The sequence below is a fragment of the Phragmites australis genome, chromosome 19 (assembly GCF_958298935.1).
Source record: "Phragmites australis chromosome 19, lpPhrAust1.1, whole genome shotgun sequence".
Classification (NCBI taxonomy): domain Eukaryota; kingdom Viridiplantae; phylum Streptophyta; class Magnoliopsida; order Poales; family Poaceae; genus Phragmites; species Phragmites australis.
The window spans coordinates 23971008-24042214 of record NC_084939.1 but is presented as its reverse complement, the minus strand read 5'-3'; the positions used below and the strand labels follow the sequence as shown (position 1 = coordinate 24042214).

General features: G+C 41.3%; 6 protein-coding genes across 10 annotated transcripts in view; 1 reads left to right on the top strand and 5 right to left on the bottom strand.

Annotated features, from left to right (window-relative positions):
- The window catches only part of LOC133900849 (signal recognition particle subunit SRP54, chloroplastic-like), a 4680-nt gene extending 2491 nt beyond the window's left edge, over positions 1-2189 (bottom strand). The window contains exons 1-7 of the mRNA XM_062342105.1: positions 1963-2189; positions 1767-1872; positions 1261-1328; positions 1071-1172; positions 600-752; positions 433-510; positions 35-160 (exon numbers count right to left, since the gene is read on the bottom strand). Coding sequence (XP_062198089.1) covers positions 35-160; positions 433-510; positions 600-752; positions 1071-1172; positions 1261-1328; positions 1767-1872; positions 1963-2127 — 798 coding nt within the window. The 5' untranslated portion in view covers positions 2128-2189. The remainder of the gene's footprint in view (positions 1-34; positions 161-432; positions 511-599; positions 753-1070; positions 1173-1260; positions 1329-1766; positions 1873-1962) is intronic.
- Positions 2190-10876: 8687 nt separating this feature from the next.
- LOC133900882 (uncharacterized) lies at positions 10877-15845 on the bottom strand. Of its 2 annotated transcripts, none has more exons than XM_062342152.1 (3): positions 15716-15845; positions 13130-14575; positions 10877-11068 (listed from the first exon to the last, which is right to left on the bottom strand). In XM_062342152.1, the coding sequence occupies exon 2, from the start codon at positions 14474-14476 to the stop codon at positions 13172-13174; it is 1305 nt and encodes a 434-aa protein (XP_062198136.1). In that variant the 5' UTR covers positions 14477-14575; positions 15716-15845; the 3' UTR covers positions 10877-11068; positions 13130-13171. The 2 variants fall into 2 exon arrangements, with proteins under 2 accessions (XP_062198136.1, XP_062198137.1); XM_062342153.1 differs by lacking the exon at positions 10877-11068 and adding an exon at positions 12358-12954.
- A 1485-nt stretch (positions 15846-17330) lies between these two features.
- On the bottom strand, positions 17331-21008 carry LOC133900334 (actin-7-like). The gene is made up of 5 exons (XM_062341424.1): positions 20854-21008; positions 19066-19128; positions 18589-18982; positions 17899-18512; positions 17331-17780 (listed from the first exon to the last, which is right to left on the bottom strand). The coding sequence occupies exons 2-5, from the start codon at positions 19123-19125 to the stop codon at positions 17715-17717; spliced, it is 1134 nt and encodes a 377-aa protein (XP_062197408.1). The 5' UTR covers positions 19126-19128; positions 20854-21008; the 3' UTR covers positions 17331-17714.
- Positions 21009-54220: 33212 nt separating this feature from the next.
- LOC133900381 (autophagy-related protein 13b-like) lies at positions 54221-59443 on the top strand. 3 transcript variants are annotated; one of them, XM_062341493.1, is made up of 4 exons: positions 54221-54517; positions 54679-56100; positions 56238-56392; positions 58743-59443. In XM_062341493.1, exons 2-4 carry the CDS (start codon positions 54802-54804, stop codon positions 59122-59124), a joined length of 1836 nt encoding a protein of 611 aa, XP_062197477.1. In that variant the 5' UTR covers positions 54221-54517; positions 54679-54801; the 3' UTR covers positions 59125-59443. The 3 variants fall into 3 exon arrangements, with proteins under 3 accessions (XP_062197477.1, XP_062197478.1, XP_062197479.1); XM_062341494.1 differs by having other exon boundaries at positions 54617-56100; XM_062341495.1 differs by having other exon boundaries at positions 54223-54517; positions 56241-56392.
- Positions 59444-60007: 564 nt separating this feature from the next.
- LOC133900288 (vacuolar iron transporter homolog 4-like) lies at positions 60008-60688 on the bottom strand. The gene has a single exon (XM_062341387.1). It carries the CDS (start codon positions 60686-60688, stop codon positions 60008-60010), a length of 681 nt encoding a protein of 226 aa, XP_062197371.1.
- Positions 60689-62069: 1381 nt separating this feature from the next.
- On the bottom strand, positions 62070-69878 carry LOC133900393 (serine/threonine-protein kinase STY46-like). Of its 2 annotated transcripts, XM_062341512.1 has the most exons (15): positions 69454-69876; positions 68201-68315; positions 67396-67475; positions 66565-66637; positions 66155-66265; positions 65640-65690; positions 65377-65510; positions 65180-65287; positions 64904-64977; positions 64486-64661; positions 64202-64297; positions 63827-63907; positions 63673-63723; positions 62615-62755; positions 62070-62532 (listed from the first exon to the last, which is right to left on the bottom strand). In XM_062341512.1, exons 1-15 carry the CDS (start codon positions 69726-69728, stop codon positions 62473-62475), a joined length of 1626 nt encoding a protein of 541 aa, XP_062197496.1. In that variant the 5' UTR covers positions 69729-69876; the 3' UTR covers positions 62070-62472. The 2 variants fall into 2 exon arrangements, 1 of the variants encoding a protein (XP_062197496.1); XR_009906531.1 differs by lacking the exon at positions 62070-62532 and having other exon boundaries at positions 62664-62755; positions 64186-64297; positions 69454-69878.
- Between the last annotated feature and the right edge of the window lie 1329 nt (positions 69879-71207).

Below are 71207 nucleotides of genomic sequence, written 5' to 3'. Positions count from 1 at the left end.
CTTGTGAACTGAAAGAAATACATAGAAGACTAACCTGCAGTCTTCCAGCAGTATCCACCACAATGGCATCAATATTTTTGCTTTTTGCCTCTTCCACAGCATTTCTGGTTATTTGTGGAGGTTTGGCTTCAGTTCCTTCTGAGTAAATTGGCACACCCACCTGTCAATTCCCAAAAGAAATTTTAACCCAAGGGTAACTGTAGTAAATAGTAATGCATTCATCGTGGGTTTAATTTCAAGGTCTCAAAACAAACCGAGGAACATCAGTTTCCAAAGTTTTACATCTATCACATACAACTAGTTGAACAACAACAACAACAACAAAGCCTTTCAGTCCCAAACAAGTTGGGGTAGGCTATATCACATACAACTAGTTGAAGTCAAAAAAAAAAAAACCAAGTGACTCTATAACTAAGTTTATCAAGGAGGTACCTGTTTGCCCAGTATAGTGAGTTGATCAATGGCGGCAGGCCTATAAACGTCTGCAGCAACCAGCATACAGCTCTTCCCCTGTAACCTAACTCTGGTATAAGTATCTATAGGTTATCAAGCATTAAGGCCCTGCATGATGATCGTAAATGGAAGGCTGAGAAATGCACCAGTTTCTTCAAATAGAATGCAAGCTTTGCGCAAACAGTAGTTTTCCCAACACCTTGTAGACCTGCCAGTAAGATAACTGTCGGGCCACTTTTTGCAAATACCAGATCTGATACTTCTCCACCCATCAGTTGTACAAGTTCATCATGCACAATCTGCAGCACCAATGAGGTTATTTTTCCTGTGCTAGAAGCACATAAATTAGTTCGACCAGGTGTTCGTGTTTTCATTCAGCATAAACCAATAAGTAAGAACTGAACATTTGAGAGAAGTTGTTTATGCATGTTATATTATCTTCTTTGCTAGTGTGTTCCACTATTCCTCCAGAAAAGAAGGTAACTTTCAGCTAAGAAACATCCAATATGTAAAGTTGCAGAAGACACCAAAGTCAAACAAATGAAATGATTATCCCAATTAAACACTTGTGTGCTTGTTGTCTGTTAATTCCTTAATGGCAGTATGGCACGTCATACCTTCACTAATTGCTGGTCTGGTCGGACTCCTCTGATAGTACCTGCACCTAAAGCCTTCTCACTAACAGATGAAACAAACCGTCTCACGACTGGCAAACTAACCTGACGAAAGCAGGAGATACTGTTAGTCCTCAGACTATAAAGGTACAAATGAACTGATGAGGAAAATGTGAAACTGTAAGGTACTTACATCTGCTTCCAGAAGTGCTCTTCTAATGTCCCGCATTGGATCAGCAATATTTTCCTTTGTTAGCACGTCTTAAATGAAAAGAGCATTGTGTTAATCTTAATTCTTATAAGTTAGTTATAGAAGGGCATAACAATGAAAGAAATTAACAGTCACATAACACTGATAGTCTTACAATCATATACATATGTCCACAACCTAGTATTAGGATCAAACGTATTAGTGTTTTGCTACGTTGCAGAGCTAAATATCTACATGTTCGACATTAGCATCGGGCTTTCCTTTACATTTGATTCCATTCTAGAAGGGGAGCAACCCCATACCTCATTAAAAAAATGAAGTACTATTTGCTGGCTAGTTGCCTCAACAGTCAGCAAATTAACAATTTCTACCAAATTCAAGCACCCAGGCCAGGCAGGGGCAGCGCTATGACGCTTAATAGAATGTCGCATGAAACAAGAACATAATACAGGCATCGATCGCAGGAATCAAGAAGCAGACTGGCTCACCGACTCCCCGCAGCTTGTTCCAGGCGGACTCGAGGCCGGTGGTGAGCTGCCCGAACATCTCCGCCCGCACAACCAGCCCGCTCCCCCTTCTCCGTCTCCTCCGCCCCTAAAATCACCAAACGAAAACATGCAATGACAGATAATGTGGAACAATGCGACCTTTCCCCGGCGCAAGAACCAAGAAACCGGAGCGCACCGGCGAGGGGGCGGAGAGGGCGCGCGAGGCGGGGTCCCGGGCCGTGCGAAGGCGTAGGGAGTCTGTGCAGGAGCGGTGGAGGCGAATAGAGGCGATGGTCTGCCTCGCTGGCGAGCGGCGGGCGGCAGCGGGGGGCGAGGAGAACGCGAGCGCGGTGGCCTCCATTTCCTCGGCGATGGTGAGGGCGGAGCCGAAGCTGACGAGCTGGGGATAAGAGTGAGCACTTGGTTACAGGTGGGCCCCCGGGAACTTTTTTATTTTTTATATTTTTAAATAAAAAACTACAAATATATACTACCGTTTTGAAAAAAAATTACAAACCTAGATAACTTTGCAATTTTTCAAAACAAACACATATATTTGTATATATTTTTATATTTTTAAATAAAAAAATTGTAAATATATATACTTATTTTAAAAAATTAAAAATCTAGCCATTTGTCATACGTGGGAAAGGCGACAGGCCATCTATCACTCGTTAAAAGAGACGACTGATTTAAAAATAAAAAAAATTAGGTTTCAATGCTCTTAAAATTCAAAAAACAATCGAAATAACTATGAAAAATTCTAAAAATTATATGATATAGAGAATACTATTATCTAGGTCCCTAAAAATTCTAAGTCAGGAGCGAGCATCACACGGCCTCTTGAGCCTATGATAGAGACCAAAATCGCATCCATACCATGGTTCATGCATCACAACGACTCTAAACACGAAAAATCTGAAAGAGACTCAAGTCCACTACATCATCCCTACCAAACACATTTATCTATTTTTCAAGAAGACTTTTACGGTACATCTAAATAATGCCTGCTATCCATTTCTTTCATTACAACATGCCGAATCAGTACGGGTGCAGTCACCAAGCCGTCTTTAGCACACGAATTCGTAACACGGGAATACTCGAAGCATCACACGTGGCGTATAAGAAGCCACGATGACGCTTGTCCACACAACAGTCGAGAAGCTCATATAATGCCTCCATTTCTGCGAAAACAGACCAACATATAACACATAGTTATTGTAAATCGAGACCACATAATTCATACGTCAACAACATAAACCATACACAAACAACTTCATATGACACAGAGAACATAAATAATACACAAATAAAAACACTTAGTTTTTACATCAAGAACAAAAAATTACACAAATAATACCACTTAGTTTTTACATCAAGAATATAACAGTTACACAAATAACTGAAGAAACACATTGTTCCTGGATAGCATATCCGTCAAGGTCTGTTCTAGTCCCGTGCACTGCTTGTCCTCCACGTGCAACTCTCCCACGTTGATTACCGATGGATGGCCCCGCTCTAGCATAGGGCCACCAACAACCTCATCCATATCATTACGAATACGCCTAGTCTGTGGCCGACCACCTTTTCTATAGGGATATCTAAGCAATATCATAGGGGTAGACATATCAGCATATCTCTATCATAAACTGTAAAGTCATCATGTGCACTGAATCCATGAAACTCTCCAGTCCAAGTCAGCACCATATTTTCCTTCAAGTAAAATTGTGACACATATACTGAACTTTCCACACCCACTTGTGATAATGCAGCCATCAAATGAGAACATGGTACATGTAAAAGGTTTGATTTGCTATAGGAGCATTCGCACCATCCATTGAAAACTTGTCCTACATTCACCTCATGAGAGACAATTCTGGTATCGCTCCCCACACCTCCTTTTGATCTCAGGGTTATCTCGGTGCTCATTGATGCCCATGCTATGAACCATATATTGTATTGCCTTCGTGTTCTTCTTTTGCATGTACTCCATCATCCATTAGGCATACAGTGTATGTATTGTTGTACAGTGTATCACAACAACAACATGCCTCTTCTGGTTGTAGCCAATAATAACGTACAATATTTCCTCAACGATTACAACAATAGGGAGTCCATGCAGCCCTCTAATGACCCAATTGTAAACCTCTGCTATATTGGTAGTCATGACGCCATACCTACCAAATAACATCAAAACAAATAGGTATCAACTTCAAATATACTAGCTCATACTACACATATTCGATAAAGACGTATCCCAGTACACGAACCTAGCACATCTAGTGTCATAGAGTAAGGATCACTTCTCCTTTGACTCTGTCTCAATCCAGTGCGAGAAACATTTGATATTTCTTCCCAACCTTCTTCTCATATTAGGAGGATCAATGCCTTCTCCAAGAGGCGGCAGCGCCTCCGGTACAGTTTCATCACCAGTAGCCGGCTCCTTATTTCTCTCCTGCATGTGCGCCCTTGTTTCCTTATCCAACTCCCTCCACAAAGCATCAAACTTGCGACTTTGGTTCTGGCTGCATAGCCTCTTGAACATGTCCATCCGTGCTTTTCTCTTGAATTGCTTGTGGAAATTTGCTCCCATGTGACGCATGCACCACCTATTCTGCAGGTAATTCCAAAGGAACAGCTCACTTGAATCTTCTTGCAGTGTCTTTATAGCAGATAAGATCTCATTATGTCAATCATGTATGATGCAAATGTTAGGTCGATCACGAACAACCCCAACCTTAAGATGCCTAAAAAACCAAAGCCAGCTCAACCTGATCTCACCCTCCACAAACGCAAATGCCAAAGGAAGTATCTGGTTATTTGCATCAACACCAATTGCAGTGAGAATCTAGCCTTTGTACTTCCCAATCAAGAATGTACCATCCATGCAAAGCAAATGACGATAATGCTGGAAGGACTGAATACACTGACCCATAAAAAAGCACGCCAGAAAATCCTAGGCTAGTTTTCATCAAGTTTAGTCTCCTTGAAAACAGTGTATGTGTCAGGGTTCCTGACCTTCAGAATTTCAAGCACGCGAGCTAGGTTGCAATAAGAAGCCTCATATATACCCCACCACTTCTTCAAGGCTTTCTGCTTTGCACGCCAAGCCTTTTGATAAGTAATCTCATATTTGAACTGTCGTAATATCGATCGTTGGATGAACGAGCATTCCATGTCCCGCTTTTGAATAATCTCAATGAATAATTCATTTGCAACTAGTGCAGTAGTGAGGTTGCGGTGCTTTCGACCAACATATAATTGTGCTGAACCACTCTTGAGGCTACCCAATGGGTCGAATGCTTCAGCTTGTATGCATGAACATAAAAGCTGCATCCAGGAGTTCTGCACTTGACACTGTACTTTCCTAGGCTTGAGACAGTAACAAATACATCTATGTGTGATGTCACTGCCCACCGTGTCACTGCATCCTTCATTTAAGATCGATTGGGGAACACCTGATTTAGGTGAACCTAGTAGAACCATATTCCCAAGGGGAATCCTGGTTCTCCATAACTTGCATCCTCGCTTTGTCAGGAAAGTTCCACTCTTCTAGGATGATAGTATTAGAGCAGTCATCGTCATCATCTTTATCTACATTTACATATTCTAATAAAGCTTTTTCCTCACATTCTTGAGCTCAACAATAATTTCTTCAATTTCCTTCCATGTATCAGCTTGACCCTCCTCAACCTCTGCCGTCCACCTATGCACAACAACCTCTGCCTTTGTCCAACTTCCCCCATCAACACTGCATGCCCGCATGTATCCTCTTCTTCTACTGGTGTTGATGCACTGCTACTATCATCCAGTTCTCTTGGACATGGTTGCTCCAGGATATTGAACTCAGCCCGACACTGCCTGTACCACTCCAACCATTTCAACCACTTATCAGTCTGATATACCAGCTTTAACTCCCAACAAACTGGATTTAACGTACGAGTCCACATGCATTGCATCGTAACAAAATAAATCTGAGAGTCAAGCTGAAAGTATTGGGTGAACCAAATTTTCATCTCATTCATCCTTGTACCCTCAGGGTTTGGGTGCTCAAGGATGTTAAATAGAAAAGTGCTCAAATCAACATATGATGGACCATTACAGATTTGACCATTTCTATAGAATACTCTAACTCTAAGATTTATAGAGTTTGACATAACTCGTACCTAAAAAATATATCTGCGGATTTGAATTCGAATTGTTATATATTGTATAACTATATATATATCGCGGGCATAACAGTATACTCAAAGTATACGAAAGAACAGGAAACAAACTGTAATTGAAACATATAACTTTATTCATTCATTATCGAAATCATAAAGTGCAGTTTCATCTATTACAATTGTTCCACACATGTATAAACGCACACGCTATCTGACTATTTCTTCGGCGATTGCTTCTTCCTGGTTCCCGGGGCCTCGTGAAGCCTCCAGTTAATGACGTCTAGCTTCTCGGCCTACCTCCGATTAAGATGCATCACTGGTCGTCGTCAGGTCATCTCTGAGTTTGCAAGGCTGTAGTGACACTCATCAAAATAGAGCAAAGTAAGTGTTAGAAATAAATAAAGCAGAATACTGGACAATCAGCCAAGCATGAGCTTTATGACTATTTATGTATCCCATATATCATCATCGGCTAAAGAGCCTTAGAATAGTGTATATAATCACTCATCATCGGCCACGACCTCAGGCGATATAAAATAGGAGAGAAAGGTTAGGGTAGGCACGGCGTCTCGCATAGCTACAACCGGCTTTACCCGAGAGCCCAGTGATCGGTTTAGCCACGCCAACCCTCCCTCGATCTCAGCCCTAGCATCATAGGTCTCGGCAACATCTCATAAGTGGCATATCCAAAGCAACATATCTGAGGCAACATATATTTGTCATCAACCCACAGAAAAGGATAATAGGCTCACAGCCATCGACATAAGCAACATGATATCGAGGCCTCAATAAAACATCATCGGCATGCAACATAGAAACAGGCAACAAGCACATTCCCCTAGCCTCAGCTACTCATCATTGGCTATATCTCAAAGGCAACATGTTTACAACCCTCCATTTTAGGCAATAGGATCACAGCATCAAGGCATCGTGGCACATAGGATGGCAGAACAGCTATTAGTAGCATCAGGCAACAAGTGACATAGAGCATCAGCATCAGCCTACGTTATCAAAATTCTGGCACGGCCACAACCAAGATATCATCCCGTTCCAGCAATAGACAAAGGGAATGCCAGGCCAAACAGCTTAGCAAGGATATCTGGCAATAGGTAGCAACAGGCAACAAAGCCCAACCGACAAAATGCATGAGCCAACATAGTGATTACCAGAAAGATGTGCCCAAACTGCAACCGATAGAACCACATTGTCCAATAGGTCGCAAACAACCAAGACCTCTAGCTAATCTAACAACAAGCTGCAAGGCTAAACCTCACCAGCCAAACCAGCGCTATACACAAAGATTATCAGCCATCAATCACAGGCCGCAGAGATTAAAGCCAGCTGACAAGTGTTCAGCACCAGGAAAGCATGACCGCCCAAAGAAGCAGTCGGCTAACATAACGACCATGGAGCTCGGTGCAAAGTACTCATGCCACACGGATCAGTGCAAGAGCATTACCAGCAAGTCACCAACATAGCGGCGACGCAAGCACACCACACTGGCATATCAGAAACATACACAACAACAGGTCAATGGTGGCAAGGCCGGACACACAAACGGCACAGCGGTGTTTAGACGCCCGACCGGCACCCGGCGACACTCTGATTCCCTACTGGCAACATACACATGGGCGGTGCTTGGACACCCAGCCAGAGAACCAGCGGCACTCCAACTCTCGGTTGATCAGCGATCAAAGCATAACACACTCCATAGCAATCAACACACGTGTGACACATCCTCACAGTAGACTCATCAGCGCGCTGAACATGCCAACAGCAACACGCTCATCAGAACAGCAAAGAGATGAGCACGCTCACATCATGGTCATGCCAGCACAGCGGCGGAACACCAGCGCGCTACAACCATAGCCCCATGCCAGTACGCATGGCGTCACAGCCATGCAGCCTTATCTCCATGGTCACGGCGCAAAGGCCAACTGGAGCCCATCACGAATCAAAAGCACCAGAAATCAGAAAAAAACCAACAGCAGCCGCACAGACACAGGCACACACACGACGGCCAATAAATCTCGACATGCTCGCACAACACGGAGGCAAAACCTGTATCTCTCACGGTTACGACACAAGCGCCGGTCCGAACCTGTCTCGACGGTCACGGCACAAGGCTGGCCGGAGTAAACACAAGCGGTGGCAAAGAGCACAAGAACGCCCGCTTCCACGGCCATGGCATGAAAGCACCGGCCGGAATACAAAAGAACACTTGTATGCCTCGGCTGCTGACCTATCTCCACGGCCATGGCGTGAAGTACCTGCCGGAACACAGAAGGAACACCTGTACGCCTCGGCTGCCATGGCACGAAAGCCAAACGGAGCCCAACCACGGCGGACACATCTGTAACAGAGAGGAAGGAGAGGAAGTGCACAGCATAGAGGCACGACGCGGCACAGGGGTACGGGTGGCCACCGACAGTAGGTCTTTCCCCAAGATCGATATGATCTCCTCCTCCATGGCGACAGGGGGGTAGGGGCTTCGCCCTTCCCTCTCGCTGCGGGCAGCGGCATCATTGGAGATGGTGGCCAAGGGATCCACCCCACCTCTCCTCCGCACGCCCTCTCTCTCAATCGATGGCAACATCATTAGGGGCCAGCGGCCTAGGGCATCGCACCGGCTTCCCTCTGCGCCTCTCTCTTCCCCATGGGCGGCGACATCACCAGGGGCCAGCGCCCAAAGGCAACACACCATCTCCCCTCCGCGCATCTCTACGGTCGAGGCACGAGGCCGGCCGAAAATAATCAACAAACCGACAGCCAACTTGTAGCAAATAAGGAGATGAAGAGGTGGTCACGGCAGGAACTCACCGCATCGAGCATCACCAGTGAGAGCCATTGTTGATGGCAAAAGGACCAGTGCATCGAGGGTCCCCTTCTTCCTTCCCACTCCTCTATCTCTCCGATCCCTCCCTTATGTAGGGACGAGGACGAAGAGATAAAGCTCCCCTTTGAACGGGATTCTCGAAGAGATAAAACCGGCCGAAGCTCTTATCGGATTTGGCTTCAAAATCAAATCCCAACTGGAAAGGGATTCGGTTAGGGATAGTTGGGGATAGGGATGAGAGAGGTGGCGCGGTGGGCAGAGGGAGAGTAGGTGGTGGGGTGGCTCGAACCCCTTGTGGTGGCGCCTGCCTGAGGAAGAGGAGGAGCACTCCTGCGCGGAACGAATAAGAAGGAGGGGGCACCCCGGGTTGGGCCGGCTCGGTGTGGGGAAAAAAAAGAAGGCTGGTGCCTCAGGCTGGGCCAGCCCGGTCGAGGGAGAAAGCGGGCTGAGCAAAGCCGACCCAGGCCAAGGAAGGAGAGGCTGGGCTACGCTTTTTTTATGTGTATGTATGCTTGGTCAAATATACGATGAAATGATATCGTACAATATCAATTAGAAATGAAATAAATTTACATTCATACAATATGGCTAACTTAAAATTTACTAACGCAATGGCCATGCCGACCCACCGTTGCTGGTCCTACAATGAAAAGTATTATAGTCTTCGTTGCCTAAAATGTAATCAATATTACTATCCTAAATCTACATCGGGGATATCATTATTAAATAAACATATTACTAGCACCAACAAATTGAATATATTTAATTATCAAAAACTTATTAATTAATACCATTTGATATTAAAATTTTAGCATAAATACTTCGGTGTTGCATTGCTTTTTGGATCCTCTCTTTGTTTTATTATTTTCTGTTGCAAACCACTAGTTCTAAATCCAAAATAACTAGAGTAATAAGATCTAATATTTGCACACACATATATTTTATTTTCTTAACATACTACTAAAAATAATCTAGTATAAGGATTTATACCTAAAATCAATATTTACAAAGGAAAAATTATTTTTCTAATCTCTGATTTAATCTTAATACACATAGAGCGATAAACATCAATCTAAAACACAAATATAAAGGAAAAAAATTACCTTAATGCTCTTCTTCCTCATCCCCTTCCCCTTCCTCTTCCCCTTCCCCTCCCTCCTCCCCTTCTCCTTCCTCCTCTCTCCTCCTTCTCCTTCCTCCTCCTTCTCCCTCCTCCCTTCTTCCTCCTCCCTTCCTCTTTTCTCTTCTGTGTTCTCCTCTCTTCTGCTGGCGCGTTCCCTCTCTACGAGCTACCAAACTCGACGATAAAAGGCGCAATCGAAAGAGATGACGTCGGGGAGTCTCACCGAGGGCTTTACAATCGCCGACGGGGTCTCGACGGTGGTCGACGACGAAGGGAAGTGGTGGCGGGGGTCGGAGCTTGATGGAGGCTTGGCTACTACGACGAAGAGACGAATCTACGGATCGGGGAAGCTAGCCGGCGGTCCTGCGGTGCCTACCAAGGAGTCGGTCAGCTGACCTCAGAATGCGACGGAGGAAGCTAGCGACAGTGATGTGGTAGTGAGGCTTATCGGAGCTCGGCGAGGTGATGTTTCCAGCAGCGGAGAGGGAGAGCCGAGGGGTGGGATGCGTTCCTCGGGTCCTTGCGGTGCTGGCAGCGGCCTCGGACGGGCTGGGGGAAGCTCGGCTGTGGAGGCGAACGCTCAGCGGAGCTCGACGACAACAATGGCGCTCGTTGCAGATGACGATGGGGTGAGGGAGAAAGGGAGGGTGATGGAATGCTGCGAAGGCCGTTTTAAAGCACGGAGAGGGAGTAGTTCGTTGCACGAACGTGGGGCGCGAGGGTGGAGGCATGCCCCGGTGGTTTCAACGAGCGGTTGCGTTGCGACACGAGCGCGGGAGCGAGTGCGGCGCGGAAGAAGCGGGAGGAAAACACTGACAGACGGACCCAAACTGTCAGAGAGAGAGAGAGAGAGAGAGAGAGAGAGAGAGAGAGAGAGAGAGAGAGAGAGGGAGGAGGAACAGGCTGGACCCGCAAAAAACGGGCGTCACACATTTCTTTCCGACTTGGCTTCTACTAGCATTCATGGTTAGCAATGACTCAAAGGTTTAAACAAAAAAGTCAAATACTTCCTAGTTACATGGCATTTCAAGCCCAACAGTACAAGGAATGTTACAAGCAAGAGGCAAAACCAGAAGATCACAGAACAAAGTCCTATGCACAGAAATGCTTGTCAGAGTCTAATCTGCCACCTTTTACCTCTTCCAGATGCAGAACCATATTCTGAATCATAATCCATCTGCAACCAGAAATGATTGAGAGAATGAGTGGATATCAAGCGAAATAATTTCATGTCTGTAAATTTCTTATCCAGTGAAAGGACGCAGCAAACTCAAAGTGTATGATCTAGTACTAGTTCAGCATCGCCATTGATCCAATACTGAGCCGTGCAACCAGATAAAAAGGCAAGCAATGCCTGGTGGGAAGGAGCTCTAGCGGATAGAGTAGCCCTGAAATGCTGTAATTTTGGATGGCTTCTTCACTTACCATAACAGTAACTGGGAAGCCACCGACCAAATTTAGCGTTGATACTAGTACACTAGAATGTATCCAGTTTTGGTGGTAAGGTAGTGATTAAACAACTGGTCTATCAATGACAGACATCTTCAGAATTAAAGCAAATTATTGTATTAACGAATTGTCCTCTGTTGTATCTCTAGATATCCTACTCAACATCAAAGCACAGGACAACCAACCTACCACAGGCAAAACTAAACAATAAGCAGCAAATCATCGATTGACAGACAAAGGCACCTTCAATAATAAGCATAAAATAAATTAACCTCTACCATCTAAGCTACAGTGTTACACCTAGATCAAAGCTTTGCCTTTCAATACTAGAACAAGCATCAGCAACCTAGGGTACTAGATCCCTCAGCTCTGGAACTTCTTGCCAAGCTAATGAAGATCCTGTTGCTAATTCTGAAGAATATTCAACTCACAACTCATTCAAGCAGAAGTAGGAAGAGCAGTGTCAATGTAATGGGCTAGGGGGTGCCCTGATAGGGGGACCCCACACCACCAAATATCAGCCGATCGTAGATATTTTCAAGACCATAGCCTCACCACACGACAAGGGTGGGGCTCATACGATCAGCCCCTGGTCACGCTACGAGACCCTACGACCAACCCTTACTAACCGTAAGTCTTATTTAATGTTTCATTCAAGTATTTTTCTTCCCCATACACTCCCTTTCGGCGAGCATAGTCGTGGGACGACGTGGTGTTGCAGTGTCCCTCAGGATGGCCTAACGGGTGAGCGTGACGGTGTTCAGTGATGGTACAAGGTGTGCAGGACGACCATGCTTACCTACCGTCATGATGATCTAGGAATAGCTAGACTTCGTTAGGTGTAGATCTATCACCAGTTTTGGTACGATCCGTTTGTAGGAACATCTTTTCTCCTGATATATTAAAGGGTGAAAATCCAGATAAAAAGAGGGAGGGCACTCTGTAACCATTTCATACATTCTATAAAAAATACACAATACGTAAAGTTATTATCCCACGAGAGGTCTAAACCTAGATAAAAATCTCGTGTTCTTGTGTCCATTCGATCACACCATAAGAAATGTAGATCAACACGACTGTCGTCCGTTATACCCCGAATTCATTGTCAGGAATCATCCCCCGACAAGCCGCACTTTCATTCCAAATACAAGTTGGACAACAATATGTACATCAAGGAAAACAACCAACAAAAAAAAGGAAAACCCAGCTACGTAATTGCCAAGCGTGACATCACATAGGATGACTCAATATATCTCACGTCTATAAGTACTATAGCGTCACAGGATTACATAAAAATGTTTCCAATGTAAGTTAAATGATATCAAAATGGAAGTTGCCAAAAGTGGCAAGGATGGCTGATCATCCCAGCAGGTAAAACGTGCACAAGCATTGTGGAATCAGGTTAGCATCATGATTGGTGGTACAGTTCTTCCCCTTTTATATGTAAACAAAATACTCTGTTATTCCATGATCATATATCCCTTGAACAGAGCATGCATATGACTGCAATTAGCACACTAAATGAAGCCACTCGCAAGTTAATGGTCAAACCAATGCTTCTCTTATATGCGAATCCTACTTAAGCATAATTATCTCAGGGATCAGGTAGCTTACCTGTAAAAGACGAGATTCATGCTTTTCTGTTATATCAATAGGAAACACAACCAGTACAATGAGTTCCGTGTCTAGCAGCAGTAGCAACGCACAAACAGAAAAGTTCCAAAGAAATGGTTCGATATGACGAATATAGAGCGTTCTCTAAGCAAAGATAGTTTGAAAGCTCACTTACCTGTTTACCATCTCACGAATCGAAGTGTTGATGAAAGAAAAGTCATGCACGATTCCCCTCGTCTTTTAGCTTAAGCTCTATTTCTATCTCCTTATGTCTCAGCTCAAGCTCCAAGCGTTTATTCTCAATCATCATATGTTCATTCTCCAATGTCATTCTTTCCATCTCCCTGTCCTTCTTCTTCCTGAATCGCACCCACTTGAAATGTTGCTTTGTAAGTTCCAGTTTGTTTGCTTCAATCTGCAAGCGATGTTTTTGAATCTCTACTGCTTGTGAAGCCAAGTCCTTCTGCAACAAAGCCAAGTTGGTTCCATCCGGGAAAACCTTGTTGATGTCCACTGTGATGCCATGGGGATCAGACCTCCCACTATCTTCATGAGAGCTTGAGGTGACAAAACCAAGATCACCATGACGCATCCTTTTGTGCATGAAGGACTCCTTCATGTTTGTATGCAAGAAATGATGCTCTTCATCATTCTCCTCATAATCAGAATCCGCACTTTGATCATCTTCATCAGCGTCTCCACCTGCATCCCTCCGGGGATCATGCTCCTCTTTACATCTAAGAGCAAGCTGTAGTGAATGCTGAAGTGCAGGATCTTCAGGCAAATTCACACGGTTGTTGTTATGGTAGGAACACATCTCCTCATAGAACAAGTGCTTTGAGTTCAATATCTTTTTCGCGTCATCTTTCATCTTAACGGAAAGATGATTCATGCTATCAAGAAGTGTTGGATTTGCCACAACATTGCAAGCAGTACCCCGACCAAGGATATGTGTGAGCCTTTTGTATCTCTTATTGAGGTCATTGAACTTATCCTCACACTGCTGTGGTGACACAATGCAACCTCTCTCACCCATGACTTTTGATATCGCCTTCCATTTGCCCTTCTTCTGCATTATTGTATAGCTCCTCCTGCCACCACCTAAATCATCTCCAGGATCCTCCCCAGTATAAGACACTGCTGTAATCAAAAGCTTTACCATTGAATCTGTCCACTTCATCCGATGCCACGCAGAGCCCCTCTTACCTTTGCCACTCAGGGTATCAGTAGCATCCTCAATCATATCATGTTCCTCATCATCACTCATGCAGTTCTTTGAGTGATGACTGTGGTGGTGGTGGTGATCAGTGTTTCCATGTTCTTTGAACTGAAACCCGGGGAAGTCATCAGGCTCTGGAACCCTGTTCATAGACAGCGTGAAATTCCCTGGCATCTGAGAGTTGCTGAAGACCTGTTCCCCTGAGTTTGGAGCATGCATTTCATTGGAGTTGCCTTGTATGTCTAAACTGCCATAGGGAGCTCCTTGCATCGTGTTTCCAGGGGGTAGGTTGTTGCCTTCCATTTGCTCAGAAGGATAACCCGGACGCTTACACTTCTTACTAATACCATATAAAGGATACAGGAATTGCCACAATACTTCACATCAATATCACGGTATCACCTGGAGAGCAATTTGGGATAAAGTATCAAAATCCATTGCATTCATATTTTATATCCGTACAGTTTTTTATGTGTGGAATGGAGCCTCGCAGCATAGGCAGAGTTCAAATTTTCATCAGGACCACCTATATCGAAGGAATATGTGGTACTTCAGAACACAATCAACTACCATATATTTTTGGAGATATTTTACACAGCGTTGTACAGATGAAACCATTCAGCCCCCCAATCTTCCTGATAGCATCAATGATATCATAAATTTGTAAGCACCGAATTAATAGGGTGGTACTAGTTGCAAAAATAAGTAAATAACCAACCAAACGTGTTCTGTAGCATGAAAAGGAAACATCGTCATGAGTGCATCGAGTTAAGTAATCAGAACTGCAATCGAACTTGCAGAGAGCCATTTTATCGGCTGAGGTCGTCGAAAACTTCCATAAATTAGTGTGGTGGTTTTTAAATAGTAAATAGTGCTAGCAAATACTGCAGCCTTTTAATTCTTTAGCAATGGGTTTATTCAAAATAAGATAGAGCCCAATGCCTAAGTGGGTAATTGTCCAAAGGAGAACATACAAGGGAACTGCTTTCTCCACACCCTAGACATAGATTCTTTCGCAAATATCTATATGTATCTAATGATTGTAGAATATTACCAAGACACCAAGCATCAAATTCATATAGCTCACATGCAGCCAGGATTGGGATAAGCAGATATCTCCATACCAATACATAGGGCAAAAGTGATTTGATGACAAATCATTTGTAGAGTTAATACCACAAAACCTTTCCTTGTCCTAGGCCCGAAAGATCTCATACTGATACCATACTGTGACCTAAAGAACTGAGATTTTGGGGAGCTTCGAAGGTACAGAATGAACTTCATTACCTATCTATTTTCAACTAGAAAAAAATTGCTGGCAACAATAACAAGCGCACACCGCCCACGCTACTTCCACAACCAAAAAAATCCCTCTCCAAAGGAGCACGAGCAAGAATCCCCGAGCCCATCCGCGATTTTGAGCCGCACATTGGCATCAACGCAACGGCAGCAGCGAAGTACGGCAGCTAAAGCTGCGACCTTTCCTCCGCTTAAACGAAACCATCCGGGCCAGAGAAAAGGGAAGCGGACGGAAGAGCTCACCGTCGGGAAAGAGGACCGGCGACGGTGAGGAGAGGAACCGCGGCGCCTCGGACGGGGGAGGGTTGATTTGCCACTTACACCGCTCCCTGTCCTGTTCTTGCAGTTTGGCAGCCGGAGCACGAGGACGACTAGAAAACGATTAAACTAAACGAAAAGGCTGGAGCATGAATACTTAAAGGGACCGCGCTGTACCGACGAGATTTCCATCGAGGGACACTGAAAGGTGGGGCCGAGAAACGTGGGGTCGAGGTGTCAGTGAAGACAACTGGCGGGAGCTTGGGTAGATGGTGCGTGGCAGCGTGCGGGCGCGCGTGGGTTTTGCCTTATTTTATTGTGGACCCACCGCCCCTCATCAGAATCACTAACCCCTCTCTCCTTCTAGGCGGCTGGGCTGGGCTTGTCGGTTGCCATCGTAGGCCCAATAGTTAATTGGGCTTGGATCTAAAGTATCAAGGCCCAATATGGTGTCAGATGTCAGATGGCCGCACAACGTCCGAGTTACTCCCTCCAGTCATAAAAACTTACATTTTAGACAAGACTTGGTTAAAAATTTTAATTTTTGATTAAAAGTAGCTTTCAAAATATTTTATGTCGAAACATTAAAATCATGTATGATAATTTATCTTAAAAAGTATTTTTATAATAAAAAATAATTATCAAAATTATGCATTAGAGACTATCCTAATAGAAAATAATGATAAAAATTATGCATTAGAGACTGTCCTGTCTTAAACCTTATTATGTATTTGTAACCGGAGTGAGGAATCGTGGAATGCTACGAGTTTTCAGCTTTACGCCTCCGTCGGAACAGGAACCTGCCTTCCGCGCCGAGTTACGGAAGCCCAGCTGGAATCTTCCGACTCTGATAAGTGGGCCCGTGTTCCCCTGGAAGCTCTTTTTTTTTTAGGGCCCCTGGAAGCTCTCGATCAAGCAAGTCGTGACGCTTACCTGTCTTTTTTTTTACATGCACTGCACCATTGAGCACTGTAGCTGCCGATGCTCTCAGTCAGTTACCACCTTAACACACTGCGAGTGCAGATGATTTGTGATGCACCCAAGGCCAGTTTTCCTATGCATGCAACATGCTTACCACTCCACATGCTACAAATCTGCAAGGCAGCTGGGAGAGCTGGGAGCAGCAGCAAGAACAAGTGCTGCACATCTCACATCTAACCAAAAGTTACAGTTGCTCCTTTCAAAAAAAAAGTTACAGTTGCTAAACATCTAAAGAAAGTGACAGTTAAAAGACCATAGTCACTTTGTGGGCACTGAAAGTAGGAACCAGCAATGGTCCTGGGAAAGCAGCAGCCGCCCATGTTAGGCAGAGACAGGCAGGGCAACAACCCATGTTCCTGAATTGATGCACTCACTAAGTAGCACCGCTATGGCACCTTTTACAGTACCACGGAAATCAAACCAGCACAGGAATTTCTGCAATTCTTGCATTGATTATGACACCAAATACCCCAAAGAGTGATAGTAGAATGCAACCAATAACAGAATTGTTATAGTAATCAGGCATCTCCTCAAGATCTATCCACCAATCCAAAGGTAAGCCCAGGGAAGCACCATACATGAACTTGTACATTGACATGTTGTAACCAACATCAAGAAATCGCCAACAGAAATAGCAATCAAATGCATTGCATATCTTGGAGATGAATGTACAACGAGAACCGATAATGTGACACACACAAGTACTGTTACAATAGATGATCCTAGGTAGTTTAATAACTCCCAATTTTCCTCTTTTTTTTTTTGTCAGGTTTCACCACTAGCAACAAATTGGCATGGAAAGTAGCTGGTGCAATGCATGCTGATGCAGCAGCAACAGCCGCTGGACATGTTACATATGGGGAGTTGCGTAGTTGTGAACCACACAATAAATCCAACAACACTGCCTGCTTGATGGCTAACAGCCTCAAACATAGTAGCTTACACGAAAAGGACTTTAAGAAAGGAACAGATACAGAGAAGAAAGGTGAAGAAGCTCCAGGACTTAGAAGCACTTCCGGTGAACAATTGCTGGACCCGACTCATCGTACTCGCCCTTAGAGATCCACATCTGTTGCATAAATATCAGAGTATAATGTTAGTATTAAGTGGAAATAAACATACTGAAACTACTGCAGGATTGCAATTTTTGTCATGAGCAACTAGAAAGTGAAAAGTGTAAGTTTAACCTGTTGGAAGGTGCTAAGGGAGGCAAGGATGGACCCTCCTATCCAAACACTGTATTTCCTTTCAGGTGGTGCCACCACCTTAATTTTCATGCTGCTCGGCGCAAGGGCAGTGATCTCCTTGCTCATACGATCAGCAATACCAGGGAACATGGTTGAGCCACCACTGAGCACAATGTTACCATACAAGTCCTTCCTGATATCTACGTCACACTTCATGATGGAGTTGTAGGTGGTCTCATGGATTCCAGGAGCTTCCATACCAATGAAGGAAGGCTGGAAGAGGACCTCAGGGCATCTGAATCTCTCTGCCCCGATGGTGATCACCTGCCCATCAGGCAGCTCGTAGCTCTTCTCCACAGATGAGCTGCTCTTGGCATTCTCCAGCTCCTGCTCGTAGTCAAGAGCCACATATGCGAGCTTTTCCTTGATGTCCCTTACAATTTCCCGTTCGGCAGTGGTGGTGAAGGAGTAACCTCTCTCAGTGAGGATCTTCATCAGGCTGTCAGTCAGGTCACGTCCAGCAAGGTCAAGACGGAGGATGGCATGAGGAAGGGCGTAACCTTCATAGATTGGCACGGTGTGGCTGACCCCGTCACCAGAGTCCAATACAATTCCTGCAACAATCCATAATTAAAATGGAAAATTTGAAACTCTCAATGAAATTTGACAAACATGTGAATGAATTATTACCAGTTGTACGTCCACTGGCATACAGGGAAAGCACAGCCTGGATGGCGACATACATGGCAGGAACATTGAAGGTCTCAAACATGATTTGGGTCATCTTCTCCCTGTTAGCCTTGGGGTTGAGTGGGGCCTCAGTCAGCAGCACAGGGTGCTCCTCAGGTGCAACACGGAGTTCATTATAGAACGTGTGGTGCCAGATTTTCTCCATATCATCCCAGTTGCTAACAATACCATGCTCGATTGGGTACTTCAAGGTGAGGATACCTCTCTTGGACTGGGCCTCATCACCAACATATGCATCCTTCTGCCCCATGCCAACCATCACACCAGTGTGACGGGGGCGCCCAACAATACTTGGGAAAACAGCCCTTGGCGCATCATCACCAGCAAAACCAGCCTGTCAACAATTTGCAAGAATTTGTATGATTAATCACAGAAACAAGATTGCTGACTGAAGAAAAAGGAATGAGAGCTACGAACCTTGACCATGCCAGTGCCATTGTCACATACAAGGGGCTGGATGTCCTCGCCGTCAGCCATTTCCTACAGATTCCAGTGCAAGAAAGAAGGAAAACACAAAGGTTAAAATATTGCAACAGAGTAATGATTTCAAGAATAGCAAATGGAAACACCCAATAGCTCAGTGATAACTAGTTAACTTTCTTTAGAGAAGAGAAGATTTTTATCATTGAAAACAAAATAAACTAACTGTCTATCCATTGAAAGCCATAGAATGCATAATATTGGAAAAAGTCTATTTTTGGCCCCTCAACTCTTGTGTTTATCAAATTTTGACCCTGAACTCCAAAACCGTCCAAGTCCGATCTCCAAATGTCAATTCCAGATCAATTTGTACCCCGAGCTTGCCCGAAGCGGTTTTTCGTTGACATGGCAGCAGTTTTGGGCCAAAAGCCTGGCACTTTTGCCATGTCATCAGCCACATCATCACCCTGGCCCACAAGTCAGTAGCACTCTCTCTCCCCCCTTCTCTTTCTTTGTGCATTGTTTCCTTCCTGTCACCACTCGAAACTGGTGGTGGCGAACGTGACCGGAACGCGCAGGATGCGGCACCTCCGACGCAAGAGTGACTGCGCGACCACAGAAGTTGATACGGGAGCATGGCACGTCCAAGTCCAGCCGGCTCACCGTGGTTCAGGCCTGCGCGGCTCCTGGGCGGTGACTCCATGTGGTGTGGGGCATCGTAGTCGAGGGCCCAAAGGTCGTCGACCACTGCGCGACAGCACTCCGCCTTGCCCTTGCAACTCTTGCTGCACCACTCCACGATCCCGGACACGTCCGCAAGGAGGTCCGCTCCACGACACTCAAGCTATGCAGCACGCCCTGGCTAGAATCGCACACAATGGACTCATTGCCTCCTCCTTAGTTGGGCAATTTGTCGAACAGGCTGTGAGCGGAGGTGAAACCCTCTCAACCAGAGTAGGCATGGATGACAAAGGTGCTCCAATTCCGTGATACCATCGCCTATCAACTCATCACGGTTCCAAGACTCCGTTTTACTAGTCCCTAAGTGTTTCTTCTCCACTCCCTTGGGCTGGTGAGCACCATAGGGACAATAGCCATGGTAGCCACTGTGATTTTGCCTGATCTACTGAAGCAGTACAAGATCTCCAATAAATATGTTTCAGAGCGGTAACTCTGTAACCATCCATTATGCAGGAATAAATTGGTAACAATCCATTATTAAGTAATCTTGAGTAATAACAATCCATTATTCAGGAATAAAGAAATAACAACCCATTATTCGGTAATCAAGTAACGGCCGGTTATCATTTCGAAACAGCATGACCAATTGTTCATCTTCTTTCTTATCTCTCCACATGACGCACATGAGATGTACCATATAAATCATACTAAACAAAGCCAAGGAAAGGTTTCTTTTAAGCAACAATAAAAGAAAGAACAAAAAAGACTATCAGGGGAATCGCTCGAGATCGTTGAGCCCAGGACAAGAACTAATCTACGATTCTTTACTGCTTAGACAATGTCCACTATGGTGGAACCCATTTCAACATTTACTAGCAGTACATTGCAGTAGTGCACTGCAGTTTATGCAGACAACTAATCGGCAACCAGGCCAAGCAATCGGAGTGCCGCAGGAACAAATCGGATCTACCGCGTCCAAGAACCGGATGAACAGCGGTTCGGAGACTAACAGACCAAATTCGACACCACCAAAATCGCAATACAGAAAAAGAATCGCAAATAATTTCTTAAATCCTTTTATCTTTTCTTTTATTCATCTCTTACCTGGAGATCTAGGAGAACCCGCCGCCGCTGCCTGCCGCGAGTCCTCACGACACGAGCGAGGCGGCCAAGGGAAGAAGTGGCTGCGGTGGCGAAGTGAGGAGAGCCAAGGGTACCCTTGGGACTTTGGCTTCGCCATCCGCCTGGTTTTATAGCATCGGCGGGGAGAAAAAGGAAAAGAAATGGAAAAAGGAGAAAGGAGAACTTCTTCCAAAGTCCAATCTGGTATACAAATTGCAAAGAAGTCTATGATATATTTAAGCTGTGTTTGGTTAAAGGAATATTCTAAATGAGGATGGTTATCTAATTTTTTTAAGATGTTTAGTTAGAGCACAAATTAGATAGGATGACCATCTAGAAAAAATATTTTTCTCGGATGTTGAATGAGCTTATTTGCAAAAATTGTTAGATGTAATCATCCTGGTTATGAATAAGTTTTATCCTTACTGATGTGATATATTTTAATTGATTAGAGTAAATATATTTTTTATTAGCATATTTTAAATGATATTATCTCATAAACTGTTTTATTTGATTTGTGATCCGATTCTACCATTATATTTATTACAATTAAATTAATAAAAATAAGATTTCACATGATTATATTTTAATAAAAAACTAAATATATGATAAGAAGATCTACAAAACTTTGACCAACCACATCCGATCTATCCAACCAAACAAAAGATTAAATTGTTATATCCATACTGTCAAAAAAAAAAATTAGATCTCAACAAAACATGAATGATCGTATTCTATATAATCTTATTTTCCAACTAAACACATCTTTAGTTATGTGTTGATCTTCTATCGGTTTAGCTGTACAAACTTTTTTCCATGGCTACTACGGATTAAGAACTAGTCGGTTAAAAAATGTTGAAAAGGATTTTTTTTTTACAGCCAGCAGATAAAAAAAAATACACATGAGCAGACGGAGTTTCATTGGGGCCAAGGGGGCCTTGCCCACCCCCAGCATTTATTCAAGTACATAGTAAAAGTAGCATTATTTTAGGTTATTTTGCTAATTAAGCTTTAAAGTGGCTATCTCTATCTTATTTAGTTTATCTATCATTTAGTGTTGGCCCTTTCTAATGTTGGGTACAAGCTCCGTCATTACACTTGATGCAAGTGGATTATACTTGCAAATGTTACGGACCTGAGTGTATGATCAAATCTCAAATGTTTTTATGCTTCCTTATCCTTTTTCTTATTTTAAATCTCGAGGGTGAAAGGTTTTGGCTTTGATCATCCTATGCACGGCAAAGTCCACGTGAATCGCTTCTACGCAGAGGCGAAGCGTAGTGTGTACGCCAGCTTGGGTCATCGCCGCCGGTGCACTTGGTGATTCCTCAATATAAATAGGACTATTATTTAGAAATTCGTGTTGGTAAGCCTTTTAAGTTCTATTTATTTCAACTCAAAAATATAATAAGCAGTATATAAATGATGAATTATAATAAGTTAGATTATGATAAGCTAAAAAGAAATAAGCTGTAGATTGTTTGACAATCTGGATTATTATAGTTTGAATTGCTGTTTTTAAGGGTAAAAATCTGCAATACACTCAATAGGGGATTGGGGATTCGGATGTGTAGGGGGAGTGGTATTGGTGGTTAATTTTCTCTAAATTTGATGGATATTATAGTAAAAAGCTAAAATAATCTAAAATAAGTTCATTTTTACAGCTTATGAGATTGTTATAATCTGAATTTTAACTTATAATATTCTAAACAAATAAGTTAGCTGTTTGTCTCAGTTTAAGACAAATAAGCTAGTTTATTATAATCCTAAGCTAAAATAAATAAGACCTAAGATTGCTAAAATGTCCCCTCAAAGCTCATTATGACTGATTGCACTTGAGGTTGGAAGATTATAAGAGTGTTTCTGAATACAATTCAATCATGTTTAAAATCACTTCACAATTGTTATTATGTGGAGAAAATGTTACTGATAAGAAAATATTATATAAAACATACTCTAGATTTCATATTTCAAATATGCTGCTTCAACAATAATATCGTGAGAAATGATTCAAGAAATATTCTGAACTTATTTCTTATTTACTGGTGGCTGAACAACTTTTGATGAAAAATAATGAGTCTTATCCAAGTGGTTCAAGTCCACTCTCGAAAGCAAATACAACTAGATATAATAATCAAAATAAAGGATGTGGACAAGGTCGTAGACGTGGACATAGTAATGGTTGTGATTATGGATTTGGGCATAGTCGTGGTAGAAGAAATTATGGTGTTCAATTCAAGAACCCAATCAATCCTCGTAAAATGGAGATAAAGAGAAATATGAAATAACTGAAAATGCATGTCACCGTTGTGGAGGAAGAACTCATTGGGCACGTAACTGTCGAACACCAAAATAACTTATCGATCTATATCAAGAATCACTTGAGAAGAAAAAGAAAATGATAGAAACAAACTTTGCAAGCGGCAGTGGTAATGATATTTTCAAAGATGATCTTATTGGAGTGACAGACTAAGGAGAATATGGCCACAATGATACAACTCACTTAGATGTTGCTGATTTCTTAGACACAAGAATAGATTATCTAGTTGTTACTTATTTCTTGACGTATGAATAAATATGATGCAATAATATTAAGAATAAAGCATATCGCGCCTTATTTATGAATGAATAATTTCTATTATGCTTGTATTTAGCATTCATGGCTATATTGTTTCACTACTTATAAATTTATTGTAAATGTATTAGTATTTATTAGTGCATTTTCTTTTGAAGTGAATGGACAAGTTGTTGGCTTAAGAGCCTGTATATAAAGAAGATATATGTTTTATAAATAGTAGAACAAAACATACCATATTAAAGAGTAAAATGTATTTTTCTTATCTTGTGATACAAGATGCAACTATCCATACTATATCTAGAAGTGCTAAATTGATATAGGGCTTTGGAAGAGGTATAATTATATTACCTTGTGGGACAAACATAAGCATACACGAAACACTATATTTCCCAAAGTCTCAAAGAAATATATTGAGCTTTAAAGATATCCGACAAATTATATCTCATTGAGACAATGTATGAGAATAATTTGGAGTACCTCAACATTACAAAGATATCATTAGTGAAAAAAATATGTGTTGGAAAAATTATCAGTATTGACTTCTGGTTTATACTACACAAATCTCAACAAAAAGTGAATCATATATGGTGGTAGAACAAAAGTTCTCCAACCATGACAACTTTATTATTTGGCACAATCGGTTAGGTCATCCCGGATCAGTAATGATGTGAAAAATTATTAATAATTCATGTGGACATATGTTGAAGAACCAGAGGATTCTTCAATCTAATAACTTTTCATATATCACATGATCTCACGGAAAATTGATTGTGTGTCTATCACTAACTAAAATTGGACATGAATCCCTTTCTTTTCTTGAGTGCATACAAGGAGATATATGTTGACCCATTCATCCACCAAGTGGACTATCAGGACCTCAACCTCGGGTTCCCCTTTGTCTCCTGTATTAGTCCCTGGATCAAGTAATTAATACACACAGAATTCAACAAAATGAATCAAATACATACTTCGAATAAAATAAAGTAAAATAATTACCTGAACGATGTGAAACATGGTTTGGTGGATAAGGATCCATATCAGACCAGCCAAGCAGAAGAGCCTACAACACAGCGGAGCGAAACGAACGATGTAACCCAATCCCACAAGCAACTCGGGTGCGGACGTGACATCTAAGACTACTCTTCATCCTCGCCTTCATCTCCAACAAAATCAACATCGGCTTCCTTATCTGAATGATAACAAGAGTGAGTACGAAAGGTACTCATCAAGCCCTATACTACTTCAAGGTGTTAATAGATGTATAGAGAGAGTAATTCAAGAATAAGGCTTTATAGTATATTTCTAAGTGTAAAACAGGTTTTATATAGGTATCCAGTTATATTCTCTACTGTTAATATTTTGAAACAAAGACAAGGTAAGCTGGTAACAAAGCTTTTGAAACGGTTTAAAATAAAGTAATATGGTAATAAAGCTTTTGAAACAGTTTAAAACAAGTTAACCTGGTAACGAAGGTAAGCTGGTAACAAAGCTTTTTAAATAGTTTAAAATAAGGTAATATGGTAATAAAGCTTTTGAAACAGTTTAAAACAAGTTAACCTGGTAACGAATCTTTTGAAACAGTTTAAAACAAGGTAACCTGGTAACAAACTATATCTAGAGTTTTTCGATCTTGGGAGGGGCTACGCCTCACTCCACGGTCCCTATCATTATATTTAGTGTACCTCTAGTACCACACAACTATTGATGGATTAAGCTAGAAATCTCATCACACGGACATCTAGTCCACACTTATCAAAACATAAGCACTCAGAGTATATTCAAGCGTGACCATGCCTTCGCATGTCCATGATCATGGACACAGCTATTCGAATAGGTTTACACTCTGCAGAAGTTGTACAGTTTTACCCATGCGATATGCTCAGCCTCCAACCGTTACAAGCGGAGGAGCGAATGATACCGAGACACTCTAATCACCTTTCCTGCCGGGCTTTTCTACAAGATTTCCCCTAAGCGCCAGAGTCCATGTACTGAAGGTCAATCCCCTTTTTAAGTCTAGGTCAGTACTAGCAACCTTCAAACACAGAGACAGATGGAATTTTGACTGCTCGCTGCTCTCGGCTTCCTAGTATGATGCCCAACTAAGTTCGGTGAAGAAAAGTCAAGTTCTGCCTATTCAGAACATATGGTTACACAGAGGTCGACGTAAGACTCGGTCCTTAAGCGGTCAGTGTAGGTATCTTCTGGCAATGAACACCACAGAGGTGACTCAAACCCCCAGGAGTACCCTCATCCAGAGTACTACTCCACCTGCTCCTATTAAAATAGTTTTCACCCATTTTTACACATCACCATCCACATCCCACATGACATCAAGGGTTCCATAACCATCAAGGCTTCATGGTATATGAGTTATCATTGATAATAGTAAATCGTATCTCCGAGGAGAGGTGTTTTAAAAGCGATGTCTCCGAGAAGACATATTCAATCCTAAGCATGCTAGATATCAAGGCGTCGTCCGACGTTAATATAGATAACGACAGGTAAATCCTAGGGTGACATGTATTCTTGATGATGACATGTTAAGGTCTGACAAATGTTTGATATGATTAACTAAGATTAATCTTATTACTTTAATTAAACTAAGATTAATCTATAACCTATAGCATGAAATGATGATCTATTTCTAAAAGTGCATCTAGGCCCTCTAAATGGGTTTTGGTTTATTGATGACAAAACGATTAAGGGACTAATAAGTTTATTGAAGCTATGAACAGATTTTAGTTTCATTGGTGAAGTTATACGACGTAGGCATCCCTCAAAAAGAAAAGAAAAGTGACTTGTAGTACTCAATAGGATTTAGTTTGATTTTATCTTTGAAATTGAGTTTAGAAAAGCTGTACTATCAAGAGGAATGCAATTGATAGTTTTGATGGTGTCTCAGTGCTCAAAGTAACCTCTTAGAACCAAATATTGAGAGACACATTCACCCACAGATACCGGGAAATAGGCAAAGTGTTCTGAGTCCGGAGTCTCTGGCGTTCACCGGATACTCCAGTACTTAGTGTTTTAGGCCGGAGTCTCCGAGCGAGACTCCGCCAGAGAGTCTTGTTTCCGATTTAATTTTAAATGTCCGGAGTCTCCAGTGTTCACTAGATGCGCCTATTCATCCCCTCTAGGTGACATCATTGTCCTTTCAATTTTGCAACAAGACTAACCCTACACTTGAACTAGTTTAACATTTGCAACTATACTACGATTATAACCTAAACATGGTTATCAATTTATCTAACTCGACTTTATTTATCAAAAGGTAAGACCTAATTCTAGGTTAAATGTCGCGACAAGAATTACATATTGTAATAGAAAATTAAACAAACTTCAAAAATTACAAAATTCGAGCGGGAGATAGATTATGATTTTAGAGGAATATCGGTGAAAGAATCGCCGAAATCGGAGTTGAAATGGAGGAGTTATGGTTCTCGGAAGATTTGACAGAAATGGAAATTCTGGAAATTGGAAAAGGAGCATTGTTTCATGGACTTGGTCCATGGGTTTGTGAACCGAAGGGGATTGTGAGGGCAGCGCACGGTGAACCGGGCTCGGTGGACTGGAGGGGCTACACAGTGATGGATGGCGCGCGGACGGTGATGTGAGCCAGCAGTGGGATGGCATGGTGGCGCGAAGAGGAGTAGAGGGTGGCGCCGGGGAAGAGGCTGAGTTGTTGCTTGCCGTGGGTGTGCTCTGTGGTGTTACAGTGTGGAGGCTCATGTGTATGTATGCATGTGTAGATGAATGCTTGCAGGTAAAGGAAGAGAGGTGGAAAGCAAAATGGTTTTTGCCTGCTCTGTGAATATCAGAGAGAGAGGGCTGCTATGTGACGGCCGTGTATGCTCTATGTGTGATCTTTTGCAAGGAGAGAGGAGAGAGGTGGCTACTCTGGTGAGAGGGAGAGAGGAGCAGAGAGAACGAAGAGAGGGTTCAGTGGCTGAGAGAGGACTTTTGCTGCCTGAGAAAAAGATTAGAGGGAGTGTGAGAGAGAAGGCATGAGAGAAGGTGGCCGGTGGGTGTTCTGTAGGTGGAAGGAGAGAGAGCTCATGGGTGAGGGAGTTAAGGCGGCGGTGGACTTTTTTTGTTGTTGTGGGAGAAAGATCAGGGAGAAGGAGAGAACAGATATGTGAGAGATGACAGAGAACAATGAGATGAGAGAGTGAGATATTTGTGTTTCAAACCAATTTGATGTATTTGAATTGTAAATGGAATGTCTCATAATTCGAATAAAGGTATTCGAATTTGAACTAGATTGTGTTATGATTCGATGGTTCAAATTGATTACATTTGAATTGAGATGTATGATGATTCAAATGAATGACTTGAATTTGAAATGGATTGGGCAATTCAATTTGTATTTGAATATGAAAATAATAGAGATTGAGATTCGAATTTGAGAGACATTCAAATTTGAGTTGACCAAAGTTAATTGGGGATTATTCAATGGAACAATCAATTTATAGATTTTAGTTGGATTGGAAGATCGATTTTCTCGTATTGATTTGGTTTAGGAAATTGCCAAAAGGAACTAGGATAGATTCGAATTGAGAAGCATTCAATTCGAATCGCCACACAAATAACCATAAAAGCAAACAAACCAAAAAATACATATGCTCACTTTACTGCAAGGATTAATTGGGAAATTAATTTGGTGATCTCTGGAATATTAGCCAAAATAATATATTTGAATACACACATAAGTATATACATATTCAAATAAATATTTGCTTGATTTTATACTAGTTTAATAATTAGAACAGTTTTAGTTTGGAGTGAATTTTGCTATATTTTTATATGCTAAAACTCAGTGTGTTACATGGACCATTTAGATATTTCATGGTTTTAATTGATGCGCCAACTAGATGGTCACATGTCTCCTTGTTATCAACCCACAACTTGGCATTTGCGCGGCTGTTGGCTCAAATAATCAAGCTATGAGCATAATTTCCGGACATTCCTATCAAAGCTATACGATTGGATATTGCCGGTGAATTTACATCAAAAAGTTTCGACGATTACTGCATGTCGATTGGAACAAGTGTTGAACATCCTGTAGCACATATTCATACACAAAATAGTCTTGCAGAATCACTTATCAAACGGTTCCAATTAATAGCAAGATCGTTACTTATGAAGTTAAAACTTCCAACACATGCTTGGGGTCATGCTATTTTGCATACAGCAGCATTAATTCGCATTAGGTCAACAAGTTATCATGCTTACTCTCTGTTACAATTGGTTTATGGTAAAGAGCAAGATATTTCCCATCTAAGAACTTTTAGATGTGCGGTATATGTTCCAATTGATCTACCAAAACACACTAAGATGGGACCATAAAGAAGGTTAGAAATATATGTTAAGTATGAGTCCCCATCTATAATAAAGTATCTTAAATCATCAACTGAACATGTATTTACCGCAAGATTTGCTAATTGTCATTTCGATGAATCAAATTTCCCAACAACAGGGGGAGACGACAAGCAGCTGAATTAAAAAATAAGTTGGAATGAATAATCACTATCTCACTTTGATCCTCGTACAAAACAATGTGAGCAAGAAGTCCAAAGGATAATTCATTACAAAGTTTAGCGAATAATTTGCCAGACGCTTTCATAGACTTGAAAATAGTGATAAAGTTACATATCTAGTTGCTAATGCTCTGAAAAAACAATGTCCAAAACAGGCAACCTCCCGCCGCTAATGAATCAAAACCTACTATAAAACGTGGTAGACTATTGGGTTCCAAAGATAAAAAATCCTCGAAAAAAGGAGCAAAGAATCAAGATGCCCAGGTTGAGAAAATAACGATAATTTAAGAAAAATCTCTTGAAGAGATAGTAGACATGACAAATAGTAATGCTACAGAGGAAAAAAATGTACCTGATTCTTTAGAAAATAAGATCTCATTAAACTATGTCATGTCTGAAAAATTGGAATCGTGATAAAATCATCATTGATGATGCATTTGCATATAACCTAGCACTAGAAATTATGGATGAAAATGAGCATCAAGAACCACGATTAGTCAAGGAATGCAAACAAAAAAAAGATTGGCCAAAATAGAATAACACAACTCAAGAAGAATTGAATTCCCTCACAGAAAGAGAATTTTTTGGACTTGTAACTCATACACCTAATGGTGTCAAACCTGTTGGTTATAAATGGGTCTTTGTGCGAAAACGGAATGAGAAGGGAGAAATTACAAGATATAAGGTATGATTAGTTGTCCAAGGATCCTCCCAAAGACCTGCTATAGATTATAAAGAAACATACTCTCTCATGATGGATACAACAACTTTTAGATATCTTATTAGTCTGGTAACAAAAGAGAATCTTGACTTGTGTCTAATAGATGTTGTTACATCATACTTATATAGATCACTTGATAGTGACATATACATAAAACTCCTTGAAGGATTTAAACTTCCAGGAACATGTTCTCAAGAATAATATTCAATCAAATTGAACAAGTTATTATATAGATTAAAGCAATCTGGGCGGATGTGGTATAATCGTCCTAGTGAATATTTGACAAAAGAGAGGTAAAAAATGATTCTATTTTACCATGTGTATTCATAAAAAGATCCGGATATGAATTTGTGATAATAGCTATTCATGTTGATGATATAAATTTGATTGGAACTCCTCATGGAGTCATTGAGGCAACGGATTGCTTGAAAAAGGAATTTGAAATGAAGGATCGGGGGAGAACTAAATTTTGCCTTGGATTAAAAATTGAGCATCTCAAGGATGGAATTCTATTGCATCAAACAATTTAAACATACAAAATATTAAAACAATTTTATATGAATAAAGCATATCCCTTAAGTACTTCAACAGTTGTCTGATCACTTGATGTAACCAAAGATGCTTTTCGCCCACCAAAAAATGTCAATAAAATTCTTGGTCCTAGGTGCCATACTTAAGTGCCATATGAGCACTTATGTATCTTTCTACTCATATACGATCTGATATTGCATTCGTTGTCATTTTATTAGCAAGATATAACTCTTGTCCTATACGACGATATTAAAATGGTGTGAAGCATATACTTTATTATCTTCAAGGTACAAAGGACATGAGTTTATATTTTTCTAATATATGCAAGGGGAACTAGTTGGTTTTGCATATGCAGGGTATTTATCTGATTCACATTATGGTCGATTAAAAACTAGTTATGTTTTTATGTGTGGTGGTGCATCTATCACATAGCGCTCAATGAAGCAAACTATAGCAGCAACTTTATCTAACCATGTAGATATTTCAAAAAATCATGAAGCTAGCAGTAAATATGTGTGGTTCCGGAATATGACACATCATATTTGCAAAGAATGCAATTTACTTTCAGAAGAAGAAGCGCTTATAATCATACACGAAGACCATATGGCTTGCATCATTGAATTAAAAGACGTATATATCAAATGAGATAGAGTGAACCATATATCGCCGAAGTTTTTCTTCACCCATGATCTTCAAAAGTATGGTGTTTTTATAGTCGAACAAATTCATTCAAGCGAGAATCTAGCAGACTTATTCACGAAGACACTCCTCACTTCAGTATTCAAGAAATTGACTCATAGTGTCGGACTGCGGCGACTCAAAGATATTAAGTGATATTGCTATCAAGGGGAGTGAATATGTGTACTCTTTTTTCCTTGATCATGATTTTTTTCCCCACTGGATCCCCTTAGCAATGGTTTTAACAAGGCATACATATTCACAATTAATAGACATTCAAGAGGGAATTGTATGAAATCTTCATTTATATTGATATCTATAACCCTTATACCATCAAATCTTTAACCTTCATGGTATTAGTGATGTAAACTTTTCTAGCATCAATTCTTAAAACAATGTTGTGTGTGTATATATATATAAGTTTGCATGTATCTGATAAGATACAATAAAAAATATCTGATTTTATCTCTCACTCTCTTTATTCTCTATATTCTTGCATACCAATTTATGATAATCAATAATTAGTTAGTATATAACAATAGCAATAATTTCAATGTATTTTTGATTGAGAACAACAATTATATCTTGCATCAACATTTTAGCACATTATCTATACAACTTATATTAGAGCAGTGACGAGTACAGAGGAGCCAGATAGATAACTTATGTATCTCTCTTTCTCTGTTTTTTTTTTTCTCTGTCGTCATTGCCAAAAAAAATTGTTGTCCACTGATTGCGAAACAATAGGGGCTAAAGTGTGTTGGAGGTTATGTCAATGTCTAAACGACTTGTACTTGCAATTAAAGGGAGTATTCAGTAAATTGGCCTGAGAATCCTTCGTCTGCCCCAAAAACAGAGTACTACTCAAAATGCTCTAGCCAGAAGAGATGAGCCAGTTGTAAAGCAGAATCTGTTGCTAATCAAGTGGTCGCCAGGACATGGACCATCAGGGCAGGCGCACGGCACCAGCGAAGAACAGCTGCTGCCTGCGCTGTCGCTGCCAGACTGCATGCCTGCATGATCTCTCCCATCTGATGCGATTTGGGCTCTCTTTTTCTGTATTGTGTACCCGTGTGGCCTCGAAAAGGTGGGCGATGTTCTTTCCTCGTCGGATCGCTTGCTTTATTAATTCCTCTCCCAACGCTGTTAATGATGACAGCGAGACGTCCGTTAATTTTCAAGCTTTGTATTTCTAATATTTAATAGATACCGTGTAAATGTGTATGTGCATCTACAGGTTGTACTTAGGTTTAAAGAAATAATGATGGTGTGTTGGCAACCTGAAAAAGGCTTTGGATGGAATCACTGATCAGAACAGCTTAATTCGTTCACTGCCGCCTGTTGCAACTCTTCGGGGTTCCGACCAGTACAGGACATATCTTCCGAAAACTAACTAGCTTTTGCAATCTCTTCCAACAAATATCAGCTTGTAAGAGCATGGTTATCCATAAATTTTTTGAGATGAACCACAACGCACACTCATGGACCAAGCTCTTTCTTTTTTTTTTTCTCCAAAAAAAAAAGTGCGTAGCTCTCTTAACTCTTGTGTACCCGAGAAAGAAAGAAAAAATTCCCATGGATCATGCTCTTGCTATGCCCGACAGCTGTTTTAGAATTTTAGAAACCTCCGATTATGATTTTCAAAGAGTTTGCGAGATAGTGCATACATGCACGTCTACAGGTTGTACTGGTGTTTAAAAAAAGAGAGACTGTGAAGTTCAAAGTTTAGCTAGTCTTCACATGATTTATGCCCTTTTTATTTTTATACTTCCTAAATAAAAAATACAAAAATAAGTGTCTGTTTTGAAAATCGTATGTTCCAACAGGCGACGAGTTTAAAAATAAAAAAATAATATGTTCATTGCTCTCAAAATTCAAAACTAACGCCTATTTTTACAAATTTTCAATTTAAAAAATATATAAAAAAGTTCCGTTGATCTCTACTCAAAGATGGGCTCAGGGCCAAGGGTCTCAAACAGTGGGCCCGGTATGGCAGGTTGCCTGGGTCCAACCTAGCACGGAAGAGCATCCAATTATGGGTCTTCATCAAGAAGCAGAGAAGGCCCAAGAGTGTATCTGGCCCGACCCAACAAATTGTGGGCCAAAACAAGGTCCATGTCGACGGCCCAACATATGGCCTAGAGAGATTTCAAAATATAACATTGAAATTTACGTGTCTTTCAGAATTTGATACTCTGACTCACATGCAGGGACTCAAAATGTTTCGATATGTCATTGTGATAGCTGAAACATCTCCCAAATTTGCCACTAGCAAGCAATACCTCGGATCAGATCCCCTCTACTCCTACCGGAGCAAGATCAGTTCGTCCAGATTCCTCCAGAATTTGATACTCAGACTCACATGCAGGGACTCAAAATGTTTCGATATGTCATTGTGATAGCTGAAACATCTCCCAAATTTGCCACTAGCAAGCATCACCTCGGATCAGATCCCCTCTAGTCCTACCGGAGCAAGACCAGTTCGTCCAGATTCCTCCATCAGCCACAATGTGAGCGCTCTTTTTTCCCGCGCCTTCTTGATTCGTCTCAATGCGTTCTTCGGTAGCTTCAGGATCTTGCTCTCCTGCTGCTCGCGTCCGGTGTATACGTAGCTGTTTCTTTCCATTGGAGCTGAGTCGAGCTATCTGCAGATGCAGGCTCGCGAATCGCGCCCAGATATTCAGCTGCCTGTCGGATTAGGGTAGAATGATGCGTGGCTGGTTTATTTCTGCTCGAATAGTTGAAGTTTTGGCGTACCTGTGGGCCGTGGAAGCTCGATTATTTCTTTGACTCTGCGAGCTGGGGTTATGCTTGAGAGTTGAGATCATGGGAGTTGATTATCAGGATAATGCAGGTCAGTGGTCATGGTGTACGTCTTGCCTACAAGCAGGCTCTACAGTAGTGCATGCACCATATCTTCATGCAAAGTCATGTAAGAAGGTGATCGCGTTTGATCATATTTGGAGGACTATGGCACATTAGCTTATTTGCCACCTTGTGCTTGGGGGATCTTGGCTCCTTTTTCTATTATGCAGTAGCACACTAAATCTTCCTGGGTATTTACTCTTTGGAGGTTGCTCGATCCTGTACAGCACAACCGAAGGGATAGATGATTTTCTAAGGACAAGCGTGTATATTCTGTATCCCATGTCCCTCCCTTTATGAGAATTATATATTTTTTATTAAGTTGAAAATTGATATTTGTTTGTCTTGTGGCTTCATTTTTAAGCTAAAGGAGATTACTGTAGTCATCCTGTTTGCCGACAATATTACTCTGTAGATGCTGGAATTCGCGATGTTAATTAGCTAACTTCGTATGTTCCCACAGTGCAAAGACCAAAGTGCTATTCATACCACAAGGGCCCGTTTATTGGGCTGTTGCTAAAATGTTATGAATAACTCCCTTTTTTTCTGTCTCAAGTTTTGGTTTCCTGATCTTGTTCTATCTCGGGGAGGATGAGGAACTTGTTGATCAAAAGAAGTATCTTGAGGAACGAAGCAAACCACAGTGTGTAAAGGCACTTTATGAATACGAGGTCTGCACTCTCCTTCTATGGAAGATCAAAATTTAGCACATCTTTAATATATTGTTTAACATATTCTTCAGTTGGTGCATGGGTTCCTATGTAATACTATTGTTGTTTCTTTTTATGGAAGTTCAAAATTAGTTCATTGAGGTTAGTAGAACGGAAGAAGAATTTCTCCTGAAGCTTTTCTCAACACTTTCGGTACCTGACCAGATTAGCCAGGGCTTGTTACTGGGGTATTAGTCATGCTTTTTTTGGGTGAAATTATGGGCAACCTAGTTTGCACTATTCATCAATGTAAACGTACGTGTTTTAGCCAATTTGAAGGTTCCCCTTCCCTGAATATTTGCAAGTTGCAGCGTTGCCTTGGCTAATATTAGAGTTATTCTTGGCAGCAAATGCCAGGTGCTAATACTGTCCATCAAGTGATATTTGGTCTGATCAGGTCAAAAGTGATGAAACAATGTGCTGCACAGAATATCAACTTTTTTTTTAACAGTGTGACTCCATGCGCACTATCTTCATTGGAGACTAGCGGCGTGCGAGGCTGAGGATCGAACCGGCTACCGGCTCGGCCTCTTCCCGAGGCTTTGCCACAGGGCTACAAGCCTGTTCGCGGAATATCAACTTTTTACTAGCTGTTCAACTATTGTTATTTTTAGCCTTTAGGTTAATTGAACCATAATAGAATTCCTATGTGAACCTGTTTTCAACATGCATTACATTATTGGTGACATGTCAAATTCGTATGGGATTCTCTTAAGTCTTAGCTTCTTGAATGGACAACTTGAGCTTTTAGGTTGGTAATCACATAAATTTTCATCGCAATTCCTTGGTTATGGTGCGGTGCTGTATGCCCGTACTGATCTTCTGTAAAATGATTTTGAATTTTAGCCTTCATACAGTTTCATTGTACCCTAGGATGATGGATGATAATATTTCAACGGTTTTACTATGTATACATGACACATGAGTACTTGTTCAGCCTTTCCGGTGGTTGTCTGTTTTCAGAAATGCGTCAAGAGAGTCGAGAATGATGATACTGGGCACAAACACTGCACTGGGCAATATTTTAGTTACTGGTCATGCATCGATAAATGTGTAAGTACTTGCTTTCAATTTACAGATTAATATTGTTAATAATAGTTGTAGAAAAGCACTGCTGAGATAGAGAATAACCATTTTTCTGTGAAACATGCATCTGAAGGTAGCACAAAGCTCTTGAAGAAGCTCAAATGATGACGTGATACTACTTCCGACTAGTGACCTATTCATTTATTCATTTGCCTTAACATTGTCCGCTTTGAAAACCAGCTGAGCTCGTGCCTGGATTCCGTGTATGTCTAGGATTAATCTTTAATAAAATATTTAGGATATGTTAGGCTCTGTTTGTTTCAGTTTTGGATTGTGATTTTTAGTTTTTATAATTTGAAGTTGAAACAAACAGATAGCTTTTATTTATAGCTTTTTAAAATATGCTGGTTGGATTGTGGAATTCTGATAAGCTGTTTTTTCTCAGCTTTCGATAGATTGTGAAAGTCCATTTTACTAAATTGTCCATTAAAGTTTTTTAAATCTACAATCTAAAAGTTTTTTACAATCCAGTTTTTTACAATCCAGCTTTTCAAAATCCAACTTCTATAAACTGCTTTTCAGAATCTCCAGCTGAAACAAACAGGCCCTTAGACGATAGATGAATGATCAATGTTTTTGGTAGCTATTGTTAGATGTGTGTTGAAGGAACTTAAGAATATCAGAGTTTATTCAGATTCATGTTTTCTTTAGGATAATAACTCTACGTTCTGTGTATTTTTTTTATGAGTTGGATAAACTTACTCAAAATGTCCTCTTTTACAAGTATGGTTGTCTATTTATATAGCAGGAGGCAAGATGTACCGTATATACACAAATAGATCATACTAAATATGGTGATTATCCTATACCTAACGAAAAATAGCTATTCCTAGATCATTATTACAGGGGTGGGTATGTCCAGCCCACCCTGTTCGTCCTGTCCCATCGGCCAAACGTCGTCACGCTCACTGTAAGCCCGTCACGCTCGCTTGTTAGCTGTCTCGTAGTATTAAATACTACAGTACGGGTCACACCGTCTCTGTGCTAGCTCACGACTTTGTTCGTCGAGAGGGTGACTAGGGAAGAAAAACACATTAGTGGATAACATTAAATATAATTATACTGGTTAGGTGAGTACCTGCCTCACGGTTTCCATCTGTGAATAGAGGACTGGTTGCGCGAGACCGCCTAGTCGCGTGGGGGAGCCTATAGTTTAAAAAAAAATTAACTGTCAGCTGGTATCTATCGATATGGACTCTCCTGACAGAAATCCTTTATTTTTTACATCAACAATATACTTATAATAAAAAAAACAATTTTCCTTTGCAAGCATGTAGGTTTCTTTGGACCGAGCATCCGGTGCATGGATACATACATACGGTGATCGAGTTTGTGTTGTGTTCAAACCATTCTGGTCGTTGAAAACATATCGATCACAAATTATAGATGTAGCTTTGCTCCAGTGTTATGCTCTTTCCCTGTGAGGATTACGTGAATGGAATCTGGGTCTGTTCTAGTTGCACCTGTGCCAGGTAAAGCCTATAATTTTTGGTTTCTCATTTTTTGATGGATGGTAACGCATATTCTTGAGAGGTTAGCAGTGGCCGAAATCAGCTCCTGAAGGACAGTCTGTTTAAATATGGCTAGCATGTTGAAACCACTGCTTTGCCTTGCGGCAGGCTTCTGCTGCTACGATAACGTCCCGGGCACGCGCATGAAGGTGCATTTTTTCTGAAGGCTCAAAGTCTTGAGAGGACAAGAACAAGCTTACCATAGTCATCCTGTTTGCTGACAACATTACTCTGTTGAAATCATGGATTTCGTATTGTTAATCATCTAACTTCATTTCTATGCGTCAAGGTCTGCGCTCTCTTGCTTTTATGGAAGCTCAAAATTTAGGACATACTTAACAGTGTATTCCAAGTGCAATTTGGTCTGACTTTTATGTATTAAACTTGTTAATATTTTCCGCTTTTGTGAAGCCTGTTTCCCTCCCTCCCTCCCTCCCTCCCTCTCACTAACAGCTCGGGCCCGCTTGTCAGCCCCTTCCTCTTTGTTCCACTCCCGCGCCCGTGCTGCAACGGTTGCCGAAATCGCCACCCACGTCTCACCTCTACGCGTCGACATGCGCATGCACTTCTCACAACCGCTCACGGCCCTCTCGCACCTATAAAGCTGCCCCAGCCCCACCGCTCTCCCATTCTCCCTCAACCCCACCACCTCAATCACACAGAGCCACCATTAACGACCCGCAGTGCTCCATCATCGCCTTCTGCCGTGTTCGAGCCCTTCCCAACGCTTCTGAGGCCGTCATCGGCTTCACAGGAGCACAAAGGATCTTCTCCGTCATTCCATCACCACAAGTTGTAGGACCGAAAACAACGACTAGAGAAGAGTGAATAGACACCTTACAAATATCTTGCAAAATAGATGGACTACTTCTTATTCACTTAACGCTCCTCAAAAACGCACAAACAAAAGCATACACTTTAGAGAGACAAAGCGAGAAAGAAAGTTCCAATGCAATATTATTCCACGGATGGAATATAAACCATATGCTCTATTCAAAACCATTTCACGTGTCTTTGAGCACAAAAGCTGGAAACTTGAACGAAGAACAAAGCAAAAAGACAGTCACCAAAAGAAGCAACTCTTCAAGTTGATGGTCTAGAGATAAGGGGATTCAAGATCCTCTCAAATACATGAGTATATGTACGTTTATGCCTCTTGCGACAAGAAGAATAACTTTCCAAGGCTGAAAAATCGTAGCTCAAAGGCAAAAGCAAAAATCAACAAGACAATCACAATCGAAAAAGAAAAAACTTGCAAACATGTAAGGGAACCAATAGAGAAAGAATAAAAGGAGGAGAACTCAAGTATATGCAAAAACATAAACTTCATCACTCAAAGAGATCAACCCTATTTTAGATGGATTATAAGAATTTTTCTCTTGGCTAAGCACTCATATTTCTCTTTTCTAAAATCTTAGCACTAGGCTCTCAAATGAGTGACACAAAGGGCTAAAGTAGCTGGTTCAAGTCCTTCCATAATCCTACCCCTCTATTTATAGGCCTAAAAAACTTGATCTATAAATTTCCTAGCTTTTTACTAAAATACCTTTCTCTTGTAGTACACTCCTACCTACCTCTCTCTTGTAGTATACTCCTACCTACAATCAATGGTATTTTGGTCTATTTTCTTCTCTATTCATCAGACGACTGTGGCGCCTTCACGACTTTGTTTTGCATCAATGCAAACTTCACGATGATGCCATGTACTCCTCCATTCCTCCCACAATTTTGAGACCAAACCATGAAACCCTAGCATCAAGCCTAGCCACGTACATCCACGTGTACAGCTAGGATCACCCTTGACTCTGCCTGGCCTTCTTGATCGTCCAGCATCAAGCCTCCCGCTTGATGATCCGGCGTGTTTTGTCTCTAAACACTGGACTATCCGGTGAGTGTAGCATTATCTGTTCCAGGAAAATTTTACTCTCTGGAAGAAAAGTTACGGTGGAAGCTTCCAATGATCTCATGCCCATCACCAGATAAATCCGCATGTGCAAATCCACCGAACTACCATTCTGCAACCTCTCTGCAACAAAAGATCGAGCGATATCCTCCGGTGCTCACACTGAAATGCTGGACTATCCGGTGTTTGCTCCTATTTCTTCTTCAGCACTGAAAAATATTCTGGTACCCACTTCAACGTATCACCAGACTATCCGGTGTGGTCAAGAACCCACACGTGGATGTTTTGGTGAGGCTTTTTTTTTTTTACTCTAAAACAGTCTGCTCTAATTCAAACTTTGGTTAGCCATAAACAAGAACACTCACAAATAAGCTCATGCCAATTAAAATCATCTCAAATCCAACATTGTCAATGACTCATTATACGCAAACCAAGGCGCATTTCAACTTGGTATCTTAATCTCCCACTTGATGAGTGCATTGACAACTCTCAAAACATAAAAATTTTGGTTTGAAGATATGAAGCACATCCAAGTGAATAAAAACTTAAGAAAGAGAAAAACACATCACTTGGTATAAGAAGGATTGTAAAAAGCCGAAGAGAGGAAAAGACAAGTCAAAACCTCAAAAGAGCAAGAAAAGGTCAAAAACACAAAAACAAAGGCTCCCCTTGATGAATGCACATTTTTTATTTTTCTTTTAGGTTTAATTTCTACCCCTTTGTAGTGTATTTATGCATATTCTCATCCCTGTGCATATGCTTCCCCTTAGGCAATGCAAACATTAAGGATAAAACATTACGTAATGCATGAACATACAAACCTAATAAGCTTTCACAAGTACACCACAGAGCATTTAAAAAAAGTAGAAACGTCAAAGGGCTATGAAAAATAGAATATGGAGCTCACAAGTGCATAAAGGCTTAAAAAGATACAGTGTCACAAGAATATGAAGCTATACAAGCTAAATTGAAGAATTATTGACGCATTTAAGTTCACATAGTCGAATCATGTTAAAAGTGGTCACCACATAAGTATTCACTCGTGCTAAGTCAATACAAGTATTAAGAATAAGCTAACTTCAATCTTAAATTAGGCAAACAAGTATTTAGGACATAAGGCTCTGCAAACACTCACATATGAAACCAAGACTTAGATTGATCAAATGATTAAAAAGAATTAACATTTAGGCACATTTCTATCATTTTCATCTTATTCTCAAGATGCCTCTTATCCGAATAAAATGTCATGCGACTGGGTATGACAAACATCTTGAAGCTTCAAGACAACTGTATTGGATTTTATTTTAGCACAAAAGACTTGATTTCTTAAAAGAATTCAATTTGTACAAGTTATCAAGTTTTTCACAATATCAAGTTAAGTAGTGCATTTGTAACACAAGGAACGTATGTTCCCCCAAGGTTCTATCATGAGCTAAACATTAGATAAAGATAGAAAATATAGTACAATATTTTCCAATCTACTGTCTTGAACTAAGAAGTCCTAGAGCAATATATTTATTAAACTAGTCTTAACACAAGCATTGACTAAGCCAAAGTAATTACGAACATGGTGATCAAGAGTGTAGCACTTCATAGCCTACATGATTCATAAAATTGTTAAATTTCATCTTAAGAAAAACTAGCTTGCTCGAAATGTTTCATGTCAAAGCATCAAGAAGAGCCTAATATTAAAAGATTGCTCCGTGAAGATATCAGCTAGCTGGTGTTGGGTATCAATGTATTTCAAGTCTATGTCCCCCTTCTCATTATGGTCTCTTAGAAAATGAAATCTTACATCTATGTATTTGGTTCTGGAGTGCTGGACTAGATTATTGGCTAGGCTTATAGCACTGGTGTTGTCGCACAAAAGTGGCATACTCCTGAAATCTAACACAAAGTCTCTTACGGTAGCAATCATCTACAAAATCTGTAAGCAACAGCTAGCAGCAGCTATATATTCAGCTTCAGCAGTAGACTGCACAACGTTAGACTGTTTGTGAGAAGACCAATACATAAGAGAATTAAAAAAAATCACAAATACCAGAGATACTCTTCCTACCAATTCTACAACTAACAAAATCCACATCGAAAAAACCTCGAAGAGAAATCGAAGAGGCAGCAGAAAACCAAAGTCTGTACTCGAGAGTGTGCTTGAGGTACCTCATAATACGTTTCACCGTTTGACGGTGAGACGTCCTCAGTGAAGCTTGGAAGCACGCGTAGAGGCAGATGACGAAGTGGATGTGTCGGTGGATGAACACCGTAAGCGGGGATCCTGAGGGACCCCCTTTGAGATTCGGCTGGGGGCTGATTCTAGATCTACCTCGCACGTGAGGTTGATGCGAATATACGGGACTTAGGCGGGACGAATGATCGTCGGCTAGTAGGAGTAAATGCACCAAAGAATTAGACAGATTCAGGCCGTACGGAGGCGTAACACCCTACTCCTGTGTGTCTAGTATATTATTAATGCTCTTGGAATGCCTTTCTCTGGATCTCTGTGTTATAAGGTATTGTTGTTCTAAGTCTTGAGCTTCCCTCTTCCCTTCAGCTTCAAGTCCCCTTTCTATGAAGTGCTCCCCCCTTTTATCCTACCGGGGGGGGGGGGGGAAGCCCTCCAAGGCGTGCCCAGAATGAGGGCGTAAGTTCCCATAAACAATAAATGGAAAACAACCATCATGGGTCTACAATTTGATATTACAGGGGGTTAAAAATGCGTCACTCGGATGGTCCCGTCGGTCTTTACGCCTCAACTTTAGCAGGTGCAGGGGGGCCCATCGGCCAGCCACTGAGTATCCTCTCATGCTCGTCCGGTCAGAGTAGGTCTGACACGGTCTAAAGCAATGGGGCGATAGGCGATACGCCTTGAGCCCATTGAAGATATCTTCAAGCCGTCTTTCTTTATGGGTTCCACGAGGGGACATGCGTTGAGACCCGTCGCATTAATTGTTCCTACGCCTTCCTACCAGGCGGTGGCAGGGACTGACGTACTCAGTGCGACAGGCGTGGGGGGGAGTGGTTGGATGTGACCGGCCACGCTTCCCCTTAAATGCAGCATCGGGCCTCCCGCCGAACGACACCTCATTGTGGAGCCCTTGCGGGGTCCACCGGCAAAGGGCTTCTCAGGTCCTCAGGGAACTCTGGGTACTCGGGGACCAACTGTTCTTGACCCCGAGCACCCCCTCCCGGATTTGGCTCTTCTCGGGTCCACGGGGAACTCTGGGTACTCGGAGACCAACTGTTCTTGGTCCTGAGCACCCGCTCCCGGATCTGGCTCTTCTCGGATCCTCGGGGAACTCTGGGTACTCGGGGACTAACTGTTCTTGGCCCCGAGCACCCCCTCCCGGATCTGGCTCTTCTCGGGACCTCGAAGAACTCTGAGTACTCGGGGACCAACTGTTCTTGGTCCCGAGCACCCCCTCCCAGACTCGGCTTTTCTCGGGTCCTCGGGGAGATGGTCCCCAAGGGAGGGCGCCATGTGGCACTGCGTTGTCCTGGCCTCGAGACTCGGGAACCCCTGGTTCCCATATCACCGACAGGATGTCCGGTCTTGTTACCGTTAGGTACAGGAGATAGCCAATCATACTTTTGAACTCCTTCTGGTCCATCGCTTTGCCATCTTCATCCGGATCAAGCACAGTCGAGGTAGCCATCGGTGTCGCCAAGGGCTTCGTGCCACTCATGTCGAACTTCTTCAACAGCTCCTTGGTGTACTTCATTTATTGGAGAATGTACCCTGCTTACATTGCTTGATTTGAAGTCCAAGGAAGAAGTTGAGCTCGTCCATTATTGATATCTCAAACTCTCTACTCATAGTTTTTGCAAACTTGGTCACAAGTGCATGAGAAGAGCCGCCAAAAATGATATCATTCAAGTAAATATGAACAAGTAGGAAATCTTTGCCATGCCTGAGAGGTGAATAAAGTTTTATCAACCGACCCCATGACATACCCATGCTCTAACAAGAAAGACCTAAGCCTATTATACCAAACCCTAAGTACTTGCTTAAGCCCATACAAAGGATTCTAAAGCTTGTATACTCTGTGAGGGTACTTAGGGTGCTCGAAGCATAGGGGTTGCTTGACATAGATCTCTTCCTGTTTGAGACTATTTAGAAAAGTACTCTTGACATCCATTTGATATAGCTTAAAACCCTAGGATGCCGCAAATGCTAGGAGGATCCTAACGGCTTCTAGCCTAGCTACCGGTGTAAAAGTCTCTCCAAAGTCTATCCATCAATTTGAGTGAAACCCTGATCCACTAGTTTAGCCTTTTTTTCTCACTACAGACCTATTCTCCCCATGTTTGTTTTTGAAAACCCATTTTGTGCCTATGGTGTAAACATTAAGGAGTGGCTCTACAAGGACCCAAACTTGGTTTCTCTCAAAATTTTCAAACTCTTCATATATTGCATTGACCAAACTTATATCAGATAAAGCATATCTAACATCATAGGACTCAAAGGAAGCAATGAATGTATAATCAGTAAAATGAGGATGAGAAGCAGATTTGGATCTCGTTACCCTCTCATTGATGTCACCAATCATAGTCTATGGAGGGTGTCTCCATTGAATGTGTTGAGGGGCCTCATGCCTTGAGAGAACCTCCCCCTCAAACACAGCTAGTGCAAGCTCCAGAGCAGCTGAAGTAGAAGTAGAGGCTGCAAGACCCTCTACTGGAGTAGAAAAAGCAGGAGCCTGCTCTGGAGCAAGTGTGGTCGAGAAAAGTAGCTTATCATCCTAGTCATCACCAAAAGTTGGAAGGTCGTCATCTACAAAGATGCTCTTACTCATCTCCTGATCACCTGCACACTTGTAGGAAAGTGGGTCTTCTATTTCTCTTGTATGCTTATCAATATGAGTCCCATGTTTAGGGTTTAATAGTACCTTCCAGATTGTCTTTGTTGCCTGGGTCGTAGTTTGTGTGTCGAGGATTGAAATGCTTAGTTGTGCTATCGAGTAGGGTGGTTTAAATATTAATCTGTTTAATGGTCTATACAACATGAACTGGTCTGATAATCTTTTTAATAACATGGAACATAGAGATTCTGAGCAGAAGGTGGTATGATGATGGTGCGGGTATGCATAGGTGTGGGTAAGCACTATGGATTGGTGGTAGTAGCTGCTTGAGATCCTAAGGACCGGTTCGTGAAGTTTGTAACCTGGCACAATAACGCAACCACGAGACTTATATGAGTAGGGACTAGCCAATTAATTAGCCACCCCTCTGGTTCTGTAGGCATCAGTGGATATTTGTGTGGCACAAGAGGTGACATATGCAGTGATGGAATCATTGTTAGCAGTAAAACCATAGTAGGTGCTTACAGGTCGATGTGAGCTTTTGTAATGGCCTTGTAGTGATCTCATGGCAGCACACCATAGGAACTGTGCAAGCTTGATCAGCATAGCAATATGGAGACTGTTACCTGGTAATACGGGTATTAAAATCATAACTCATGGGTAAAGTGTGTAAACTCTGCAGAATATAAAACTGATCGATCAGTCGTGCTTATGGTTAAGAGCGGGCTTGTACTTCTTCATGATTATTGGGGGATATTGGATGGTTGGTTTTGGTAATCGGGTGGTGGTAACCTGATGAGTTGATAGCTAGGTAGTAGGATACCTGATGAGTCTGGTAGTTGGATGGAATTTAATGAGCTATTTCTCTTAATGTTGGTGTCACACATATAGTAAATAGGACCGCTGTATCTTTTTTTAGTCCTAGGTTATGATGGTATTGATGCAGTAAACCAGTGTTATTTTTTTTATCTTAAGCCATTATATCATACTTTCTCACACTTATGGAGTACGATATATAATCACACTTACTATTTCTAATAATAAATGTTGTTCAGTTAGAGAAGACCACACGAAGATCAATGAAGCTGAAGACTACAAAGAAGACGGAGCGTCCTAGGTTACGTTGTCCCCAGTCGATTACCTGTGATGTGCCTGAAGCTTTCGTTAAAGTTTCCTCTAGTTCTTCTGCTACTATTTAAAACTCTAGTATTTATTTTAATAAAGCTGTTTTTATTCCATATACTATTATTTATCACTAATAATATCACTACATGTATGATAAAACTATATATATATATATATCAGATGTGACAGCTGTCCAGTTCAGACAGCACATTCATTTCATTCTGATATAGTAGTGAGGTCAATTTTAACTGCAATGGGACTCACGTCAACCAATCATTTTCTGGTCAAGTGAACTGAGGAAACACTGGATTGCTCTGAATTTTAACTTCTGACGAACTGTTGAACTTGTTTTTTCTTCTTCTGAAAATTCAATGATTAGCCTATAGGTTGTTAGAACCGTAGAAGAATTCATATGCGATCCTTTTCCAGTACACTCAACATTGTCAGCAACGAGCCAAAATCCTATGGGCTAGTCTGTTTCTTTTTCGGGAAAAATGCAAAATCCCCTAAAAATCACTTGGATTTTGACTTTTTTTCAGAAGTTGTTTTGTTGTAAAAAAAAACCCCAAAGATTCGGCTTTGTTAAAAAACATCCCCAAAAAATTCAAAAAATTTAAAACAAATCATAAAAAATTCTAAAAAAAATACTAGAGACAATTCTAAGACCTTCTGTGATTTTTTTTCAAAAATAATATCTTTTGCATCATATATCATGGAGAGTAAGTTTGAAAAAAAAGAAAACATGCACCTCATTTATTAATTCGAGTTAAATGCATATTTAATTATTTACTAAACCAAAAATCATGAAACTAATTTTTTTAGTCTTCTTACATGATCCTCTATTTTCTAAAAATACATGAAATCTTGAAATAGTTATTGTAACATGCAGGATTGAGTAAATGTGTTACAGATAGATTAATTCATAACTAATCCATAACACCTACAAAATTAGTGAAACCACTTTTATTAGTTTACTTAATCAATGATTTGTGTAGGAAAAATAATGGCAGACATGACAAAATTAAAATAACATGAGTTAATAAATGAGCTACACTTTTTTCTTTTTCTAAAACTTCCTCTCCATGAAATATGATGCAAAGGATATTATTTTTGAAAAAAATGACAGAAGGTCTTAGAATTGTCTCTAGTTTTTTAGAATTTTTTTGTGATTTTTTTATTTTTTTGAATTTTTAGGGGTTTTTTACAACAAAGCTAAATTTTTTTGGGGGTTTTTTGCAATAAAACAATTTCTGAAGGAAAGTCAAAATCCAAATAATTTTTGAAGGGTTTTTACATTTTTCCCTTCTTTCTTGCTTGTTTGCTCATGTAAGCTGCTCATTTCTTCCTTTCGCTCTCTCTTCCCCAGACTCTGTTCATTGGGCTGCTTTGGACATCTTGTTTTGCTCTCCTGCTCTTTTAATATTTGAGGCACCCCTCCTGCCTCCTTTTGAGAAAAAAAGAACTTGTTTTGTAAGGTTTCGTTGCAATTTTGTGAATATTGCTGTAGACCTGTAATAATCTTCCATAAACGAAATTTGAACTTTTTGCCATCATGACCTTTTATTGTACCCTAGGATTATATTATTTCAACAATTTCACAATGCAATGATGCATACATGACGCGTGATTATGTGTTCACCTCTTCTGCCTGTTTGATGTACAGAAATGTGTCAAGAGAGTCGAGAATGATGATACCGAGCACAAACACTGCACTGGGCAATATTTTGACTACTGGTCATGCATCGATAAATGTGTAAGTACTTGCCTTTTAATTTACAGATTAATATCTTGGATAAATACTTGTAGAAAAGCACCAAGGTAGGGAGAGTAACCATTTTGTGTGAACATGCATCTGCAGGTAGCACAAAGCTCTTGAAGAAGCTCAAATGATGGTGTGATGCTACTTTCGACAAGGGATTTTCAGTTGCCTTAAGCTTGTGTTTACTCTAGAACCGGCTGCGCTCTTAAACTGTCGTGTGTCTCTGCTTCCATTCTGTGAACTTGGAATAAAAGCAACAATTCTCCTTCGCAAGCATGTGGGTTCCGTGGGGTCACAAGATACACCTCTTACCAAGCGTTAAACCAGTAAGCATCCGCCCGCATCGCTATCCACTTGATTGGAAAAATGAATTTGAGACTCATACGAAGGATATGCTACAATTTGGATCGATTAAGCCGTGTACAAGCCCATTATCCTCCCATGAGCTTCTAGTATGCCTTTCTAGTAGGAAAGTACAACTCCACATACACTTATAGACACATGGCCTATCTTATCTATCCATTTCGCTTATCTAATATTTATCTATCCGTTGATTCTTTTATATATCTTATGCTTTTTTCACTTATTCTTTTAAAATAAATATCAATGCAAATGAATAATGTTGATAAACCATACGTCTATATCAACAAGTGAAAATTTCCTTCCTATGTCTCAAATGGTGGGCATCCCAAAGTTAACAATCCATGGCTGCCTAAAACCCACCACTTTGAAAGAGTTAGGATGATCACCACATTGAAGTAGTTGCGGTTTAACGATAATAGAAGTCCATCTGCACCATGCTAGAGGTGCCTATGGTTTCAGGTGTTGCTTCACGCACCTCAACATGTGTGTAGTCGTTTGGTCTGTCTTCCTAAGGAGTAGGTTTGCCCTCTTGGTCTCTTAATGGGCTTGCCCTAGCGAGGGACCTAGGGTTGACCATAGTGGCCCCCATAACCACACCCCTAAGGGCCTTGATCATCGTATTTCTTGCCAAATAATGTGATTACAAGAACAAATAGTAAGGATAATGGTGCTTCTTATAGGTGAATGATGAATATGATATTCCCATGGTTCCCTAAGCGGATAACAAGGAAGGTTATTTATAGGCCTCTAGAGCGCCTCAGACGTAGTTAAAGAAATACCTCTAGAAAAATACTTATACACATGATGATCTGATAGTCTTTTCCGGAAGTGTTGTAGAGAGATTCCATGTTGACTCTCACATAGTGGAATTAACTAAAGGTGCTTGCTACGTTCACTCGAGCTTCAAAGACCTTTAATTTGTACATGTCAGCCACCTTCACAAGGGAGATTCCATGTTGACTCTCATATGGTGAAATTGTGTAGGATCGAGGATGCTGATTAGAGAGTGATGAATAAACATATCACCAATTTCTTTCGTGACGAATAACCTTATCATATTTAGTCACCTAACGCACCTAAAAAACAAAGAGCGGAAGCAAAATAGGAGAGAATCAAGTTGGCATGGAAATCTCTGGCAAAACATATGGCTTTCGTGAATGTATATGAACTCTAGGTTCCATTGAAACTCATCTCACAGACCATCACCACAAAAGATGGCAACTTGAAAAGGAATCCTCGAATCAACGAAAAGATCACCGGAAGAAGAGATTTTTTAATTTAATGATCTAGAGGTAAGAGAATTCAAGACTCACTGGTATGTATTAGTATGTGAATTTTATGCCTCTAGTAATAAGAAGAATAACTTCTCAAGGTGAAAATTTTTTAGCTTAACAAACACAACTAAAAACGCAACCAGAAAGGAAAAAATACGAACAAAACAAAGCAGCCAATAAAAGGAAACTAGAAGTAGATGAGCACAAGCACAAGCACAAGCACAAGGGGGACAAAAACTTCATTTCATTCAAAGGGAAGCCCTATTTTTGACAGAATTATAAGGTAGTTTCCTCAAAAAAGATCTCACCTATTACAAAGACTAACCTCTCCTCTCTCATTTCCTTTAAAATCTAGCACTCAAAGCTCAAATGGTTGGCTCACCTCTCTTACACAGCCTAACCCCTCTATTTATAGGCCTATGGAGGTAATTTAGCCCTTAAGTTTCTTTGTTCCCAAAATACCCCTCTTATATAATGACCTCCTACCTACCACTAAGGCATTTTGATTCATTTTTCGCTCCGTCCATCAAATGAATGTAGCTTATTCATGACTTAGCTTTGCCTAGACACAAGTTTCGCGATGATGCCACATGCACTCCATCTGTCCACGGTTTTGAGGTCAAACCATGAAACCGCCTTACACGCTTCTCAAAGCATGACTCATTGCCACTTGCTTAAGCCTTAAGCAAGCATCACGATATCAACGCGTGTACTCCATCTTGCGATCTTAACTGTTAGTAAGTCTCTCCCGCTCTCGCTCCCTCAGGCCGCCTTGTCACTTGATCCGACATTCCCTTCTCTTGACTTTATCAGCACGCCGCCTTCAACCACCTTCACATGCTTTGCTTGACCTACATGTGTACAACTAGGATCACCCTCAAATCTACCTGGCCTTCTCGATTGTCCGGCACCAAGCACCCTATTTAGCCCCGATCATCCCACAGTCAGCCGCCAAGTTGCATCCATCACTTGCACAACCCAAAACAAGTAAACACATATGTCCAACATCACTTTACTTTATCACAAGTTAGTCGAAATCAAAATCTTTGTTGCATAGCACATCTTGTAGAAAATGTGAACGTCAAATGATCCGGTGTTCACTCTCTCTAAGCGTCGGACCATCTGGCGTGTTCAATCCATCAGACTGGCCATCATGCAACCTCTCTGCAAGAAAAGCTTCGGCGTGCATTGCTTCCATCGCCAGACTATCCGACGAGTTTAATTCCAACATGCCATCATTTTACAACCTCTCTGCAAGAAATTCTTTGGCGTAGCATTCGACGTTTTCTCCTTGAGCATCGGACCATCCAGCAAGTGTAAATCCCCCAAAGACGATTTGCAGCCTCTCTACAAGAAATGCTTCGACGTGTATTGCTGCCTATCGTCGGGCCGTCCGGCGTATACTTTAACTTTTGCTTCTGAGTTAAAAAAACTCTGTCATGAAGCTCATCTGAACACTGGACCATTCTGCATGTTCAATTTACAGAGCGTCGGAACATTCGACTTGTACAATTTTTTTGACACAGAGACAAAACACTCTAACTTCATTTCTCTCTGCAACTTTGGTTAAGATTATACTTACAATACATAAAAATGCTCATATAATCCAACAAATCATCAAACTAAAACAACAACCTTATTAATCACTCATCATATATAAATTAAGACACTTTTTAACTTGGTTTGTCAAATTGACTAAAGGTGTTTGTTATGTTCACTCGAGCTTCAAAGACCTTCAATTTGTACACAAACTCATACACATTCAAAAAGTACTACTACTGCTACAAGTAACTATTCACGAATCACTGGCTCCAATCCCAGTTCTCCTTCTAGCTAATGATTCCCCTAATTATCTTTGGTGGCAACAAAACAATCTGGTGCACTACTATTTAGTGTGTTTTCCTCTCAATTTCGGTGTCTTTGAGCTCTAGTAGTGCTAGCTATGATGTTTAGTCTCCAAGGGGCCTTCTGGTGATTCCATCAAGTCATGTTTTAAGTTGACATCCCGTTTATTTCAAATATTCGCATTGACAAGTAGGTTGTCTCAATTGAATTGAGATATCACTCTAGAATTTGGAGATTTTTATTTAGGAGAAAGTCATTCTTAGTAATGTAAAAGATATAATAAATGCATGATGAGCATAATATTGAATAAAAAAATTTCTTAATATTATAGTTATTTTATTGCGCGGGACCTCATCTTAATTTGGCACAAGGCCTTAAAATTTTTTGGTACGATCCTGCTTGAATTATGCAGCCTTGGTTCATTGAACCATAACGTTTGATTAAACTATGACATCCGATAGCATACTAAAGAGATTTAGTCTACGTTGCAGTACAGTGAATATCAATTAAAATTTACCGTAGAAAAGAGTGTCCACAAAGCAAAAAGTGGTTTGGCAAAGAAATCAATGTACATTGGCAATACAAAGTAGAAGAGCCCAATCCATGTGAAGAGGAATTCAGATTTTTGGAGGGATCCTATCAGGACCCTTCTAAATTAAATTCGAATTAATCATCAGGATGGTCATTTGATAAGATGAGAGTTAGTCCGCATATGTCTCCTGACGCGTCACATGCTAACTCATATCTCGCCACAATAATCATAGTCACCGATGATTAAAGCGAATCAAATTCTGGCAGTCCTGATATATGTTTTGGTAACTCCTAAGAAAGCTATTACCCACGTATACCTTTAACAACATGAAAATCACAACTCCAAGATTAACAAGGGTTCAACAGATTACAAGTTGATACATTAAGGTAAAGACAAAAACATTATCTAATGTAAACATACATACATACATACATCGCAGTAGAAAACACAACTAAAGAAAATAAAAATCGGTGGAGCCATCTGCCCACAAGGCAACCGTCAGGGTTAGAGTAGTATATCAACTGCTCGCCACCACACTGCTGATGGTGGGATTTGAGTAGTCGGCACATATCATCACCTAAAAAGAAAATAAGCAGTATGAGTATGAAGGTACTTATAAGACTTAATCGATAATGGGTATATATAATAATCCGACTCCAAGAATTATGCATTTGGATGTTAGTAAGGAACTGGCCACAAGGTTAAGTAACTTCATAAATGAAAGCAAATTTTGACACAAACATGTGAGCATCTACTCTTGAACACCTAAACCAAATTGTCCTGTAATCATCAACTAGAACATAAGTAATTGGAACCAATATAAACATAACTGTAAATAGAACCATCTCAACCACAACTCAATAATACCATACCATCTCATATCATCCAATATTCGTGACTCTACGATCGATGTAAATGGACAGAAGCATGCTAATGACCGAGAGCCTAGCAATTTGAATTAATTTTACACTCTATAGGTGAGTACTCCTAGACCCACATGAAATGAGACCACTGCCCACACAAACCATCAGTTGCAAGTGATGATTCACGTATCAACCGTTTCTGAATGTACTTAAAGTTGCCTAGAGAGAGGGTGAATAGGCTTTTCTGAAAATTAAAACTTAACAGCGGATTAAACAGATGCTGGATACTTCGGTGAAGGTCGGATACTCCAGTCTGTCCGGAGTATCCGGTCTAGTCCGGAATATTCAGTCTATATAAGATCTCGAGAATAACTGAAGCTAAGCAAGTATAGCTAAAGACTAAAAGATAATACTAGTGCCATCATCAGTACAATGCTTAAACAACAAGAGTTAATAGCAAGATGATCACAAGAACTAATATATGGGAAAACCCCCAAAACTTCACAACTAGTAAAACTTACATAAGTGATGAGACAAGATTGGGTGCTCTACGAGCGACGCCTTGCCGTCTAGGAGCACAAGGCTCCAAGAGAAATGATCACAAATGTATGCTCGATGATGAACTCAATGCTCAACAACTCAATTTCACTTCCAAACACAATCTCTCAAATTTAGCGTAAAACTAAGCACTAGAGATGTTTGGAGGGTTTTTAAATGCTCTTGGGAAGCTTTGTGAAGGTGGAGCTCAGCAGCAACAGCAAGCAATAAATGCTAGGGGGTGTGGGGTATATATAGCTCACCCTAAAAAACTAGTCATTACTGTTCTGACTTACCTACCCCAAAGTATCCGGTGAACATCAGAGTCTCTGGCCTGAAATCCAAAACGGGCTCAGAACTAGCCGTTACGGTTCTATTGAATTACCCGGAGTATCCGGTGAACACCGGAGTCTCCGGGCCAGACTTAGTCACCACGAAGAAATAGTCCAGAGACTTACCGGACTTTCCGGCCTCTCCAGGTGCTGGAGTATCCGGTGAACACCGGAGACTCCGTTCATTTAAATTAAATGCTAACCGAGACTCTCTAGCGGAGTCTCTCTTAGAGACTCCGGCCAAAAACTTTTTCTTCCCGGAGTATCCGGTGAACACCGGAGACTTCGGTCTTTTTCTATTAAAAATAAAAGTTTAACTGAGGCTCTCTGCCGGAGACTTTCTCGGAGACTCCGGCCAAAAATTCATCAACTACCGGAGTATCCGGTGAACACCGGAGACTCCGGACAATTAAACATATTCGAAACCGAGGCTCTCTGGTAGAGTCTTTCTCGGAGACTCCGACCTAAAATACTGAGTACCGGAGTATCCACTTGATCGCAAACCAGCAGTGAATACCCCCTTCTATTTTTGGAAAGAACTCCATCACATAGTTTCCCTATTCTTGAAACTTCCCTTCGTGGTGGTTTGGTGTTTTCGAGAAGGATCTCACTAATCATCTAAGCTGAGTGCAAAACTAAAGTCCATAGGGTCCATAACACCTACTTTTCTTCATGATTAAGCCTTTGAAACATGAAGATCATGTGAAAATGTTGGTGGCAATGTGAGAACTTGTATTACGTTAAGGTTATACCAAATTACAATCATCTTCACCGCCATAGCTTTAGCTTCTTTATATAAAAACACTAATATATTACTACATGGTAGAATTCTCCATCAATTCATGAAGAAGCATGAGCAGGGTACCTCCCATCGGCTTCTTGTGTTCTGGATAAGCCATAGTTTGTTTAAAGTGAGCTTAAAACAAGGTGATGTAAAAAATCCAAAGTTAACAATTAAACAAGGCGAAGAATTGAACGCGACACCACATGGCTTTAGCCGTAAGAAAGAGATAGAGGTATAGTTAGAATTGACAATAGATTACGATGGCATGTTCCACATAGGCTCTGTTGTTGCCTACCAGATCCAACTATTTGGGGCCTTTAGCTTGCAATGAACACTACTTCAGGTAAAATCTAATACAAACTTGGGCAAACATTTTGGGCTAATCACATTTTAATGGTGACCATAGGTAAAGCAAACTATCCTTAATAAAAATAAAGAAAACTAAAACATATTAAGTGGGTTATTGTGCTAAATGTGTAGTTCACCACAACCATAGATATAACAAAATGTCACATGAAAAAAACTACCTAGATTGTGATCTTAAACTTGACTGACTCATTGTGTGATGATATATTACATCATTTATTGTATAGACTTGATTGGCAAGCTCAAACACCCACTAATTATTAGCTTGAGATTACTGAAGCTGAACTACTCATCAAACTTTTTGTTGTTATACCTCTTCCCAATCTTGAAGTTTACTATCGTCAGAGTTTCACAATCCTAGCCAACCTTTGGGCACCTGGCCAGATAGCTTTAGCTGCTTGAAATGGTGATTCAACTAGAAAGAGAAAGGAAACAAATAGTGATTGAACCGAGAAATCATTCAAAGGATGATTTCAAAATTGCTGTCAAGTCGTGCAATTCGAACCAAGCTTCAAACTGGCGACTCAACCGGAACTCAATTAGCCAATTTGCTTTCGTTGGACCGGTGGAAAACCGGCTGAAGTTTAGGACACAAGAGCCCCTAACACCCTCGCCGATTGCATTGGTACTCTGCCGTGTCGATACAGGGGCAAAGATGCAAAATCGACGGAACTCGAGGGTTTAATCCTGTGCTCTATCTCTCTTTCCCTATTCTACCGCCGCCACGATTTGGTGCGCGTGAGCCGTCAGCACCGGCGACCGCACCGGCGACTGCACCGCCGGCGTCGGGACACAACAAGCCGGCACCCCTTCCACTGAAGCCTTCTCTCGTCGACAGGCGTCGCCCTCCTCTTCCTCTTCCTCTTCCTCTTCCTTCCCCACTACCGGTACTGGACCGATGTAGAGTGGAGATCCATCCGGACTCGGATCGATTGCTCCTGCAGTTGGTAAGTAACCCAAACCTGTTTGGACGGATTGTCGAGTTCGTCTTGAATTCTCCTTTCGTGTAACTGAGCAATCAAAATTAAATCTTTTTTTCTCTCTAGTCAAGTTGTCGTCGATTTGAATGCTGCGTCGTGTCCTACTAATTCAATCCATCCATTGGTAGCTCGATTAGGTTCTTCTTCTTCAGCGCGCAAGATCGATCTAGCCATGGTGCCGGTGCAATTTATTTTCCACAAATTTATGGGTTTTTGTTAAGTCTGCCCCTATAATACACAACCACACAACTATGGCTGCTGCCGGCCCATCGGAGCCGCCGATGGTAGAGCAAGTGATCACCGAGTTCTTTGCCAAGAGCCTCCACATCGTCCTGGAGTCGCGGTCGCCCTACGATTCGTCGCGCAACTTCATGCGGCCCTCCCCGCCGCCGTCGCCGCTGTCTGCCAGCCAGCCGCGGGACCGGTGGTTCAACCTCGCGCTGCGGGACTGCCCGGCGGCGCTTGAGAACTTCGACCTGTGGCGACAGAGTAACCTTGAGCCGTTGGTCATTGACATTGTCCTCTTGCAACGCGACAATACCAAAACCATCAGTGCTGGGGGTGGCAGGATCATAGAGAGGTGGGTTATAAAGTATGAAACCAGCAGGTCCAGCAGTGGCTGTGGTAATAGTAGCAAGAACGATGGCAAAAAGTCTAGGAACAGGTCAGCAGAGGATCATAGCTTGTACAGGAGGACATACAGTGGCGCGACAGTTTTACTCCGGTCACTGTATCTGGTCGTCCGGCTCTTGCCAGCATACAACCTCTTCCAGGAATTGAATTCATCTGGGAGGATCCGTCCACTGAGCCTCTCACACAAAATTTCATCATTTGTCGAGCCTTTCACACGTGCCGAGGATGCAGATATGAAACACTATGCATTTGCTCCAATTGAAACTCTCTTTGGCCACTTGAGCTTGTCAGTTTCTTATGTGCCAGTGCCAGATGTGGTGGCAGCACCAGAGCCATCCACACCAATGCCGCCAGAGCTTATAATGGATTACGTTGGAAGCCCCACAACAGATTTCCTAAGGAAGTTCAATTCCCTACCTTCAGATGGTATTGCACCTGCATCTTTTCCAATGACCAGGCGGCATAGTTGGAGCAACGAGAATGGAGCTGGACCATCGGCATCGCCATTTCCTATGAATTCAGAACCCCGTGGGCGCTTACAGCCACATATACTTATGCCTGATAATTCTCCAACAGCATACTCACATCCACATACCACATCATCATCTGGGAAGAGGAAAAATACAGTATCTGAAGAATGCTGTCCATCGCCACCTCTGTCACCATCACCATCCCATCTGCCTTCTCCTAGCTATCCGAGAAATCCTTTGTTCCGATATGAGAGTGCTCCATTAAGTATTCCCACAGTGAGGGCTGGTGCAGGTGGTAGCGGACTGCCTCCTTCTCCATGTAGGAAGGATAAGCAACAATGCTCATCTCAAAATGAGAATCAGACACATTCTCCCAATGATAAATCAGTAGTAGCGAAGGATTTAGTCAGGCTGGGTGAATTCCAGAATGACAAGTCTTTGCAAAAGGTAATCGCATGTTTGTTACTGATCTTCTGAAGCAGTATATGAAGCTTGAGGAACACTAATTTTTTATTATGTGGTTCTGCTCTTGGATGTTTGGATATAGTTTCTGAATGAGGAATTTCTGGCTCTGCTTCTTGCTGCAGGTTTTATCTTTTGGCAAATATGAGTTGGGATATTTTCGTGGACTGAAGTTGACTCGGACCTCCAGTAAACTTTTCATCATGGATGAGCTGGATGAACGGGAGTTGGCTTTTGCTTGGGAAGATAAAGACACAATCATTGATCAGCTCAACAGGTGCTCTTGTTGACTCTCCTCTTTATGAAAATATGTATAGTTTGTGACATTGCGCCATGATGTCTTGATTGAAAGGATCCACCTACCCCTTTTCAACAATTTCACTTTGTTAGTTTCTGCTGTTACTTGTGGTTTATGTTTGATGTCCTTTACAGGCACATCCTCATGAGTGCATGTGGTTTCTCTGTGTAAATAGATGTTCTAGGTGTCATATAGTGGCCTCAATTGTTAATAAATATATCTCATCCTAAAAATTGTCTGATAATGATAGAATACTCCTTTATTTTAGTTTATTGTTTACTTGGGGGATGCCATGGTGATGGTTATGCACTCAGAAGGTGGCCACTGATGTACATAGCTTAGGTAATTTTGTCATGAACCATCTCATCTTTCAGAAGGCCTTTGAAGCAATAATGGTAGCACAAGTCTTCATTTTTGAATTGCATGTTATAGGATTTCACAACTCTTTAGGGAAAACTGGACTATTTCCATCTTTCAGGGGTTAAATCTCCTAGCAGATATAGAGCAATGGTGTTTTCCATGTATTAGATTCATGCTAGGATAATAAATGCCAAAAGAGCAAACACATTCGTTAGGAAGAAAACACAAGACATCCTAATCAGTTCAGGTGGCTAGAAATGCCTTCTCTGTAGTGTTTTGCCAAGATAATAGAGTAATTTCAGTGCTCATTCAGGTCTATTAACTTGCCTATTGCTTCTGTATTCTACTGAGTTACCAATTTGTTCGCTTTCTATAGATATTTTCTTAATAAGAAGGCACTGGTTTTACTTTGCGATGCTATTTTAGTTGCTCATGAGCTACGCAGTTGCATGTATGTTGTTCCTCATACTAGTTGGAAAAAATGATTATATGTTGATGTGTATTTAATTGTACATTTATTGGTCATGATCTTTTTGTTGGAGTGATCTGATTTTAATAACCTCTTGTTCCTCTCTATTATCAAGATACGCTTGCTGGTCGCTTGCAATATTAATAGTTCATACATGTCTATGAACCTACCCCCCCCCCCCCCCTAATTTTTTTACTTTCAGTTATTCTCAAGTTTCTCATTTTCCATGTGTGCTCAATTATTACTCTGTTCCCTGCTGTTGCTTACTATGTATTGCACCGGAAATCACTGTTACATGGAAACTTATTTGTAACACCTTAGATGGAGGGGTTGGGATGGCGTGTGAACCATCTTACTTTGGAGGATGGCCTGATTTGGGAGGAGGGGAACCACACGATCTTCTCAGAGTGCAAGGAGGGAGGGTTTCGACAGTAGCATTTGTTAGTGTATTGGTGCTGCTGTTGGGAAAAATCCTGGTACCTTTGGCTGTCCTTAGGTTAGTCCTAAACATGAAAGTGGATATGGGCCAGGCGTTGACCATTTGGTTAAACTAATCCTGTCCTAGGCTAGGTTCAATATGCTGTTAATATCTGGTTTGGGTTGAATCTGGCAGGACTTTGCTTAAATTTAGTGCATATAGCAGTTGGTAGTGTGGAACAGTGCCAACTTTTTTTTGGGGGGGGGGGGGGGGGTAAACAATCGGGTCAGTGTATGCTAAGATTTACCATCCAAGTACCAGACGCGTAGTAGGAACATCGTGCATACCCTTAGTTTAACCCATAAAGCCAAAAGACAAATTGATGATATAGGAAGGAGTTCGAGAATTTGTGGGTAAAGAGAAAGTTAGTTAGCTCAAAATTCTTCTACTGGTGCTGTACCCCGGTATTATTTACAATTAGTCTTAAGGTCTACTAAATCGATATATTTCATATGCTCACTTTGCCACATGGGGGCTACATATTATTTTTACTCCCATCCACTTAAATGCCACTTTAGTTTCATCCACTTAAATCCCTTATAATATTTCGTCTGTGATTATGAATGTGAATTTGTCAGCCAAATTGCATGATGTGGGATAATTAATCTGAAATTAGAACTTACTCTATGCAGCACAAATATTCCCTTGTTTGGTTGCTATTTGGGCTATTCCTTGTAGAAACCATTAAGATGTTTAGCAAAGCAACAAGGTTCTAGAAGGTACAACTTATTCCACTTTCACAGTTAAACATGTCATAGTAGCCTACCCTTAAATTTATTGAGGTATTTAAATAGTCTCTCCTTAGTTGGGGCGAGTCTGGTTACTATATATGTATCCCCTTTTATCCAGCGGCTGTGCAGGACGTAGCATTATGTTCTTCAACAAGGTCACAGTGGGAGCAGTCTCAAACATTTTAATAGTTTTGCGAGTCCTTTCTCTAGACAATTTATGTTTTTAGGTGTTCACTGATTTGCATTTACTTGATTTCACATAAGCTTAAGTAGATCTCCTCAATTTTTCAGGATAGATATCTCTGACAGGGAGGACCATGAATCGAATCAGGATCTTGGAGGCTCGTTGACAAGGTCTCCAGATGCAGCAATAGGTATTCTTGTGCGCATGCTAAAGAATGCTCCAGGCCTGAGGGAAAGGCTACTGTCCATCCCAGCTGCCCCAGTTCCTCAGGAACCTTCTTCACTTCAGAGGGTCGTGACCGAGGAACGTGACAGCGGCGCATCAAGTTCTGCAGCGGCGCATTCCTTTATGCTGAGGTCAAGGACGGCAGCGGATGCGCTGGAGGAGCTGAACAGATACAAGGAGATTAGAGAAATGATACTGAATCGCGGCAAAGGACACCCCTGCGACAGCAAGTTGGAGGAGAAACCCACGGATGGAGATCCGTAGCATACAGTCTGACGACAAAAGTTTACTATGTATATGTAGTAGAAGCTAGCTGACGATCCTTTTGTAGCTAGTAGCAACTGAGATGTTTTTGGAAACAAAGTGGCTACTAGGATGTGACGAACTCTATATATCTATCCCTCTATATATATATAAGCTACAACATATATATCCATCTATCCATCCAGGTGCTCTGAGATGATGGCCCACTTGCTGGGTTGTGTAAAGTTGAAATGTTTGACTGCAAGGCACGCGATGAGAATGTGAAATGCAATCGAATGGTTTCAGTTCTCATTTATAAAGCTTTATTTTATTTGGTTCAGTTTGGTGTTACACTTTGATTATGAGATCTTTGATGGAAGAAATGAGGAGTGCAAGGCCGGCTCATAAGTTAGATCTGAACTGAACCTTCTCGCAAATGCAATTATGCCTGTAAAAGCCAGAAGTTTTACTGATACAAGTTAAAATCAAACATTTATGTTGCAATCAATTTTTTAAATTTTATTGTTTGACTCCATAGCTCAGGATTTAGAACACAGATTTGGTCAATTATATAATTTTGGCAAGGGTTCTTTTTTTTTTTTTTTTGAAGATTTATCAACCAATCAATATCTCTACATATATTTTTCACCCTAAAACACCAGCATGGAAATTGAGTGAAGATATCGACCATGATGGCTGATGACTCTTACAGCCTGGGATTTTAATTTCGTTCTAGTTTTTTTCACTGACAAAAAGATCGAAATTCGTAAAGTTTTAATCATTTTTTGTCATCTGCGACGTGAGTCACACATATACGAAAAATCAAAATTAGATAATTCGTTCTCCTCCGAAATTCCCGAAACTTGCTAATTTTGCCGAAATTTTAATCCCTGCTTACGGCACATCAAACTCCATGGGCCCTGAACAGCTTCATGAGCCCGTATGTGATCCCCATGGCCACTAGCCCTCCCACCACGGCCCTGAACCCGGCACGGCCACCTGGGGCCCGGCCCAGCACTGCCCCTAGGGAGCCAAACACCGCCAGCGTGACGGTCGCCGTCGCCACGACCACCGCCACCCGCGCCTTGTAGCTGGTGACGAACCACGCCGCGAGCAGCGGGACGGCCCCCCCGGCGGCGAACGACAGCGCCGAGGCCGCCGCGGCCTGGCTCGGGCTCGGCAGCCCGTCCCGGCATAGAGGACTCCCACGGGCCTCCTCGGCGCGCTTGAGCTCGGCGAGCTCGACGTCGAGCTGCGCGTGCACGGACACGTACTCGCCGATGGCCATGCTGCATGCGCCGGCGATGAGGCCCGCGAGGCCCGTCAGGATGACGGTGCGCAGGTCGGCGGGGCGCGCGGCGCCGATGCCGAGCATGACCGCGGCGGTGGAGACGAGGCCGTCGCTCGCGCCCAGCACCGCGGCGCGCAGCCACTGGACGTGCCGCGTGGTCGACGACGGCGACACGGTGGCAACGGCATCGTCGGTGGGTGCGCCACAGGCGCCGCAGGCATCCTTGGGCCCCGACACGGTGGTGGCTGTGCCGAGGACGGTGAGCTTGGTGTCGCTGTTGGCAATGGTGGCCATGCCGGCCCGCCGGCCAAGTCGACCGAAGAACACCGTGCGTCCTGGAATCGAGGCGCAGGACAAAGCTTGCGGCAAGCACACGCACGGACGCGCAGGAGCGTGGAGAGCACGAGACTGAGAGGTGGATGGAGCCCTACTTTTATATTGTACACACACACACACACACACACACACACAGAGAGAGAGAGAGAGAGAGAGAGAGAGGTTACACGTCTCTCAAGCTGATGGCTACTTGTGTTACAGTGACAAATGCATGCAATTCATGCACAGCTGATGCTCAAGGTTTCATTTGCGTAGCTACGGCTCTTGTTCCATTCATCTCATTTGCATGTTGGATTCCTGGCCTTCTCAAACACAATTGCAATTGCATGCATTCCAGTAACCAACAACTAATGTGCGTTGCTGCAGTAACCGCAGTAGCTAATTTCAATCTTAGTGTCACAGGCAGCAATATTTCAGATCATTCCAATCACAATACCTGTGGTGACAGGGTGAACACTATTATGAAGATGCTACTGCAGAACACCACCCTTTTGACCAGGAGCGGTTGCTGGCTCCTGTGGAATCCACACCTGCAGAATTGTGGAATTTGCTGTCCTATCGACTACTCTGTCTTATCCGATCATAAATATGTGTCTTTTTAATAAAATATAGTCTTCAATATATATTTTGATCATTAATTTCTATCAAAATATATTTATAAAATTCATTGAATCTATGATATTATGAAATCATTTTTGAAGATAAATCTACAAATACGATTTCTGAAATTAATTATTTTGAAGGTTTCCAAATTAATTATTTTGAAAGCTACCGTTAGTTAAAGTTTTATCAAACCTCTTTCAAAAGGTCATGTACTTATAATCAGATGTAGTAGTTAGGGGAGCCATAGAGCTTGGATTCCTTTGTCTTGTTTCTTGGTACAAGTGTGGCTGACGAACCCTAGGAAGCTGGGGAAAGGTTGAACGACCTCTCGCAATCGTTCGAGTGACGTCTAGAGGGTTAGACAACATTTCTGCCTCGGTAAAACCGGTATCTCGTGCTTCTCAAGTCTCAACTGGAACAGGAAATAAAAATAAGATTAAAAAACTTAACATCTTGTTTTGTCGTGTCCTTTTGCAGCGTTGATACACATCGAGGTAACACCCAATAATACAACACAAAAATATAACCTGATGTAAACACCGATGCGCGTACCATCGTGTTTGTTCTTATATAGGAAAGATGCAAAAAGAAAAAGAAAAAGATGAACCGATCAGCATGGTTGAAGTAGAACCTGGACACGGAAGCAGCAAGCTAGCTTCCCGAACTCAAAGTCACATACAGGCATCCGCAACACCTGACATAATCACAATAGGCTCAATTTGCGGTCATTTGGGCATTTCGCACACCGAACAGGTATTTATTCACCCATGAAAGGGGGAAAAGATACTAGGAACATGCAATGCAATATGATGCCTTTTGTCACTGGATGGATGACATGTAAGTAGCAGCTGTTGTATTCGAAACATCCACCACCATTTCGCGTGACGGGCAAGCGTGAATTTTCGTCCGAATGTACATGTAGGTCATTCAGCAGGTAGGCCATTCTGATTTCCTTTATGCAAGAAAAAAAGATACTAAGACAGTAGGAAATGAGAATAATACTGGAAAATTAGGCCCCGCCAAGTGCAGACAAAACTGGGCCAACAATTGATATGCTAGTCTCTGCAACGTTAGTGACGCGGATCCTAACTCAGCCAACCAGATAGTGAGAAAAACTGTCAACAAGTATGTGCAGAGGGTCAATCTTTAGTGCCTGGGTCATCGTCCTTTTGTTTCTGGCTCGTCTCGTCCGATGTTGCCTGTAATAGAAGCAAACATCATCGTATTTTCAGAACCAGACGATGATTGTTTGCCAAAAACTGTAACGGCTTATGGTAATACCTGAGCTTGTGCCTGAATAAGCTCTAGTTCAGTAATTATATCTGAGAAGGAAGGGCGGTCAGATGGAATGGGTTCCCAGCATCTCTGCAGCAAGTTTAATAGCTTGGGATGTGCGTTTTCTGGAAGTTGTGGGCGTAATCCCTGTACAATCAGTAGAATGCTTAACATACTTAGGCATCTTTCAAAACACACTTCTGCTTCTAGTATAGTAAATATTGCACAAGTGAATTGCACAAAACTACATATAATGTGCCATTTGTAACACAAAACTACAATTATTGTGTCTAGTATCACCAAGCTACAAGTTTTGTACATCAATTTCACACAAAACACGATTTCATCCACCAACCGGTATCTCTACCATCAAAATTCATTGTTCATGGTACTATTCACCAATACTGTTTACGGGCACATTGGTTTTCTGTTTCTCTAAAGATCTTAGAACTTTTTTATGTGTTCCATAATCATGTGCAACCTATTTTAATTGAATTCATCCAAAAAACATGACTAATTTAAACTAAAATTCTTAAAAAAAAAACTACTTTTATAACTTCTAACAATTGCTAGGGATTTTATTTAAAGCCCTGACAATTGTTAGAAGTTATAAAGTAGTTTTTTTTGGAGAATTTTAGTTTAAATTATACACATGCTTTTTGGATGAACTCAATTAAAATGAGTTGCACATGGATTATAGAGCATATCAAAAAGTTCTAGGATTTTTAGAGAACCAGAAGATCACTGATTCTTGGAGAGACAGAAGACAATTGTGCCCATAAACAGTATCCGTGAAGTGGATGAAATCGGGTTATGTGTGAAATTGATATACAAGACTTGTAGCTTGGTGATACTATACACAATATATGTAGTTTTATGCAATTCACTCATATTGTAAAAAGAGGTAGACATAAGTACAGGCAGTCAAATCAAATCTAGGGAGCAGTGAGATGTTCACAGAATTAAACTCATGTTCCACCGTCAGGTTAAGAATAACTTATGAAAAACTGGGAGAACGTATGAACAGATTTATCTACTACAGAAGTAAGATTGTAAGAACCAACCTGTCTCACACCTACAGCTGCCTGGAGTGGAGTCATAGTAGAATATGGAATCTGGAAGAATCAGATAAAAACATTTTCAAAGACAGGCATTAGTAATGATAATTGACATTTTTTTTGTAGGTAGATGTAAGCTCATATGAAATAATATAACAACCTTGGATGTCATGAGCTCCCAAAGTACAAGAGCAAAACTGTACACATCTGCTTTGTTGTCATAGGGCTGATGATTTATAACCTACACATGCAAAATAAAATTGGTTAAAAGGTTTTCAGGGTTTTTTTTTTCTCATCTTGATAGTCATTGCAAATTATATGAATGTGACATGCTGTAAACAACTAATTCAGATCCTTGTGTATACAATTGATTGTAATAATATTTACACTGTAAATATACCCTTTGAAATATATCATAAGTCCAGCTCAATTTGGAGAAAAGGAAAATTGTCAACACAAAGGAAAACATTAGAAATTTTGTTTTCAACTTTGGCTAGTGTAACAGATGTCAAATTGTACCAGCGGCTAGTAGTACCTCTGGTGCCATCCATCTATATGTCCCGGTTTCAGCTGTCATAGCACCACCATGATCCTGGAAACGAGCTAGACCAAAATCTGCCACTTTCACAACCTAGAGATATGAGCAACAAGATGACTTATAAATTGACATATTCAGTACTTTAAAATGCACAACCATGACTCTGATATGGGCAAAGAAACAGAATATAGTGTGTACACCATCAAATATCCTCCACATTCACTACTTGCAAAATATTATCAGTTCCTATCAAATGACTTAAATAGTCATAGGGTGCATACATTATCTTTATCCAGTAAAAGGTTGGCAGACTTTAAATCTCTGTGGATGATGCCCTTCTGATGCAAGTAAGACATTCCTCTGCATACATCTAGTGCGAACTTCAGAAGTGTTTGGAGGTCCAAAACATTATGCTCATTGTGCAATAAATCAAACAAGCTTCCTCTAGACATGCATTCTGCAAGAAAAAATATAGATATTATATGGAACTGCTATAAGACATGCATACTTCTATGGAGCAATAATAACACAAACTTCATCACAGAAGAAACACACTGTTTTCACATGGCAAGGATGTGATATTTTAACAGTAGCATTATGCTAATTTTAATCAATGCTACAAAATTATAGGGCATGATACCAAATTCTTTTGGAAGACTGATTCTTAAAGATTTGACCATAGCTAGCATGAAGCCTCACCTGTAATTATGTAAAACTGAGGTGGCTTTGTGCATGAGCCAATGAATCCGACAATATTGGGATGTTCAACTTCCCTGAAAAGAAGTGCGTAAGGTGAAGGGACGGTATAAATCTTCATTTGTTGGTGCTTGCAACAACAAATTGGTGCAGCTAAATGCATGTCTACCTATTGTCAGATCCTTTTCTTCTGACCATATTACAATCACGATGTATAACTACAAGCAGCACGCGCAACAATAATTACCTCACAAGTGGTTCCATAGAAATGTGGAATACCTTAACATGCAGATTTCTTGCTTAAATTCATCCCATGCATTTTGATTCAACTTCTCAGGACTAAGGACTTTGACAGCAACATCTTCACCACGGTAAGTCCCAAGAAACCTTCACATAAGAATACACACATTATATGAAGAAAGCACTGTGAGATATGACAATTGGCAACTAAACTCAGAAGTGCAACAGTGACTCACATATCCCCACAAGATCCAGAAGCAACCTTCCTTCCAATCTTCAGAAGTCTTGTGTCAATGTCTGATTCACAATCTTCTGCTTGGAATGGCAATGATTTTTCTGAAGTTGAGGAATCAGAGCCAGACCATGAACCCTTTTTTATTATCCAAAAGAACGAGAAATGATGTTAGCTTGCAGATACTGGATCAGTATATAGTAAACAGGACTTGAATTATCACAATTAAACAGTCTCAAGAACGTTGTAAAGTTGCATATAAAATACCTCATTTCTTAAAATTGATGCTTCTAGTGCCTTATGCAAACCACCAGTATCCTGATCACATGATGCAAAATTATCAAACTTGAGCAGTGCAAAAATGAACTGTTCATATACAACAGGACAACAATGCGCTCTGGTGTCAATAAGCATTGTATGATATATCATTGCTCTTCATATAGAAATAGGCTCGCATTTCTATCTGTGCATTCCTATAAGGATATCCTACAAATTCAAGGCAACACAGAGATTCTTTTGATTGCCATGCCAAGAGAGGAAAACAATCATCACGTATCAGTGCTAACCTTATAACTGAAAGTTTGAAACTATCCACATATTTTAAAACTAAATCCTTTGGAGTTTTGAACAGTTTTATCACGTATCATCACGTTTTTTAAATAACCATGACCATATCGCACTCATAAGAAAAGATCAATAGTTACAATATATCAGTATCCATCAGTTTCACAACTTTGTCATTTAGGCAATTCAACTAATCAAACGAGAAGAAACTAAATCACCTCAATTGGCCAACCATCAACAGCAAAAACATCAAGAGAATAACCATCTGTTGTTGAGAACACATGTGCCTCCCTGATGTTCAGTCCAATGTCAGAAAGCAAAGCAGACAGCTGCAAGAGCAAGTTATACACAGTTAGATGACATGCAGTGCCCAGGAAATCAAAGAAGCACATACGGTCAACACTTATTAGCATCAGTACATGAGTAGTAAATTAAGAGACCAGATGATGTTATTACAATACATGAGTGAATGACGAGATCAGACAATGCTAGTACAAAAATGTATCTGAGAGCATAAAAGATTGGAAACAATGAGTCAATGACTGCTACTAACAAGAAGAAAGGCTAAAAAAAAGGTCAAGCAAGCTGTTTTAAATAGAAACTAATAAATAAATGTAGTATTGCTGACCTGACTAAGTAGCTTGGGCTTGTCGGTAGTGGAGAAGACTATCTCATGAATGTGTGTGCACGATGTCTCTGACCTGTGAAATATGCAGAGATAGGGTTAGTCCAACCATTAGATGCTCAAAAACTGGGATTTTATGTGGACCAAAAGGGAGTACTTCTGTTTGTATGGGTGGAGGGTGTGAATGCGAGCTATTGCCAGTAAAAGTAGTTTTTCATTATATCCAAGCTGGATAAGAGACAATATGGGGTGATGATCCTCAGGAAAGTACATGGGTACCGTGTTTACTTTCCATTCCACTTATGAAACAATGATATAAAAAGTGTATTTATGTATAAACCTCAATCTGTTATTATGTTAAGTCCCTTTGGTTAGTTCAATGTACAGTGCAATTTAAGCTAACTCGTATTATATAAATGAATTTGTTTCTCAATGAACGCTATGCTTTCACATATAGCATGCATGAAGGGAGGTTAAGGAAGCACGTGCAGTTAAAATAAAATAGCCACTGTGCCAATGCTGAAATGCTGAATTGCATATGGTAACTGTGGTTTGGTGCAGTATTGATTCATGTTCTCACTGACTAAAAGCATTTATAACCTCAGTACCTCACCAACAAGACAGTGACAGTACTAGCATTTTGAATTACCATTACTCTGGAATATCAAATTGATGACTTATCAAAGCTAAATATGAAAACCATCTACACCAACAGTTCTATTGTACCCACTCAAACATTTTGAGAGTAAAGGTAGGGCTGAAAACAGCACAGATCTAGTCAGCATCAAGGTCACTCAAACTATAAAAGCACCACACTAGATAGTGCATGTGTACCTGGTAGAAAGAGCATCAATATCAGCCCCTTCTTCATGTGCATCAGAGTTAGTTGTCTCGTCCACATTTATCTCTTCAAGCTTTGATCAAAGTTTTAACGTCAATAACCAACTTTAATCTTTATGGTGATACTAGATATAAACAGGCATCAATTTAAAGAACCAGCAGTAGCCCCAACCAGGGAAATGTGCAAACAAATTTTTTTTAGTCCGAATAATATACCAAAATGGTGCTCTAGTTAAGTACTCAGTAGAAGAATTATCAGCAGACAGAACAGCATTCTTTCAGACTAAAATTATATGACATGCACACTGAACTGTGTTTCCCTAACTATTTTTGCTACGCATGAATACTATGGTACAATCATATTTGATTTCCCAATCCAGAAACTTGATTTAGTGTTAGATAAATGGTTATTGCACCATTACACCAGTTTATATTGCTTTCATGGTGAAATTTATTTTCAATAATATTTGATCTGACAATGGAAATATGATGGATTTACATTATAAATAAGACTATGTAGTACAAGCTTGTTCGCGACTGTCCTATGACAGTTTGCTAATAGGGGCTTTTGCAAATTTGCCACTGGTTTTTTATTTTTTGCAAGAATGCCACTCGAATGACAGTTCTGATGGCATTTTTGCAATTTTTTAATGGCAAATTTGCAATAACGGTTCAAAACAGTAGCAAATTTACAATTGTCCCTTGCTAATAATACAAAAAAATTACAGAACCCTTGCTGATGTCTCTGGAACCCAACAAAGGACTCAAAACACATTAACACAGCAAGAAAGAAATTTACCCTGAGGAAACGGACAGAGAATGCCAGGCACCTAGCAGGATCTTTTGCTTCTGCCAAGACCTTCTGATGGATTAACACATCCTCTGATTTGTCAACATTCACATCCAGCAGATAACTACACAATGATGGAAGAGTAGCAGAATAACAATAATCAAACATTGGAGGTACAGATGAAACAATCGATGGCCCTATTAAGTCCAACTTTAAACATCAACCTACAAGACTACAATAACAGAGGCAACAGGAAAGCTTCCAAGAAATCAGGCCACACACCAAATATTCTCTGGAAGTGAAACACACACATCAGTGGCCGATTAACAAATTACTACTGTGCTTACTTTAATCCAAATATAATAGCACCATTTCAAATTCCAACAAGCACAGATGTGAAAAGGTGGTCCATGTACTAAATACTGTTCCATTGCAGAATAGACTAAACACCTTGGGTTCTCAATCGTCAGTAGCAGGTCAACTAGAATTCCACAGGAAAGTCAAATATCTAAAAGCTATGCCATGTTGTCTGGTTCACTGTAATGTCCACAAATCGAGGAATCAACACCAGCCTCAACAATCATTCCAGTAATCGATGCGGAATTTCGCTAAGCACACCCCAAACTGAGCTATTCACAGCCAATTTGGATCACACATACGAAACCTTTGTCACCCCTGATCCCATAACTCAAACAAAAATAATCTAGCCTCCGAGTAAATGCAAATCTGAAGATCAAACTACAAGTCTACAGCCACAGGCATTACAACCATACCCCCAATATTCTTTCTGGAAGCGGAATGCGCCCATGGGAGTCAAATAACCAAATACGTGCACTTAGTTTAATCCTGGCAACTACCATTTCAAAGCCCAACAGGCAAAGGGAAACAAGCCGCCCCATGGACCAATTACTGTTCCATTGGCAGAATATAGTAAACGCCTTGAGTTCTCAAGCATACGTAGGAGGTCAACTCGAATTCCATATTTCCGCAGCAGTCAAACGACGTGCGTGCAAAACAAAAAGGTCACGCCATCATTGATCGGCTGCTAGTTCATTGTAGCTTCCACGAAACGACAAATCAACGAATAGCTCAGCAAAATCCGTGCACAAACCGACGCAAATTTGGTGAATCCTGCCCCAAACTCGAGCGATTCACCAACCATTTGGGTGCGCACACGAAAAGACACCCGAACTATTGCACCCCAAACGCAACTTTTTCCGCAGTCTGAGTTGAAGGGAAAGGCGCGGAGGCAAGCGACACACCTGGTAGGGAGCCGGCTGAAGTGTGTCTCGAGCCGGGCGCGGAGCTCGGGGCCGGACGCCCCCGCCGCCTCCACGTGGCCATCGGCGACTAGGCGCTCGAACACCTCGCGGCAGATGTCGCGGAGGCCCCCGCCTCCCGCTCCTCCTCCGCTACCGCCGCCGCCGCCGCCACCGCCGGAGGCAGCGGGCGCTGCGTCACAAGGTGGAGACGAGCTCTCGCCTACGCCCTCCTCGGCGCCGCCGGGCCCACCGCCACACCCCGCCGCCGCCGCCATCGCCACGAGACCGTCCTCCGTCCGGGCTAGGGTTTCTCCCGCCCGCGCGTTCTACAGGTTCGAGAGGCCGGCGGTGCGGTGCGGTGGGGTTGTGGCCTTACAGGCGTGGGCTCGAAGGAAGCGAGGCGCCGCGCGGGGGGGGGGGGGGGGGGGGCGGGGGGCGCCGGTGGGGGGGCTTTAAGAATCGTGCCGACGAGGGAGGAGGACTGGTGTAAATACGACGCAGATCGAGGGTGAGCTCGTAAATTATGGCCTTGTGCAAGGAATTTTCGGGATATCGAAGGGGTTTCTTGCGAATGTGCTTTCTAGGTGGAGCCCATGAGTCAGTGGGTGATCACTGTGGACGTCCAACAACCGAAGAGGCTGGGTGGGAGGGAAGTGTACTAAACATGTGTATAATTTAATTAATTATTGATTTAAATTTATAAATTTTAATTTTTTAAAATCTTAATATATCTTATGTTTTGAAATGAAGGGAATAGTTTATTTGGCTCCTCTCAACGATCACATAGTTCTTGGTTCCTCCAAACAATATTGCAGAAAGTATGTGTTAGTGGCCTAATGGTAGGAGTGAAGCCTCACCCAATTTGATCCTGAGTACACACATGCATGTGTATTTAGTAATAAAGCATGTGTCCGTGTTTCGTGAGCTTAGTGTCTCCGCAAAATTCCTAAAAGATAATATTTCAGCAAAAGCTGAAAGGAATAGCTAGATTTGTTGATCATCGTCACGAAGACCTGCTCACAAAAGAGATCTTTTGGATGTTGATGGGAATCAGATTCAGACTGAAAGAGAACTTTTGGTTGGCCATTAATTCATTTTAAACCATAAAATATTTTCTTCCTTGATTATCCACTTCAGCTCAAGGAAAATGTTACTTGAGGAGTTTCTGCCCCCGTAAAAAGGGAGAAAATCACAGCATAGTAAATTACTTTTCGATGCACTCCGATAAAACATTTAAAGCTGCTTAAACCACTCTTTCAAAAGAAAAAGGAATAATAGATTGGAACAGTAGAGAAATCTCGAGCGACCCTGAAATTAACCAGTGTGTGAAGTTCATCCATTGGTTCGTTCATCCTTCAAGGCCTCTACTTGACCAATCGTGGCAACTTTCTTCTCCCAACGTTGGTGCTGCTTACATGATCAAGCACTATCGATCTCCTGTAGTATAAAACACAGTTATCACGTCACAGTCACCACTTTCAGACACATTGCATCAATACGTGGTTTGAAGCTTATAATGATTTACTCGACATGATTAGGTGACCTCACTTGACTTCAGATGAGTCAAGATATTCAGGTATCTCTTACATATATTAGAGGGTCAAGAATAGAAACAATTCAAGGGACAAACTACGTAGTTGTGTTTATGTGGGTCCCATATATGTGCATGTATATATGTACAAATACATATGTATTCATATATATGCATACGTGTACATATGTGTGTACGTATATATAAATATATATGTACACAT

Excerpts from the sequence above, each read along its gene's own strand:
- LOC133900882 (XM_062342152.1), bottom strand. The coding sequence starts at position 14,476 with ATGGAAGGCAACAACCTACCCCCTGGAAACACGATGCAAGGAGCTCCC.
- LOC133900334 (XM_062341424.1), bottom strand. The coding sequence starts at position 19,125 with ATGGCTGACGGCGAGGACATCCAGCCCCTTGTATGTGACAATGGCACT. Across the intron at positions 18,513-18,588 it reads TGCCAGTGGACGTACAACTG|GAATTGTATTGGACTCTGGT; the intron begins GTAATAATTCAT and ends GGATTGTTGCAG. Across the intron at positions 17,781-17,898 it reads CCCTTAGCACCTTCCAACAG|ATGTGGATCTCTAAGGGCGA; the intron begins GTTAAACTTACA and ends TTTATGCAACAG.
- LOC133900381 (XM_062341493.1), top strand. The coding sequence starts at position 54,802 with ATGGCTGCTGCCGGCCCATCGGAGCCGCCGATGGTAGAGCAAGTGATC. Across the intron at positions 56,101-56,237 it reads ATGACAAGTCTTTGCAAAAG|CAGGTTTTATCTTTTGGCAA; the intron begins GTAATCGCATGT and ends TGCTTCTTGCTG. Across the intron at positions 56,393-58,742 it reads ATCATTGATCAGCTCAACAG|GATAGATATCTCTGACAGGG; the intron begins GTGCTCTTGTTG and ends TCAATTTTTCAG.
- LOC133900288 (XM_062341387.1), bottom strand. The coding sequence starts at position 60,688 with ATGGCCACCATTGCCAACAGCGACACCAAGCTCACCGTCCTCGGCACA.
- LOC133900393 (XM_062341512.1), bottom strand. The coding sequence starts at position 69,728 with ATGGCGGCGGCGGCGGGGTGTGGCGGTGGGCCCGGCGGCGCCGAGGAG. Across the intron at positions 64,662-64,903 it reads TCAGTTTTACATAATTACAG|AATGCATGTCTAGAGGAAGC; the intron begins GTGAGGCTTCAT and ends TTTTTCTTGCAG. Across the intron at positions 62,756-63,672 it reads CAGCTGTAGGTGTGAGACAG|GGATTACGCCCACAACTTCC; the intron begins GTTGGTTCTTAC and ends CTGATTGTACAG.